Source organism: Manacus vitellinus, unplaced genomic scaffold (genome assembly GCF_001715985.3).
Source record: "Manacus vitellinus isolate BGI_N305 unplaced genomic scaffold, ASM171598v3 scaffold_13_pilon, whole genome shotgun sequence".
NCBI classification, from domain to species: domain Eukaryota; kingdom Metazoa; phylum Chordata; class Aves; order Passeriformes; family Pipridae; genus Manacus; species Manacus vitellinus.
In genome coordinates this window covers 17,576,844-17,638,280 of record NW_021938999.1, presented here as the reverse complement: position 1 = coordinate 17,638,280, position 61,437 = coordinate 17,576,844, and the positions used below count along the sequence as shown (strand labels likewise).

The 61,437-nt window shown below is 43.8% G+C and overlaps 2 protein-coding genes across 4 annotated transcripts; both read left to right on the top strand.

The window, feature by feature from the left end:
* Positions 1 to 16,803: 16,803 nt before the first annotated feature.
* OPTN (optineurin) lies at positions 16,804 to 34,531 on the top strand. Of its 3 annotated transcripts, none has more exons than XM_018068138.1 (14): positions 16,804 to 16,855; positions 17,549 to 17,729; positions 19,411 to 19,613; positions 21,726 to 21,881; positions 22,999 to 23,075; positions 25,126 to 25,257; positions 26,368 to 26,449; positions 27,996 to 28,111; positions 28,779 to 28,928; positions 29,883 to 29,976; positions 30,647 to 30,805; positions 31,504 to 31,634; positions 32,382 to 32,461; positions 32,630 to 34,531. In XM_018068138.1, exons 2-14 carry the CDS (start codon positions 17,564 to 17,566, stop codon positions 32,749 to 32,751), a joined length of 1,668 nt encoding a protein of 555 aa, XP_017923627.1. In that variant the 5' UTR covers positions 16,804 to 16,855; positions 17,549 to 17,563; the 3' UTR covers positions 32,752 to 34,531. The 3 variants fall into 3 exon arrangements, with proteins under 3 accessions (XP_017923627.1, XP_017923625.1, XP_017923626.1); XM_018068136.1 differs by having other exon boundaries at positions 25,123 to 25,257; XM_018068137.1 differs by lacking the exon at positions 16,804 to 16,855 and adding an exon at positions 16,939 to 16,956 and having other exon boundaries at positions 17,550 to 17,729; positions 25,123 to 25,257.
* A 3,263-nt stretch (positions 34,532 to 37,794) lies between these two features.
* MCM10 (minichromosome maintenance 10 replication initiation factor) lies at positions 37,795 to 56,048 on the top strand. The gene is made up of 20 exons (XM_025894628.2): positions 37,795 to 37,851; positions 38,676 to 38,728; positions 39,505 to 39,825; positions 40,605 to 40,709; positions 41,303 to 41,437; positions 41,645 to 41,819; positions 42,530 to 42,695; positions 43,427 to 43,594; positions 45,240 to 45,356; positions 46,400 to 46,599; positions 47,542 to 47,642; positions 48,666 to 48,767; positions 48,882 to 48,999; positions 49,911 to 50,142; positions 51,033 to 51,192; positions 51,854 to 51,972; positions 52,830 to 52,943; positions 53,983 to 54,128; positions 54,342 to 54,384; positions 54,760 to 56,048. The coding sequence occupies exons 2-20, from the start codon at positions 38,722 to 38,724 to the stop codon at positions 54,841 to 54,843; spliced, it is 2,613 nt and encodes an 870-aa protein (XP_025750413.1). The 5' UTR covers positions 37,795 to 37,851; positions 38,676 to 38,721; the 3' UTR covers positions 54,844 to 56,048.
* The last annotated feature ends 5,389 nt before the right edge of the window (positions 56,049 to 61,437 follow it).

Here is a 61,437-nt window from a genome sequence, read left to right as displayed (position 1 = left end):
ATTTCTGAACCAGAAAGGAAATGGAGAGATTTTCCAGTATCAATATCTGCTGCAAAATCCACATTAAGCACCCTTTGCTGTTTCTGCTGTTTTATTCTCTCCCTAGATCAATTTTCGAGGAGGGAGTTTCCCTCTGTCTCACTTTTAAATGCTAATGCATCAAAGATTTGCTGGGTTGGGCTCAGGCGTGGGAGGGCCTCTGAGGACGCTCAGTGATGTCTTTCACCCCAGGGTCAGCTTTGTATTCTGCATTAAATTTGACTCTTATACTTGAAACAAAGAAACGCTGTTGTTGCTAACACTTTTTCTCTCCTCAATCCCGGCACTTTCATCCCCAAATGCCTTGGCAACAAGTGGCCAAATTTTGTTCAGGCAAGTGGAGGCAGCGGTGGGGCCCGAGTTCATCTTTGCTGGCAATGACCTCGTTGCCCCCCAGCAGGACTGACAGCACCGAGGAATGCTGGAGGCTGCCCCAAGGTGGCACCTGTGTTTGGGGCATGTGGCAGGGTCCCCCAGACCAGCAGGGATGGCACAGACACCTCTTGCCTTGCCTGGGGCTCCTCTGGCCCCCACCAACGCCGTGCAGCCCCCCGTCTGGCTGCAGCCCAGCTCCACATCCCTACCTTTGTCCCTTAATCTCTCCTGCTCTCATTAAGCAGGAGGGGCTTTCGTTAAGGTTCCATTGTGCAGAAGGAAATTGCTTTTGCCACTGCAGTCCCAAGGGCTGTACATTTCTCAGGCAATTAGACCTTTATCAGCTTCAGAGATAAGGATTGCTGAATATATGTTGGCTGACACGGACTGACACAGACATATAGCTTAATTAATGTAAGTGAAATGCTTTAAAGTCCTTTTTATTCCTCTTTTGAGGCTGATTCTTTTGTTTGTTTGTTTGTTTGTTTGTTTGTTTGTTTGTTTTAAGTCCTTGTCCTGTTAGTTGCTAAAACTATATTTGGAGTCAATGAAGTGAAATTCCTCAGGAAGTGTTGGGTACCACTAGTCAGCATGTTTAAGCCTGGCAAGCTGCTCTTTCCAGGCGTGATGGACTTGGTGATCACTTCAGTGAGAGTTTTGGGAGCACAGCCTTATAGGACTGGAGACCCCACCAGGCTGCTCAGCACCTTCTCACACTGAACCACCCCAGAACTCACGGTGCTGAGTCAGGAGAACCTGCTCTCTCACTGACATTGGAGAAAGCTGCCCACACCAGGACATTTCTAATCCTACTCAGCTATAATTCAAGCGTACATGGAAAATGGTTTACCCACCAAGGGAGTTTTGTATTACAGTGTTGCGCTGCTTGTGTTGGAAGCCAAATTAATAGTAAGGCTTGGCCAAGTTCTGCATAGGTTGAAACCTGACTTTTGGCTCAGTTTTGGTCTGACAAGATTTTGGTGTCTCCATCAGCAGCTTTGCTTTTGGGACTGTTGTTCCCATTCCAGACACGAGTGGCTTGCATTCAGACTGAGGATACCTGTGGGTCTTGTGAGTCATGTCGAGAGCATTACATGGGGTTGGGCTTAAATAGATGAAAAGTGAGAATTTGTGAGACTTTGGCAGCCTATGCAATGAATTTGTAATGGCAGAGGTAGGATGAATTCCACCTCTGCTGTACATGGCTGTTCCAGGGGACATGCAGAAGTTCAGGCTAATGTACAGCTCTGCCTGTTGTGTGGTGACTGATGGATTACACTGAATCACCCCAGAGTTGTGCTTGGAGTTTCTCATTTCAATAATCTACTAACTCTCACAGAAATCAACAGGAGGCTGAAACTGATGTTTTTAATGTGAGCTGGGTTGGCTATTAAAATCCAACATTGTTTGAGATCATCTCTCTTACATCCCTCTGAGATCAAAGAAATTTACTATGGACAAGTGCAATCACACATAGATATGATATGATTAATTCTCCACGGTTCAGATCAGAGTTCAGATCTCTCTTGAGGAAAAGATCTTTTTACATGCAATATCCAGAAGTAGTAGAACATAATTTCCCAAGAGGAATCCTTGGTTCCTAAAATCACTTTCCTCTTGGTTCACCTTTCCTTAAAGCCATTTGAGAAAGTGATTTGTCCTACATAGACTGGAAACTGCAGAATGTTTTCTGAAATGAAATAGAAATGCACTGAAACACAGTAATACCAAGCTGGCCCAGCAGGTAGGGACTTGGAGTTGGGATACCAGAGTGTAATTCTCTTTCCTCACACTGTGATACTTCGGGCAAGTCACCAAATAAATACCTAAAAATATGAGTCTTAGTCCCACTGTACCCCAGATTTCCATTTGTAACTAGAGAAAATGCCATTTTCTTTGATCACAGTGCTGTGGTGAAGCAGAGATTTGTTAGAGTGTCGTGATACTACAGCAATGGGGACTACCATCAATAAAGCTCATGTTATAGGAAAGTCTACTAGCAAAGAATTTATAACTAGCAAATTGAGGAAAAGAAATACAGTAGTGAAATGTTCAAAACTGCTAACTGTGTGTTTAAAGGTTTGGGAAAATGCCTAGAGCTGTAAGTAGATGCCAGAGAAATTAATTATGATAATAAAACTTCTGGGAAGAGGTGGAAATGCTGGAATGGTCAAATCATGTGTAATTATGAAGAATATTTTCTGTCCTCTTGGTAACACAGAGCTGCAAGGAATGTGTGTGTTGCCTCCAGAAATGTGAGGGGCCAGGATGTCATTCTTCCAGAAACAAAACAGACAAGAACTGAAAGGAAAAAAAAAAAGGAGGGGGGGGAAGAAAAAGAAAAGAAAAGCCAAACCAAACAAATGCCTCACAGGTCACGATGCAGCAGCCAGAACTTTGAAAGGCAGCCAGGGGAAATTCCCTGAGAAGCTTCCCTCTGCTCACGTAGGAATTCCTCGCCCCTAACCTTTGCTTGGGATCAGCTGAATCATGTTATATGGTCTTATTTTTCATCCCAGCTGTACACCTCCAGGCTGCACACATCCGAGTGGATTATCAGGGACGAACAAGCCTCTACTCTTCCTTTCTTTCCTCTGGTCCTCATGTTCATGGTTGGAGGTTTTTATCCAACCTAGTGGCCTCTGCCAGAGCTGCATTGGTCTCAAAGGCTGATGGGCAGCACCTACAAGACCAGAAATGCTTGCTGCAGCTGACAGCCATGCAATTGCTCCTTCGCTGACACATTTAAAGACAATATTTGCTGCTCACTGCAAAAAATTATTCATAAAAACTCTACCCTGATGGCAAGTTGGCAGCACAATTACCTAAACTCTCTGTACGGACACTCCAGGTCACTGGTGACTGTTTAGGCTGTGCTGTTTCAAGATGAATTAATTGCCTCCTGGGTTTCCCCTGGCTCTGCAAGGCTTTACTGGATTCACACATACTGCCAACTGCTGCACAGAAAGCCACAGGGGAAAGATAGAGCTGGGAGAGGAGATACAGATGGGTCTAGCAAAGCTTTCATTTCATTTACTTGTGAATATCATGATCTCTTCATGCTACAACTCTTCTTGTGTTGCAGGCCATTGAAAAGAAATAATTAAAATGCACATTGCAAGTCATGAAAATTAAAGGCTTTGATCTTGTTCTGCTGTTCAGGAGAAAGGCTGCAAACTCCACCCTGCTGAAATGCAGCACTAGCTGAGCTTCTAGGAAACTCACAGGCTTTATCCAAACTACGAACTGGGTCCAAAACTGGAGCTTGTGTCTTCCCTTTCAGGAAAACTTTGATACACAGTAGTGGGATTTCCCCACACACCAGTACATAATGTTTTATTGATTCTTATCCCTTGCAGAAATGGCACACCATTCTTACTCCTTACAGAAATGGCATGCAGTTCTTAGGATAACTGCTTTGGTGCATCACACTGCTCGCCCTCAACACAGCACCTGAAAGCCCTGAGCTGGCGGGTGTTCGGCATCATCCCGGAGTGCTGTCCTTGCAGATGCTCCCATCCCTCAGCAACATTTAAAAACCTTTAAATTGGGCTGTCTGCCTCCTCACACTGCTTAGGATTCAGAGCACTTCTCCTGAACTCATTGCAGAAGGAACCCTGGAGATCCCATGAAAGGAAGAAAAACTTTACAGAGTATTTTGTGTCTGTTGGCTCTGCAGTGATGCTATCATGTATCTCCTGGACTGCTGACATCTTGGCATTAATCCTCATGGGATTCCTTTGCCAGCTATATCCTGATATCTGACATATGATTTATGCCTTTACTGACAAGTCCATCAATAGACAGTCTGCCCCACTAAAATGAGACTATCCCTCAGAGAAACCCCCTGTTCTGAATATTTATGAGCAGGTTTGATCTAGATATTTCCAAACACAGTACTTTCAAAGAAGGTGCCTTGTGGGCAACTTTCATCATAAACTGCAGAAGCCACCAGGGTAGTGGAGCCATCCTACTTCTTGATGATTTACTGGGATTAGGAGACCCTGTCCCTTAAACACTCTGTAATTTCACCAGGGGTGTTGGAAGTTTACTGCAGATTTTTCCAGAGATGACAGCGTTTCAGTGAGGGGATGCTGTGGAACACCATATTCTAGTGGGGTTCTCACCCTACATTGCGAGAGTATCCAAATGTCCTTCAGAAACACTTCCAGAAGAATGTTTATTTCCACTTTTATTTTTTCCACTCCCCAAGCTAAAAGCTATTTGTCAGACTCAGTTGTTCTTCATGTACTTTATATGACCACCTCTCAATAAGTGCATGATTTAAGCTTTAGGATGAAACCTGGAAATAGCACTCAGACCCCTGGAGAGTTCATTCCTACAAACTAAAGATGCTTTCAAACCATTCTGCCTGATTGCACCTCGATACAGAATGATTCAGGAGAGCAATCCTTATTCACTTCTGCCTCTCCTTTGGTGAGAATCATGACAGCACAGCACAAGGGGGGGGCAGCTGTTTGGCTTTTTTATTTTATTTTGGTGGTTTTATCCCATTTTCCACCTCAGTCTGCACCTAATTCTCAGATATATTAGCTCAAGCTGGAAGTAACTGTTCTGATTTCAAGTGAGATGGGGTTTACTCAGCTGGCTGCCTGCTTTGCTCAATTATTAATGTTGGAGCACTATTGATTTTGCCTCTTTGAGCTTAGTGGAGAACAAGTGCTGAAAAATGGAAGTGGTAAACACAGGAACAAGAAGAAAACAGCATCTGCTTCCAACACGGTTCAGTCACCTGAAATCCAAGTGGCCCATGAAATATGTTAACCTGTGAAAAGTCATTCCCACAGAAGTTATTTTTTCTCTCTCAAATTCCTCTAGTTACTTTCACTCAACCTGACTCCTCATTTCCCAGGTTCAAGGATGAGATGTTTTGGGGTAATGTCTTTGGGCAAACAGTACCTTTACAGGAACTGGCTGCAGTCTGGGAAATTCTTTGAGATTTGGTATATGGATGTCACACTGAAGTGCTTACAAGCAAAACAAGGGACAAAACCAAAGCAACAAATTAGCACAACTCTCGCTCTCAAAGACAATCTTGCCCCACTCCATCCCAAAATTTACTTTACTAGCTAGAGTCTCAGGCAGTCTGAAACCTTAGATTTGCTTTCAAAGAATAAAGAAGAGAAAATGCCCTTTAAGAAGTTCACCTTCATGAGCTCTTGCGCCCCAGCCCTAAGCTACCTGCTAGCTCACCCATCCTACACAAAAATCCTCCAGGACCATAAAGCACCCTCCCACATGGTCTCTCTACTCTGGAACACACTTCTGCTGCCAAAATCCACCATGTCCAGCTGGGACAGCAGCAGCTGTGTTAGAGCCCAGATTTGGCCTCGAGGAGGAACTACTGGGGCTTTTAAAGAGATTTGTACTAAATCCCCACCCAGAGCACAGCCTATAAACAGAGAGGATGGTTTCAGAAGGAAAGTTATCAGGCCAAGAAAAAATCTTTCAGAAGTCACAACTGTCTGTATATAGGGTTTTACCATGATATCAGATCCTATAGTGAGGCACTATAGAAAAATCTGCAAGTAGAAACAACCTCTTAAACAGAAACCCTGTTGGGAATGCTGCCAGGCCTTAGTGATATTTAACACTGGGCTTGATTCAGATTTTGTCACAGGTTCCTTTCCTGGGGAAGAATAGGCTAAACCAAAGCAATGAGACAGGAAGTTTGTGATATGAGCCCTACTCTGACACTGCAATGCTAAAAAATACATAAGGTAAAAATAACATGTCAAGCTAATAATATCTTAAATGAGTATCCAAACACTTCAGGGAAAGCAAGTCCCTAAAAATCTTTACATATCCTTCCCCTTTCGTTGTCTCTTGCATAAATTATTAGACAGAAGCTATGATGTAATGCAATCAAGCACAAGACTGGCTCTTCTTTCTCTTCAGTGCATACAGTTGAGGCCAAGTATCCCTTCTCCTTTGTACCCTCTAAATAAATGGCCAGCCAGAAATAGCAGACAACCAGGTTAAAAAAAGAAGAGATGGCTGCTAGTGAAAGAGTGAGCATCACACCAGGAGGGTGGTTGGGCACTGAAACGGGCTCCTCAGAGAAGTGGTCACAGCACCAAGCCTGACAGAGTTCGACAATGCTCTCAAGCACATGGTGAGATTTTTGGCGTTGTCCTGTGCAGGGTCAGGACTCAACGATCCTTGTGTTTCCCTTCCAACTCAGGATATTCTCAGATTCTACGATAGGAATTACTGCAAAGAAACTGCCTGAGTTCCCATTTGGGTCTGCATCATGCCCTGTACAATTCTGTTCACCCTGAGGGAGAGGAGCAAGCAGAAGTAACCACAAGTGTTTACCTTCTGTACACTATGTTCTCCAATAATCTACCAAAAGAAAACAATATTCCTTTAAACAAGAAAGCAAGGAAGAAAAATAAAACACATATGAGGCAAGCAACAGCTTTGAGGCTACAACCTACATGTTAACAAGATCTTTTAACAGGTTGTTTTGCTGTCTCCTCACAGAACTCACCATGTCTAGAAATATATTTTTTATACCTGGCTTTCTGTAACACTAGCTTGTTCCCATCTCTGTAACCAGTTCATTGCAGCTATGATAATAATTGATAAAACTGTAAACCTGATTACAAGGTCTGCTCCCTCATCTGCTTTGTTCCTTGGCTGGCTGTCACTTTTGAAAGGATTTAGGGTGGTGGCTGTCTGTGGTATCCATCCCCTCCCTGACTTGCCATAAACGCTGCCTGATCCAGGAAGCACAGTCTGGCTCCAGTGGAGTGGCTGATGATGTTTGATTAGAGAGCCTCCAGCCATCAACCCCACATGGATCTGGTCCTGGCTGAAAAGAGAATATCAAAGTTGTGGAGGGAGTCAGAAAGGCTGGCAGGAGTGATAAAATGCCTCTGTCTTGTATTCTTGCATCCCACAGTCCTCATGGGTTACACTTGTGAGATACTGACCTGCCCAGAAGTGCATGCCCTTCAAACAGCCCTCTGGGTCTGAGAGTTATGATGCCAGGGACACCTGAAGGCCAAAGATAGGCAATATACTAAGTAGGAGATGTCTTAGAGGGATCACTTGCTACTGAGGATATCCACAGGCTACCCCTTGATAAATCCAGTTTGAATCACCCCCTAACAGAGCTGTCAGGCAGAAACATTCTACAATTTGACATCTTGGTGTCAGTCTGCACCTCATCAGGAAACTGGACTTGATTTCCACATGCATCAATGTCTCTCCCTTTAATACCCAGGTACTTCCTTCTGTAGAGAAAACAGATGGTTCCTGAGCTGCCTGGCTGTGCCGTGAGGAATTTAAGTGTTGCCAAAGCCATTTTTTATCTCACTGGAAATGCTGAAATGGGTTGCAAATTCCAGAGTAGGACTACCGAGAAATGATGTTTTCTCAGTCAAGAGAGCTCTGCAGCACTGAGCTTCAGTGAGGAAAGCAAGGAGCTCAGAGGTGAAAGGGAAATCCCACCCAGAGGGCCCATGCCAGCTGCATGGGCTGTGTGGGCACAGAAGACAAAAAGGAAGACATTTGTTTCATAACACAATGTAGTTTTAAGTGCCAAGTCACTTGCAAAAGAGGCAAATGAGCCAGCCCATCCTATGAGGCTCTGCACAGCTCAAGTTAGGAGCCAAGCTGACATACACGAACCCTAAATTAAGACAATTTATCTCCACGTGAGGGGAATTCACCACACACGCGTGTACCTGAGAGAGATGAGCTAAGAGCACAATGTCAAAAGGCCTTGCAAGTCAAAGGTGCTTTAATTTAATTACCAGTGTTTGAAAATGTAAATCAAAGTTTCTGTGGATGACAAACATGGCAATGGACTGACATAAAAATCCCTAACTTTCTAAGCCAACATGGCCCTTTAGAGCTGAAACAATTACATAAATCACTGCCACAATAACTAGATTAATCTTTCTTCTCAAAAACATGAGTTATCCAACTAAGCAAGACTTTAGTAGCAGTACTTACTTGACTTTAATAAAATAAGTGTCTGCATCCAGTGTGTTTCAGCAAAATACACTAATTTTATTCAAACCACTAGTGGTAATAATAACAGTTAACAAATCAGAAGCATTGTTTGATATCCTAAGGACCTATAGAAGCACTAAGGAATTAAGGATTTTTTAATAAAAAGTGGTGGATAAACAAAAATCACAGAAGGTTTTTAAGAAGTTTTAATGAGCTACAGAAATCAATGGAAGGTAAATGAGAAACCAGAGAAATCTGATTTATATTAAAAATCCCTAAAAACATTCTTGGTCTGGGTGAAATGAAGTCGGTGTGTCTTTTTTCCAGAACAGAACAGACGTGCCCACAATGCAGATCCCACCAGTACAGGTAATTTCTTGGGAAATTCAGGAGAGATATAGGTGGTGATTCTGGCAAAGGTGTGTCATGCCAAGAAGCAGGTCCCAAAGACAAGGATAAAACCAAGATGAGAGAAAACTGCAAGATGATCAGAAAATAATAACCATGTATATTAGCCTAACATGTTTCTCCAGTTCTACTTTTAAAAGATACTTGAAATTGTAATAAATAAATGAAACCCTGCAGCTTCAGAAGGGGAAATCTGTGATCAAAGAGTTTCTTTCAAGGTGCCATTAAAATTAAGGCATTAAATTTATACTTGTACTGAAGCACATAAGCAGCTCGTTAACCAGCTCTGGGTGTTTTATTTTTCAGCTGTTGGCAACATTGGAGCCTAAGCCCCTACCCAAGTTTGCTCACCAGCAGCACTATCTCTGATTCGAGCATCAGTGCATTTTAGTGCTGTATCTTAAGGCCCAACCTGCAAAACACCAATCTCACTTAAGAAGTGCTGAGCGCCCTCAGCTGTCTGAAAAGCAATTCGATTTCTGCCAAAATTTCAAGTCTCTGTTTACTGCCTTTACCAGCCTCAGAAAAACTTTCCTTCTCTACTTTTTCTTGCAAACCAAATTCTTCCTGGTATTCACCACTCTCCTAGTGCCATGGACAGGGACACCTTCCACTAGGTCAGGCTTCTCAAAGCCCCATCCAAACTGGCCTTGAACACTTTCAGGAATGGGGCATCCATAGCTTTTCTGGTCAACCTATGCCAGTGTTTCACCACCCTCCTTGCAAAAAAATTACTCTTATGTGCAACCCAAACCTACCCTCTTTCAGTTTAAAACTGATTCCCTTTATCCTGTCACTACAGGTCCTGGTAAAAAGTCTTTCTCTCTGTCTTCCCCTATAAGTAATGAAAGGCCACAATAAGGTCTCCCCAGAGCCTTCTCTTCTCCAGGCTGTACAACCCCAACTCTCTCAGCCTGAATTCACAGGAGAGGTGCTCCAGTCCTCTGTTAATTTTCATGGCCTTCTTCTTGACCTCTCCAAAGGCCACTTCTTCACAATATTCCACCAAAGTTGTGTGAGCATGTGGTGAGCCTGCACAAAGGAAACTAATTTAGTTTCATACTGATCCAGGTTAAAATCTCTGGTATGGTTCACTCTGATCTGGATGTCTGTATGTCTCCACCTGCACTTCTTTCAACAGCAGCACTGTCTTAAACAGGCTTTAACATTATACAAACTGCACCCAAGCCTCCTTGCAGGAAGTACATTCCCAGCATACTGGGGTATTCCTACAACCATCACAGAGATAAGCCAAGACTGCAACATGAGAATGTCCTCCAAGTGATCAGAGAAATGCTGCAATTTGTGAGACATTCTCTCAAGCTTCATTTCCACCCTGTAGCAGGCACAATATCTCAAGAGCAAGATAAGGATATGGTCCTGTGTCCTCTGGAGCACTGTTTAGGATTCATGGTTCATAGAGCCAGAAGATGTCCCAGAAAAAAACTCAGCTAGCTCCTACCTGGAGTGTGATCTGGGGTCTCTTATTGGGAAAATCTGTACTGTCACAACCTCCATAACATTCTGTGTGGGAGTCAATAATGCTAACACGATCCCAGTTTGAGGCAAAATCTGGAATGGTTTATTGGACATACAGGCTGATATTTTAAGGGTCTGGAGTCTACATATTCATAGGGTGACCGAGCTATTATGAACAGGGGGTTTTACAAGAACGAGGTAAGGGAAAAACCCAAGTTACACCTTTTGGGTTTAGCACTTACATCATGGGGAAAAAACACTTACATTTTTTAGGATTTACATGGGGGATATGTAAACATATCCAGTGTTTACAGAATGCACATGATACACAGGGAAGGGGAAAACAACAATGGATTTTATGCAGAGGCTTGATAACATCACAGCACAGTGCCTCTGTATCTTGGCAGGACATTCCAAACAGGTCACATACTGTCTGGTCCTCAAATGCAGGTTTTTTCCCCAGCTAAGGCTTTCTGCTGAGGCCCAGCAGTTTCTTTTTCTGGTATCCAAATTTTGTATTGCTACAGTTCCGGAATTGTGTTCTTAGTGGTCCCATCAAAAATGCCAGTGCAGTTCAGTTCACTGAGATAGCAGAATTTCCCTCCCCCAGACTTCGTAAAAAGGGAAATAGTGATGAGTGCACTTACACAACCCACCAGAGTGATATTCCCACACTTGGTAGGAAAGCAGCTTGTAGAGTCAAAGAGCCATTCAACCAAAAATCATTCCACGACATTTGAGGTAAAAACAAAATAAGGGCTGTGTATGACTGACAGTATTAGAAAGGGTTTAAAAAAGGGATTTAAGTAGTAAAATTAAGGAAGAACTCATTTGCCTCCAGGCTTTAGTTGAGAGTTATACCCTTTAAAATAATGTTATGCTTTCACCCAAATATATTTTGCTTGGACCAACTCTCTACAGCCAGGAAACAATGTTTCCTTTATGTTATACTGCGTGATGTGAGCCTGGCTCATCTCTCCCCATGGCCCATATGGTGGAACGGAGCTGCAGGCACTGTTCTCTTCTAATGATGAACATGGGTGTATTTCAGGATAAAGAAAACAGTCTTATCTCTGAGAGATTTTTGTCACTGTAATTTCAGAATAGAGGCTTCCTCGGCTTCGTTCCGGTTTAATGTCCTCTTGTAGATTTATCTAAAAATTAAGAAGTCACTTCTTCCAAGTGGAGTATGCTGTGCTGGACAGACCACTGCTCTCCCTTCACAAGGTGCATTGTCATTGCTCCTTGGCTGTCCAAGGCTTCTCTATCTGACCTGGAATTCTCATGTTCCATTCTCCTCTCTCCATGGCTTTCCAATTCCTTCTCAATAATATCCTAAAATAGTCCAACTTTTACTCTTGACCATCCTTAGGCAAAAGTAAACCTCCCTCCCCTGTCTCTGAGCCCTGGGTCATGTTTGCTCGTTGATCTGCCTGTGTTTTCCTGGCACAGCTGAACTTGGCAGCAGCGCCACATTCCAAGGGCTCAGATATTTTCTCAGTCTGCTGCCTTCTTGGTGCAAATTTCACACTCAGAAAGAGTAAAAGAAAAGAGCAAAGATGCCTATGTTTTTAAACTCTTGTGGTATTCTGGAGCTCCTGACCTGTTTAACCGATGATGATCTGGAAAGGGAATTGGTGCCATCTATTGGAAAGAGAAAATAAGGACGGTCGTCAGTTTGGCTTTTAGCTTTCCTGCACATTTATCCATCTTATTTTTGTCATGGCAGCTGTTGAGTGAAATGTACTGCATCCTGAGTCAACAGCAGTACCTGCTGAGTGGTCACAAAGGGAGAAGACAGCCCAAACAAGGATCCTATAGTGCCGTGAGTGGAAGTTATTCCACAGACATGAGTCAGTTCATCTCCTCTGCACTGACAGAGACAAAATCACAAAAGCACCAGACTTGTGGCTAACATTTTGCTCTTCTTCTCTGCAAAAACTCTAAAGCTTCTTACTGACAGGCAGAAAATTACTTTGTCATCAGATCTCATAATGCAGGGCCATGTACCTAGAGGAAATAGTGTGGGGTACTTTTCATGGTTCTTTTCTGCTCTTGCTAGACAGAGGATAAGTGGGGATATTTTTGTCAGTTTGACTCAACTCACTAAATTCATTAGAAAAAAAATTACAGATATTATTTTTGACCAGTGACAGAATGGGTTTGTTCCAAGGAAGAAATCAGAGCCGCTGGTGAGGAATTCCAGCAACTTGGCACAAGCAAACTGCAACTCACTTGAGGAAGGAAAAACCTGAAAAATAATACTGTGACATTACAATTTCTCTACATACCAGCAGGCTCTGAGTTAGATCATCTAAAAGCTGTGCTATAGCTTCTTTACTCTTCTGTGTCATTGCACAGGGGTGTTATATAATTGCAGTTGTAAAAGAAGTTATCCACTGGGCTGTATGTGGGACAGAAAGCGGTACATGACACAGTGGATTAAACTGTGCAGAACGGGTCAAAAGCAGTTATTTTGAAACATTCTTTGGCACTGCCTTTCCTTCATATATCCTGCCCACAGCAGGGTTATCAGACTGAAAACAGGACCTTGGGGTGCTTTTTCCCTTCTGTTTTATTTTTGTCATCTCTTGACTTCCTGGACTTCTAATTTTATGATTTTTCCTTGGAAGGTAATAACAGTATCAGTAGCAAGAGGTTCAATACTGGACTGATAATCAAAAATCCATGATGATCCCTGATTTAACATGTCATACCATCTGTCAGTGGCAGATAAACATTCAGATCATACATCTGACTTTGATGTTCTTTGTAGCTGTTTTACTGTAAGTGATAATCTAAAGCCTGACGCCACTTAATGTAAATTTTACCACCTGTCCCTGAGCCCTGTCCAGGCCATGGTAGCATTTAATTGTTGGAAGAGACAAATGCATTTCATCATCTTACTTCTCTCTAGGTTATGGTGACATTCATCACACAGTACTGCTGACTGCAGAATTTGTATGTGCTTCATAATACTCCCTCTACCCCACTTAATCTGCTCAAAGTCTGCAAAGAACATATCTTTACGGTGTTTTCAAATTACCTGTCATTTGGAAATTAAGTTGAATCAGCAAATCTGAAGTCACAGCAAACACTGCAGCTTTTACGCTGGCAAGAGGCCCAGGTATTAATCAAGGTTAGTAGTTCTTCCACAGACCTGCAGATACCTCTGTGGCAGAATAAAGCAAAGCCTCTTTAGGCACCTGAGCTGATCAGAGGAAGGGATCCAGACTGGTGTAGTGTGTATTCCTTGTGTCCTGAGAGAGAAGGTAGTCTTTGGGCTATGTCTGTACATTATCTGTGGGATCCTGACCAAAATCGGGAGTTTCCTGCAGCTACCACAGCAACAGTCAGGAGCAAGAGGGCAATGCTGAGACTGGAAAGACAGGAAGAATAAAGCCAATGTAAGAGTCAGAGGCAGCATGAGTTCCACATGCACAACAGATACAGAGATGGATAAAACATAAGCCCTGTGTGTTTATATGCAGAGACATTCATAGTTCTTTGTACTAAAGCTTTCCCAAGTTCAAGCCTTTGCCCCAGCTTTGGCTGATTCTCAGGATTCAGCTCCTGGACAACTGCAAAATCAGTGTCCAAGCTGTTAGCCCAGGGTCATGTGAAGGTAATTCAGCACAATCCTCCATCATTTCAGACTAAGCTAAACTGAATTATCCCACATTTCCTAGGGAGTAAGGGTGTATGTACACAAAGACTCTTTCCATGGCTCAGCTGCCACAAGGGAATTTCTTAAGTAACTCGACTGAATCCGAGCCCTCAGACCCAGAGCTGACCGATGTCTATTTTCACAAACAAATGTTATGGAGTGGTCTGGGGAAAGCTGGACACTTTTATACCTCTTACCTCCAAATATTTACTATCTGTTCAGTAAAGCAAAGATAGGTGAGCTACTCCTATCTCAGCCCAGCAGTTCAGACCACTCAACAGGAGAGTTAGAACAGATCTCTTTCCTTCACAGAGCCCACACATTTCATTCCTATGTGCTACCCATAACCTGCAGAATGAACAAAAATCACCACATGAGAAACTGTGATGAAAAAAGTGTCTGAATAAAACAGGTGGGCCCAAACCATTTTTTTATCCATTGTATTCCCACAATGCTAATGTCCAACAGGAGTTTTGTGCAAACACTTTAATCTTCCTTAGACAAAAGCAGTTTTTCCTTTTATGTCAATAAACTTAATTGTCTCATATTTTTTTTTTATTTTTCACAAGGCCATTTTGGTTATCTCTCTCCTTTCCATACCTACAAGGATTCTAATTTTACTTTGACTTTTGAAAAGCAAAGTGTTTCATTCCAGTTAGAATCAGATACATCACTTCTGGTTCCAGGCAATCCACCTCTGTTTTACAACTACAAGCAAAGACTGTTCTCGCATTTGCACCTCCTCAAAGAATTGTGAGATACATAGATGTTAGATCTTATTACTCCCCCAAAACTTGGGTATCTGCTGTCTAAAGAAGATCTATTCCCAAAAATTAATTCTGGGTACTAAAACCAGACATGGGATTTCTGTGGGAACAAACAGTCATCAGAAGAGTAATAAAATAGCAAATGCTCTTTAAACTCCTCTGACAAGTAAAACTCAGTTTTCTTTGCTGCACATGCAGTAAGGTCTTTCTGTTTGCAAGAACTTAGCTCAGAGCTCAGATAAAAAGCCATGATAAGCTGCTAGTAATTCTGTTCCTCGTGCTCACAGAAGATGCCTTTATCGCCCCTCTAACTCCCAGACACTCCTGTCTAACATCCAGTCACTGAAGCAGTGATGGGAGATGACAGTAACTCCGAGATCACACTCTCTCTAGCAGAGAAGATCTCAGCGCACCTACAAGGAGACGGATTCTGTTCATTAGCAGTGTAAGGAGAAAGTATATGGATTACAGGCTCAGCATGCATAAATCTGCTACCAGACCTGTTCTATACCACGTAGGTGCTCGCAAACGTTTGCTGATTTTATTTCTAGGGAGATTTTTAAGCTGCACCCTTCTTGAAGTTTGAATGTTGAAGTCCCTCAGCTGTAAAAGGGCTGCTCCCTGCCAGCATCTACCATCCACTGTGCATCTCTCTCCCTCATGCTGGGGGGTCCCCGGATGCGATGCTTGGAGGGCAGCTGAGAAGACTAGTTCATGAAAAGGCTCAGTTTCATCAAACAGCAGACAGTTCACAACTTCTAGGACATAGCAAAGCAATATTGTCAAATCAAAATAGTTTATTTTCAAGCCATGAGGTAATTTAATGAAAGATTGATATTTTTCTCATGAAAAACTGACATTTTAGCTACAACAGAACCAAAGGAACCAAAACATCATAGTTGGCTTTATTACTTGAGAACTGCCCTGCTTCCTGATAAGGACAGTCATAAAGCACTAGGACTGTGCAGGATGAACTGCCTCAGCTAACCCCATTCCTGGAATCTGGCATTTAAGGCCTTCAAGGGCCAGGTACCACATCATAGGACAGGCATTAATGGGCTACATCCCCACAGCGTGGCAAACACCCCCCTAATTGATTTGATCCCGTGGCAATGATCACTAAAATGCCCTGGGCAACAACATTCTCTTTCATTTGCCTCCCATCTGCCTCTTGATCCCGCCTTTTAGGCCTCATGCCTGGAGAAGCCATTCCTCCCTCCATACTTGGCACTGATGAGGTCACACCTCAAGTGCTGGGTCCCATTCTGGATCCCTCAATTTACAAAAGACATTGAGGTGCCGGAGTGTGTCCAGAGAAGAGCAATGGAGCTGGGAAAGGGTCTGGAACGCATGTCCTATGAGGAATGGCTGAGGGAGCTGGGGGTGTTTAGCCTGGAAAAAAGGAGGGTCCGGGGTGATCCTATAGCTCTCTACAACTCCCTGGAAGGAGGCTGCAGCCAGGTGGGGATGAGGCTCTTCTCCCAGGCAAGCAACAACAAGATGAGAGAAAATGGCCTCAGGTTTCACCAGAGGAGGTTTAGTTTGGACATTAGGAGGAATTTCTTCACAGAAAGGGTCATTAGACATTGGAATGGGCTGTCCAGGGAGGCAGTGGAATCACCGTCCCTAGAGGTGTTTAAGGAAAGACTGGACGCGGCACTCAGTGCCCCGGTCTGGTTGACAGGGTGGTGTTGGGTCACAGGTTGGACTCGGATGATCTCAGAGGTCTTTCCCAACGTAACTGATACGATGATTTTGCGATTCATCATCCCTCTTGCCGCCGCTGTCTGATCCCTCATCTACTCCAGTCTTCCTCTTTCCGTGGACCCGCAGGGCTCTACCCCCTGGGGGGCAATGCTCCCCACACGACTTTGCTTGCTCCGGTTCCCCGCCTGGGCTTATGCGAATTCCTGGCCTTCTCAGGATTATGGCGTGAGCGGGGTTTAGCCGCGGGGAATGTGTGAGGGGAAGTGAAACGCCGCGTGCCCAAGACCTGGAAGGCCGCGGGCTTGGGAAATCCCCTTCCGGAGTGGAGAAGGAGGAGGCGGAGGCGGCGTCGGGCGGGCGCGCGGGCGGGCAGTCAGTCAGTCAGCTGAGCCGAGTCGGCCGCCGCCGCCATGGGCGCGTCGTGAGGGAGTGCAGCAGCGCAGAAGGATTCCCCGCAGGCCAGCCCGGAGCGGGGGGAACGGCGGTGGCTGTGACCGGCTTCGCCCTCGGTGACTCGGCGGATCGGGGGTGGGCCTGCCGCAAGGGAGGAGGAAGTGAAGGGCAAGCGGAGAAGCCAGCGGCTTGCGGCTCCCGTGAGCGACTCCGGACCGGCCCGGGGACGGGCTTGGCCGTGCCCGGCAGCGGCGGGGGCGGGCACCCCAGCCTGCCCGGGAACCCCTCCGGGTTATGCCGGAGAAAGGGAAAAGGAGAGAAGGAAGCGAAAATGAAAGTTAAAAATCATCGGAAATGGGATGTGGGCGTGAAAAGCAGCGCCGGGGCGCTGTCAGGGCCGGGCGGGCGGCGGGGCCCGGGTGCTGTCAGAGCTGGGGAGGGAAAGGGTGAGACAGGAGGTCTCGTTTCATTCCCAGAGGAATGGGCTCCTGAGGGAGGGTTGGTTAGCCCGAGAGCAGTCTTGGGGATCCTATGTTTTAGCCCCGTGGGAAATTAATGTTTTATGGAGGCTCATGGATACTCTGGTGTACGGGGTCAGAGGGATTGAAGGTGCCTGTGTGCTGTGACAAGACACAAAACCTTGCTTGTCATAGTACAGTGAATGTATGATTATAATTATTTCATAATTGAGCAAGGGATTGAGAATTTTCTCTTTCCAAACCTTGTAGTAGCTGCTTCAGAGATGTCCAGCAAGTTGAAGGGCCGTCCTGCTGAAAATGGAGAGCATCCCAAGGGTAAAATGGAAAACGGAGTGGACAGTGGGGCTGCCCCTGCCCTTATTACCTACACCCCAGAGGAGATGGTGCAGCAGATGAAAGAACTAATCACTGAGAACAACGAGTTAAAAGGTGAAGGCACCTGTGAGCTGGTTTTGAAATGCAAAAGCCCCAAGACTCATCTGAAGGGTTGTTTGTTTTTTTTTGTTGTTGTGACTATGAATTCTGTGCTCATTTGCCCTTGGTGGATAACATTTTATACCTGGGTAGTATTCACTGTATAAAGGACTCTGCAAGTGGCAGGGCCAGTTGATAGGACTCACGAATCAAATTGAATCGGTATGGAAGAGTAGGGAGAGAACAGCCCAATTACTTGCTTTAGAATTTGATATATAAGCAGTATAGCGCTGTGTATTTTATGAGGTGAGGTGAAAAATCTCTTCCTATGATATGCTTTTTGCTCATCAACCTCTAAAAGCTTTTTTGGTTTGTATGGTGAGACTGTTGGCTTCATTACAGACTAACATTTTGTCATAGCTGCATCAGGAGGGGTGGGTACTGCACCTTCTGTACTTCAAAAAGAAGTGATGGCTGTGGCAGGGTATATCTGGGAGAAACTAATAGCTTTCCCCGAAAATTCCTAATAATTTGAGTCTTTCAGGTGAGATAGATTTGTTTCTGGATCCCAGGAATTTAGGTGCCAGATATTTCTTCCTTTAAATGATTGGAATAAAACCTAAGGGATCTGTGAGTTTTCTGTGTAAAAGACAGAGGTATCGCACTGTTTATATGACAGCAGAGCATGAAGTCACATATCTCCTGTGTTCTGATTTTACATTATTGTTTAAATTCTTCCTGAATCATTTTAGGACCTGGTCCCAGTGCTCTGTCTCATGGGTATCTAGGAGGAAAGTTTTTTCTAGAAGTACGTCTGGTATTTTGCTAAAAGGTTCTATATCATATAAGATAATGTTCTGGGACATATTTACAGCGGCTGGAACTCGTAACTTGCAGAATCCTTCTCCAGATTACAATTATTTACATAACCTGAAGGATTTATGGGCTGTTTATAATATGACATCAGGACATGATAGAAGTTACTGGAAAATATAAGTATAAAATATTTTTAAGCAACCAGCTTTGAGTTGTTTGCCTTAAACAAAGCAAGTCTGAAATAATTTCATTGACTCTGCCTAAAAATCTTGTAAGCATTTTGTAATAGTAAGGCTGATGCTACTCACTGACTTTGTTACATATGAGGAAATAACTGGGCTCTAAGTTGTTTGGTGTATTTTTTCAATGCTTGCGATCAAGCCTTAACCAAATGTTCAAGTAGAGCATTGTTGGGCATATTTGAGACATTTTATTTGATAGCATCTGTTTCCATGCAGTAATTTACCAGTCTAGGCTGCCTGTTTTCCCTGCCAAGTCTCAGTAGCTTCAGAAGCTCAGTTCAGCAGCTTCATTTGGGTTGATCATGTAAATAAGAGGCGCAGCAAAATACCAAGTACCTCTTGTGAACAATGCTTTTGACTTGTACTTCTTGGCTTAGGGAAAAGTCAAGAAGTCAGAGAGTGTGGGCATGTGATTTCAGGAGAGGATTTAATGCTATTTGTTATAGTGCTAAGGGACTATGGGACGTTTAGTTTTGGTTTGGTATTCAAGGTATGTGAGGAGGAGGTTCACATTTCATACCCAATTATTGCCAACCCATTTGATACCGAGGAATGCTGAGCTCAGTGTAGTGGAAATCTGCTGTTTCATGGACAGAGTATTAATGTGAATCAATGTCTTGTCTCTGGCTACCATTTAGAAGCCATGAAGTTGCATAACCAAGCTATGAAGGACCGATACGAGGAACTTTCCATCTGGAGAGAGAAGCAGAAGGAAGAACGAGAATTTTATGAGTCAAAGTTTAAGGAGGCGAAGCAGTGCTTGCAGGCCAAGTGCATTGAAAATGAACAACTACAGCAACAACTTCAGAGCTTGAAGGAAAAAGAAGAAGGAGCTGAAATGGTAAATAAAGAATTGTTTGGATTGACACGCTTTTGAATTGAAAGTCTGGAGCATTCACTCTCTTTTATGATTCATGTCACTGGGAAACTTGGAAATTGGTTAACATCTCCATTTTTATCCTTAGCTGTAACTTATTTTATAAAGTGAAGCCTCTCAGAGTGTAGTAATTGAAAATTATGCCACACCTGGGATAATTTACATTTTCATTAACATTTAATAAACAATTAACATTCTTGACATAAGGAGTAAAAAATCAGCATATCTTGCTAATTTTTCATTCTTTATTTTGTTTACTCTTGGATATCTCTTGACTTTATCCCTCCCTTTGCTTGTTAGATTATCTGTCTCTCATGATCATTTAATTGCTTTTTGTATTTGTGTTTCCAGGGAGAAGTTGACAAGTAAACAAAAGAATGACATGCCATCTATTTTTATTATATCAGTCTTCTTTTATGGAAGCTCTTTTACTGAGCTCAGATTAGATCTGTGCTTCTGCTGCCCCATTTGAGTCTGACTGAGCTTCCTCCCTCTGTCCAACTTTTGGCTCTGTAACACATCATTTCTGATGTTGCAGGTGGTTGTGTTGCAGCCAGGAAACATTTTGCAGGTGGTGCTGAAGGTGTCTGTGGCAAAGCCTATTTAAACAAAACCTGCTTTGTGTCCCACATGGTCATGTGAAAAGTTATTTAACAAGAAGGTCCACATAGAGACAAACTGATGCATCCTGGTACCTACAGGAGCCATGTGGATTCTGTGTTACTTGATGAAGGATGAGTGTGTTAGGATTTTTCTTAACAGAGTCACTAGTAGACTCTCTTTTCCTCTCCTGCCTTTTTTATGGAGCTCTGTAAGAAATGTTTCAGCATGTAAGTCAAAATTGGCCAATAAGCTCAGAAGTTACAAGGGGGGAGAAAGTCGTGTTTAAATAGTGTGATTGTGTAAGTATCACTTGCACAACCTTTACAGGCTGAAAGTTGTGTTTCAGGATTGTCAGGTAAACTCAGGATTTCATAAATCTGGAATATTGTTTTAAGGGGAAGTAGGGGATTTATTCTCCTTTTGTCTGTTGTAGAACTTCTTGTTCTTGGAATGCTAAAAGCACGTTATTGCCAGAGTTTTCCAACCTGCTTGAAGAATCTAACATCTCTCTCCTTCACTGGAGCTGACTCTTGATTGAATCCTCTTACAGCATAAGCACAAAATCATAGGCAGCAGCAAGTCAGGAGGTAGAGTGAGAGACACTGTCAGCATAGAGAGTTTGGAGATTTGGCATAATCATAGGTGAGAATGTAATTCAAACTCCAGGAATTGTCCAGAATTTACACTAATGGTATGTGGTGTAATAAAGGCATTATCAGGAGTTGGAAGGCTCAGATTACAAAATGAGAAAGAAAAAAAACTCACAGGGAAAGGTTCATAATGGCAAGAGACATTTAAAAGTGAGAAAAAAAATGAGACTTGCTGGTTATGTAGAGGTTTAAGAGAGGGTTTTGAGGATCCCGGGGAAAGGGAATAGGAAGAAAGTGAAGGAGACAGTCATTATTGGAAGGAGGAATTAAGTTTGGGGAGAATCTCTGAGGAAGAGAGACTTTGTAGAAGGGATACAGGACCTTGTGTGAAGGTCAGGAAATCAGGGAGAGATGGGGTACAGAGAAGTTGTATGGTGGGGAAAGACTGAAAATGGTGTGTGGGGGTGTGTGTAAAGCTCCTTGCCCATGGGTCTTTTCTCCCTAGAATCTTGGTTAGATTTGGGAAAGAGTAATAAGGATATGGGTGAAAAAATACAGCAATTCTGGACAATAATTCTGTATGTTGGCTGATACCTTATGTAGTAGTGAGAGGTATAGATTTAGGGAAAAATTTACGTCCTAATTATTTGTGCATTTGGAGAACCAGTCCCATGTTTTCCAGAAGCACAATGCCCAGTGTTGGATTAACTCGGTTTCACAATTTAGACTTCTTGCTGTTTGGAGAACCAAAACGTGTACAATGGGCTTTTCCAGACAAGCCTAAACAGAGAAGAAGGGATACAGGACACCGTTGTGTTCAGACTCTGTGCTGCTTGGCTGGTGTTCCCTTTTGTGTGGCTGATGCAGGGTTTGTTTATCCCAGGAGGGCTGCGTGGCTCTCGAGAAGGAAGTGAGGAACCTGAAATCCCAGGTGCAGCGGCTCCAGGCTGAGAAGGCAGATCTGGTTGCCATCATTTCAGAACTGCAAGTCAAGCTGAACATGTCAGCAGAGGATTCCTTCGTGGAGATTGGGATGACCGTAAGTAAAGGGAATAAAAAGAACACAGTAACCTGCAGCCAGGTACCAGCCTAAACGATTCCATGATTCCTTGGTTTCTTAGATTGCCTGCTGTGGAGCACTTGTGTGTTACAAAATGTAGTGATAAAAGACTTGGAATTTTTTTTTGTCCTTCCACTTTAATGCTCAAAGTAAATTAATTTCATAGGTAGCCTCTATTGCACTAAAAATATTCTCTGGAAAAACCAACACGGTCCATCAAATTACTTCAGAGTAGTTAAAAATGTTAAGTCTTGTCTTAATTGGAATTTCTGGGAACATCAGTACTGTGTTTTGTTAAGGGGCAATACCTGTGCATAGACGGGGGCATTTTCTTTTGAGAATGGGTCTCTCTGCTGGCAGACATGTAGGGATGCAGGCAAACAAAACTAAGTGCAAAACTGTAGAGTATTCCCTAGAGGCACAAAAATGTACTTTTTCTACTATTGTTTCTGAAAAATCTTCACAGGCAAACTGTGAAATGTGAAAATGCAAGCCTCTGCTATCCCTATAACCCCCACATCCCCTTTCTGGAAAGGAGACATGCAACAAGAAGTTAGATGAATTTAATTAAAATTTGTTTGGAGTTGTCAGAGAAAACTTCAGATTGCAGGAGGAAACCTTCAGGGATGCATTCTCCCTTTTTTTTTTTTTTTTTTTGCTGGAAGGATTCTCCTTTGGGCTACAAAGGTCAAGGAGTGAGGTTTGTAGTGGGAAAGAAGAGTGGTTCTTTTAGGAGGCAGCAGAATGATTTTTAGACTTAGATTTAAATCACCTACAGTGATGTTGGCTGTGTGGTGCCCAGTCATCTCTATAGGGGAGAGTGGCCGTGGAAGTTGCTGATGAAAGGAGAAGGGCAAATCTCATTATTGTGTCTCTTATCTAATCAGTCCAGAAGAGATACAGGGAAAGGCATGTGAAGTTTTTGAAGTGAAGAATTTCCAAACATGAAGATGATCTGTAGGAGTTTTGGTTTTTATTTATCTATATTGCTATGATAGTAGTTTTCCCTGTTTTTCTTCCTTCCTTAACTCAAACAAATAGAGCTCTGCCCTGCTTAGTCCAAATACCAAGCTAATAGTGCTTTTTTCTTTCCTAGGAAGGAGAAATAAATAGAACTGCAAAGGAACATCAAGAGAATGGTGGTGAAACGACCGGGAATGTTGCTGTCTACATGTACGTAGGTTCCTGTGTAATGCATGTGATTCAGACTTCTCCAATATGTTTTGTTGTCAGTGTGAGGGAACTTCTTTCTATGAGGAATGCACTAGAATATTCTATTTTTCTGTGAGTTTGCATCCCTCCATTGCAGTAGTCTTCCTGCCATATTGGAAAGACCCTCAATTCTCTGACATTTTTCCTCCCAGTTTTCACTAGCTGACAAGAGGCAGTTGGCCAGGCATTTATGGACATGCTGACTTGCCAACTCTTTGGGCTTTTTAGGAAGGCCATACAGAAAAAGATAGAGGCTGCAGGGACTCCTTCCTAGCCTTTGGAGACCATCTAAGAGTATCTGTGCTCTACCCAATTATACTTATGTTGGTAAGAGTCAGAGGTCTTGCAGTCTTTCAGATCTGAACCTGTCTGTCCTGTTTGTGTGTGCTTGGTATGAAGTGTATCACAATGGGGTAGGCTGACAGTGTAAGAGTCCTTGCTTTTCAGGTTACCAGGCTTAGGATACCAGCATTCTGTTTAGGTTACTTCTCAAAATTTGATCTTTGTATCAGCTCCAGGAAACAAGGGACTTTCTTGCCCCTGGCTGAACCTTTACTCCTTGTGGACATAGACATCTGATACTGTTAAACTTTCCGTTTTGGATACTGCCCAGTTTAGCAGCCAGTTGGTTTTGGCTGAACTCTTGTACTTAGTTTGTGCCTTTGCTTTTGAAAGGGAAGGATATGGAAAATGCTAAGGACACAGCAGGCCAGAAAGCTGTGCTCCATGCCCAAGTTGTCACTCCTTACATCAGCAAGGAAGAACAGTGTAATGACAAAGAAATTCGGCCCTCAGCATGCAGTTAAGAAGTTGAAGGGGGAGGGAAAAAAAAGGTGTTATTACAGTTGTGGATGAAACTGAGAGAGCTGCTGACCACAGCCCAGGCTGCAAGTATGAAGCTTGTTGTTAGTGGTGGCTTGTGAGAACATTTACTATGAGAACACATTCCCTGTGGGACTTGCTTACCTTTGGATGAGTATCTGGCCCACATCTACAAGAACAGGGAGTATACATACCTCTTAAAATATTTCCAGTGTCACCATGTGTCTTTGTCCGGCACTGAAACCTTAGATTGGTGCTGTTAACACCTTCAGGGAAATGTGATCCACCCAGGACGGGTTTATTTCTGTAAGAGTAGAACTGCACTAAAAATCCCCTGATAAAAGTTATTTACTTAAAATATCCTGGCTGAACACTTTCTTTGGGGTATTGAATTTTGCTCACCAAAGATTTCCAGCTCTCAGGAGCACAGAGAAGACTCTGCTTTGCTTTCTGTTGTGAACTACAAAAGCAAAGTGTTAACCACACGCTGTTTTACAGCTGAGCTGCTAAAATGTACAAAGTATATATCCTGCCTATCTTACCATATAGTTGGGGGATTTTGACTTTCTGTCTAGATGGACATAAAAATGGAGGTAATAGTGTTTTATCACCTACGCTATTTTTCAGAGTTTTGTGTTTGTTCTGGTTCACTTTACAGTCATTTTGAATGACACTTTAATGTCATTTTGAAAAGAGCTATAGGATGTGAGGGAGGTGAAACACTGAAGAGATCTCTGAGAAAGAAGGTGATTTCTGATGACCATTTTTAGTGGAAGATGCTTTCTTTTCCTGAAAGGGAGCGAGACAGAGATAAGAAACATTCCATGTTTTATTGAGGAAAAAAGTGTTATTTCTAGGAACAGACAGCAGCACTTTGCAGAAAGAGCTGCAAAATAGGTCAGAATAAGTGTGTTGGGGTTTGTATTGTCGTGACTGCTTTTGCTTTCCTTGCTAAATACTAAATTGTTCCCTCAGCTGGAAGGGCGACTGTCTGAGTCCTTTATTTGCACACACAGGGGCTGTGGCTGGTGGTCTTGGTTCTTGGGAATTGGGAATGAGCCCTTTCCTCAGAGCACTGGTTTTCATCACTCTGTGAAATGGTGGCATCTCAAATTGGATCCCAGGGATAAGGGAATTCTCTGGTAAAGTTGTGGCTGTTGTTATTTGTATCTGGTTTGATTTGAAGCAGGAGCAAATCTGCAGATGAATCTAAGAATTTGGAGTCCGAGGAGCTAACTGTGAGCCAGCTGCTGTGCTCCCTTAGAAATGAAACTCAGAAGAGGGAAAAACTTGAGAAGGAGCTGCAGGATCACAGAGAGAGGTATGAAGTAGGTGCACTGTAACATTTAAAGCTGTTTTCTTTCAGGGCTACTGCAGTTACCAAGCCTCTGGCTGATCAGAGACAGGTTTAAAATAACAATGTGACTTGGGTGGGGAATTTCCTGAGCACTCAGCAGTAATAACTTAATGTTGTGGTAGTTCTTATAGAGATAAACCACATGAGCAAAAAGATAAACTTACATGAGCAAAAGAATTTCTGTTTTATTTTTATTTTCTGTAGTGTCACAGTTCAAGAAAAATTTACTCATTGCCTCTTGAGTTTGAACTTTCCCCAGGTTATGTCAGAATTATATGATGACTAGTTGAGGATGTTCTCTCCACTCATTTCTCCATAGTTATTTGGTTTTGCATGAATCATCACTATATCTAAAACAGGGATCACAGTCCTCTTCGTGATACTGGCAGGCTGCATTTGGTGAGCTTGCAAAAGCTCCTTAGAAATGTCTAAAGTAAGTTTAATTCCAAACTTGTTTAAGAGAGGAAGTTTTCACAGTGAGATCTGTATGAGGGTCTGTCCCAGCTCAGTTATAGCAGCACAACTGCTCAGGGGTGGCAAATTGCCCAGGCAGTAGCTGTTCCAGATCCCCACTTCACAGAGAGAGTAAGACTTCCTGGACATGATCTGTTATGAAAGGTTGGTGTCACAGTAATTGATTCTACGTGGTCTTCCTAGAAGAGGTAATGAGCCATAACCAAGTGATTCTTAGAAACCTCAGCCTCTGAAAATGCCACAGGAAAAGAGAGGCAATGTTAATCACTGGATTCAGCAAAAAGACTGACCCATTTCCAAAGGATTGGCAATTTTGGACTGTACCAAAGATTGATCCCTTTGGACTGAATGTCAATGTCCTTCACTACACCTGTAGACTTACACATCCATTTTAATTAATTGTGCATGCTCAGTGTCCTGTGTTCTTCAGGAACTCCCATGGTTGTGCAGACTTTCCTGCATGTCTATGCTTTCCATTCTGCCTCGCATCTATGGCTGTGATGTTAGAGAGTACATCACGTGCATGAAATCCTTGAATAGTCACAATCTCACCTTAAACATAGGCCAAATACATCATCGTTGATTCCTGCTGTTTTCCAGACTGTCAAAGCTGGAGAAGGAAACCAGCAACTACCTGGACAGTGGGACACAAACTGAACAGGAAGAAGAGACTTCAGAGGCTGTAAGTACCTGTCCTCCTGAGCCAAGATTTAACAGTGTGCAGCTGATTTGTTGAGGTCAGCAGCCTCAGGGCCTAGATTTCCACTTGCATCCAGGGAACAAGGGGCAATTATCCTGCACAGGGAATGGAAGTGAACTTTGAACTCTCCAATATGTAGCTTAGAGGTGGTTCCAAATTACACCAGCCAGAGGGGTGAGATTGATGACCAAGAATTAAGGAGGCATGGCATAACTGCGGGTATACCTCATTACCCTGGCCATGCCCAGCAAACAGAGAGAGATGCAGACACTTCTAGCTCCAGAAATTGTCCAGACTGGGTGAATTTCCTGGCTGCTGCCTAGGTCAGCTTTTGGATCAGAATCCTATGACAGCATACTTTAAAATAGACTTTAAATATGGAGCCCATGTGGCACCTGGTTTAGGGTTTTTTGTGTTTTTAGTGGGATGTATTGCAATGGGGGGGGGCATAACTATCTTGGATTGAGACAAAGTTTCAGGCAAAACCTCAGTCCTCATGTTGTAAAGTAAGGGTTTGAAGGGATGTTGGAGTTGAGATTCAGCTCCAGAGTCAGACACCTAAATGTATGTGCCTGCAACTGTAACCTCTCTCCCATAGCCATGGAATCCATCCTAGTTCAGTGCAACTGCATAATACAGACAACTAAGAGTGCTTATATATGAGGTAGACTGGGTTATCTGAGGTGGTACATGCTGTGGGATCTGCTGGAGATCTGTGCTCTTCTGAAGGCCAAGACAAGTATTTTAGACCAGGGCTGGATTGGTTAAACGAGACCAGTTTGCAGTCAGGCCAAGAGATGCCCTTTCTAGGGAAAGCAAATGATGTCTTGGTTAGTTTTTTCTAGTGTTCTTATCTCAGCTTTGCCTGAATTACAGCCTGAGCCAAATGCTCCTCATGGAAGTGCTGATACTGAGGTCAGCACTCATGTGCTTGTGATGGCAGCTGATTCCATGTGCGCTGCTGGGGTTCTGCAGAGGCTCTGCTCAGCACAGCTCATGTTACCTGCCCCTGTTGTAAAACATAGATCTTTATTGGAACTATGGGGGTGTGCAGTGTGGGCTATTTTTGAGGGCTCTGCAGTCGAAGACATCCTGGGAGAGAGGAAGAAGTTTTTCAAACCTGTTTTGTCTCTGTCTGGAGAGTGGCTGGGGGAGAAGAGGCTAGAGCTCATCCTCTGCCAGACAGCAGCTGGACACTCAGCCAGGTCTCCAGAGATGAGTCATTTGAAAGCACCACTGCAGTTACCACTCTGCCCTCCCTGGGAGGCTGCTTATTGCTGCTTATTGTCTTTGAGTTACCTGGAATTTATGAAAGGGTTAAGTCAAAATTGGGTTCTGTCATATTTAGGAATAATTGTGAAGCCTTGTAGATGGGGCTTTATTACTGAGTGTAGAGTGTAATGGTGCAGACTGACTTAGTCTGTTTTCTCTAGAGAAAGATTGATAACTTCCTGCTTAGATCTCTTAGCCTGCAGCTTTGCTATCTTGAATTGTCCATATGAAATTTTCCTTATTTTTTCCCTAAAAGGTTGGCAGTGAAGTAGAAGCCCTGAATTTGCAAGTCTGTGCTCTGTTTAAGGAGCTTCAGGAAGCCCATGAGAAGTTAAAAGAAGCAGAATTGATTCAGAAGAAGCTTCAAGAAAAGTAAGGTTCAGAAGAACAAAAGTTCTGTCGTGGCACTCAGTACATATTTGTAAGAAAACACCCACCTTGGGAAGCTCACCAGCTCTACAAATATCAACTTAAATGTCTGTGTCATAGAAATACTGTAAAAGATTGCTCTTGCTTTGTAAGTGGAGATGAAAGTACAGAAATACAGCAATTGTCAGAAAATCTGAGCTGCCAACCTAGTTCCACAAATAGAACCTCAGTGCCTTGAAATTTAAGATTTGGGTTTTAACCTTTTATGATGTAAAGGCAAATCTTTTCCTGTTCACCACTTCACATAATCAATCCCTGTTCTAGCGTTAGGGGAAGAAGCCAAGGGACCTGGTTATGACCTTTTTCACATGAACTATCTTGACTTTTGAAGACCAGTTGTGTAGGTTATAAAAGTGGTTACAAGACTCTCACTTTAGTTGCTTAGTTTTCTGTCAAATTCCAGGTTTTTGAGATTTATAGTAGTAAGAAAGTAACTGTTGGTTTCAATATCTTTGTTTTCTGCTGGTTGTGTACAGATTGATCTTTGTCTTTCCATGTTCTTCATCAAAATAAGCCTTTAAAGTGAACCACTCAAGGATTCTTTTTGCTATATGCCTAGTGTGCCAAACCCAGAACAGGAGAGATCAACCTGTTTTCCTTGTTCTGTCAGGTGCCAAGCACTGGAAAGAAAAAGCTTGGCTGCTGCATCAGAATTGGAGGAGAAGCAGCAGCTAATATACACTGTCAAGAAGCTGGAACTTCAGGTGGAGAGCATGCAGTCAGAGGTCAAGCTGGAACAAGCCAAGACACATGAAGAAAAGTGAGTGTGACTTGGTTTTGTATTCCAGGAAGGTGTTGCCAGTGAGGAAGGGAAGTCCAAGAGAGCCTGGCCAAAGGAGAATTGAATTGGAAATACTGCAGTTGTGTTCTGCAGCCTTTGAAACCATGTTATGTTTGTAGCCTATGAACTAGAAGACTGTAGTCTTTCATCTGCTGAACCCCTCACTTAGGAATACTTGAGCTGTCAGCTCGGACTTTCATCTTCCTTTAATCACAAAGTCGAAGGTGGAATAGAACAGGGTATAACATACAAGTAGAGGAAGCAGAGGAGTGACAACAGCTGTACCACTCACTAGCGGGGGTAAATGGGGACACATCTTGGAGGGCAGGGACAAGTCAGGTGATGACAGTGCTGGGAAAGTGACATTAATGAAAAGGTCTATGGTTACTACAATATGTTTGCAGTAGGAGAGGGAAGTGTGCAGTGAAGCTGAAGTAGAGAGACTTCCCTTGGCTCCCCACTCCCTTTCATGTGCATCTGTGTAAAGAGTGTGAAAGTGTCAGTCCAAGCTGTTCAGAGAAGCTGAACTTCCTGAAGGACATGTCTTCAGCTGCTGGAGAAGCTGCTCCTTATCTCTGGAGTCTGTGTCTAGTCTGTCTTCTCCTGCACTCTGAGTCAAGACTTGGATGCCTCCCCAAGAGAGGTGTTACATTTTGAACAGAATTTGTGAGCTTGATTTAAAAATACTGGGTGATGGATTCTTCAATACAAAAGGCAGATGATCAGTAAGGACGTACGTTCACACTCAATCCACAGATAGAGGAGCTCACAGTTCATTGGAAGAAAGATGTTGAGACATGGATCATGATTTTTTTTTCATCAGAAATGCAGATTTGCAAGGAGCTGGGGTGGCTTTTTTCTAAGTTCTAACATTATATAGATTTCAAAGAATGAAGTTTTTCACACTTTCACCTCTTTTCTTGTCATAAACAGGGCAAGATACAATAGCCTGCAGGACTCATATAGCAAACTTCTTCCTCAACTCACTGAGGCAATGAAACAAATTGATGAAATGAAACTCAAAGAGGTAAACTCATCACAAGAAGAAATCATAACTTATTAGAGAGGAGCGGGAAGGGATGGGAGAATCTATCCAGGATCAAATTTGGGCAGGAGCCAGTTGTCATCCCTTCTACATAGTAACATGCACCATAGCAGAACTGCTGTGATAAACACAGATCCTGTGCTGTCAGTTAGAGAAAACTTTATCCACATATCAGTAACTTCCATGGTGTTTTTCAGGTAAGGTCTAACCTCCAGTGCAGTACATAGTCCAGTCCTTAGAGAGTAGTGATAGACAAAGACACATCAGTGTTCCTGCAGCATTGTCTATAAGTGTAGGAAGGTAGATCTCTAAACATTTTTGTATTCTTCAATAGAATGCCTGCCACAGTAGGGTCTTGTTCTTAACTGAATCTCCATGGAAGTGCCAGATTCTTCTGTAAATTTTTGGAAACTAGGAAAAAACAGCCTTTGCAGTGTCCATTAGGGAGTTCTATTTTAACTTGATACAATGCAATTTGAAAGCTCATAACTAATCTTTAAGATAAAATATCAGTCACCACTGATGTCTTAATCCAAGTTCCTTTGATGACCAAAATTGGAAGTTTTTCAAGGGCAGGAGAAGGAAGAAGCAAACTTTTACTTCGAGCAGGGTCATATTTGGAGTTCATCTCATAATGAGTTCTTCTTTGCAGCTGGACAGAGTGGATAAAGCTGTGGTGGAACAACTGAAAGCAAAGGTGGAGTTGGCAGAACAAGCTCTTGCTGCAAAGCAGCTCCAGATAGATGAAATGAAGCAGATAATTGCTAAGCAAGAGGAGGACCTTGAAACTATGTCTGTGCTCCGTGCTCAGGTATCAACTCTTCTTCAGAAACTGGCTACTTCCCCCACCCAATATTCAGAAACCAAGAGGTATTTGATGGCTTACTCTGGAATACTGAATACATTTCCTCAACTCCAAAGCATAATTCCCTTACTTGGCTTGCCTTGCAGGTACCTGCAGAGCCTTTATCACCATATCCTAGGTCTCTGCAAGAGGAACTGAATGCTAGAGTCTGGCACAACAAACAGAATTTGGGAATAGATGTGTATTTAAAACCACTGGCTTAAGAATCACTGCATATGTTTTAGGATGATTTCACTCAAACCAGCATGTGTTAACAGTGACTGAAAAGGGGTTGCTTCACATTTAAGGCACGGAACTGGCACCTTGGCCCGGTTCCACTGTCTGTGCTACAGATTTGTCAGTGTCATTGGTTGAATCACGTCCTCACTGCTTGTCTGTGCCTCGTTTCTGCCTCTGTACAGCAGAGGCAATAGCAGTGTCCCCAGGTGAGACACTTGAAGTGTCTTGTACAGAATCCAGAAACTGTTGAGTCTTCTTCACCTTGTGAGTAGTGCAGGTCTTGGCTTTGCAGCGTGTGGGTGTCTTGAGTATATGCTGTGTCTTGAGTATATGCAGGCTATGACACAGTTTTGTGATTTTGTCATATATGAATATGGTTCAGTCAAAGTTACAAATTCTCAGCATGATTTCATTTCTCTGATCAGATGGAGGTTTATTGTTCTGATTTCCATGCTGAGAGGGCAGCAAGAGAGAAGATCCACGAGGAGAAGGAGCAGTTGGCTGTCCAGCTGGCATACCTGCTAAAGGAGCAGCAAAACCTTGAAGATCTTGGCCGGTGAGAACAGACTTTGGCTGAGCTGCCTTTGGACTGTCCTGTTACTCTGTGTACTGGAGTTGACCAACATTGTCTTGATAGCATCTCACTAGAAAGGCAAATAAATTTGCAGACATTTCTTGCTTAATTTGAATTTTAAAAGAGGAGAAGAATTAATTGTCAGACTTCTTATTTTAATTTTTTTAGTAGAATCTCTGTAAGGTGTGTTAGTTCTTAGTTGGGTGCCTTAGCAAGTTTTCACTCTAGGATGATTCATGCTTTCTAAATTCTTGCTGCTGATTCATGTGAGTTTCTTGGGTTCTGGCCTCAATTTTAGCAGTGAATCTGCAGCTAATCTTGCTGCTTGTGTGCCAGGGATATCTGCCGCTTCTGGAGGTGGCAGTGGTAAGTGAATACACTGTTTCAAGTACTGTGGTACTTGAATCAAGTTACATTTCACATTACCTGTATACGGAGCCCTTTTTCTGATGTAACTTGCTTTTCTGCTTTAATCAGATTTGCAGTTTGCCCTGAATAGCTGAGGTCCTCAGAGTTTTCCAGAGGAGTGTGCCCTAGATCCCTAGGTGTGTGGCTGTCCACATCCTGCTGGTATCAGTTGCGTGACCCTGATTTCAGCCGGACCCTGGCATGATCTCACAAAGCAGCAACATTTCTAGATCCTGTTTCTGAGCAGCAGTTGTGAACTAAATGCATGACCAGCTGACATGAGTCTATTTTCAGAGGCCTTACCTTATTTATTCTCCACAGAAGCTCTTTGGCAGAGATGCAGAATCGCCACGGAGCCAGAGTGCCGGATCGGGAACACTCACCTCACCTTGTCCAAAGAGGTACTGTGAGCACCTTCTCCAGTTCACGGGCCAAGCCCTGCTGTGTTCAGGTTAAACCAGCTTTGCTTGGCTGCAAGCAGCCTCCCTGTGGCCATTCTGAAACTGGGTAGCTGGAGAGAGCAAAATCAGGTAATATAACAGGTAATCATTTATCTTCTCTGCTTGCAGGAACTGGTAGTCAAGACTGGCCAGAGCAGCGGAATATCTCAATATATTCATGTCCCAAATGTGAAGAAATTTTACCTGATTTGGACACACTGCAGATTCATGTTATGGACTGCATTAATTGAGTGCTGCCCTCCATTTCTTCGTCTTCTGGAATTTCACCTGCAAAATACTTTGGGTTTTTTTTACTTCTTGCTCAAATAATGCTCAATTCTACATCCTATGAAGGAGGTTTTCGGGGGTTTTCTCCTTAACTCAGTGGGAAAACAGTAAAACTCTTCCCCTGCCCTGTAGTCACTAATCTTCTTGTAATCTGCTTTAGGGAAAGAATTTTCATAGGTTAACAACATGGAAGTGCTACAGAACTCACAGTGTGTCTGCTGCTATGAAACCTTTCAGGAACATTCCCCTGAAGTGCTCTGCCCTATGGCTGCCCTGCAGAATGAGGCTGACTCACTGAAGTCAGAAGAGCGATGGGATATCTGCTGATCAACTCTAAGAACAGTGAGCCTGTTTCTCTCTCATATATTATATACCAGGAAAGTAATACATGAAAAAGCTATTTGAGAAGCTTTCAGCAAAATGGAGTAGTGCTGTATTCATTGAGCATTTGAAGTGAACCCTGCTCTTTCTCCAGATGGCAGTTTTATTGCTGCCCTTGTGACCATACTAATCTGATGTTAAATTTTTGATGGCTTATGTAACTTCTTGCTTTAGCCAGATGTGGGTAAGGTTTAAAACAGATCATTTAGGTCTGATACATGTAGCTCCTGATGTACTCAAGTCACTTGGTTTTATAGAACTCTTAATTTTTAAGGTGTTGTCTTGACTTTTGTTTATTATAATAAAATAATTTGAACCTGTACAGTATTGTGGTAGAAAGCACTGAGATGGATGTATCCTAATTTAAAAAATTATAATGGATTTTCATATCCCAAAATAAATCTATAACAATTATAAAATTATCTATGCCTATGAATACTTTGGAGGCTGAAACAGGATTGCAGATACAGGATTGCAAAAATCTTTATCTTTTTCCTTCACTGTTCAAAACTGAATCTTGGGAAGCAAATATGCCTGGACTCAATACAATCCAGTAGTTAAATCTGTGCCATCTTGTTCTATGGTAGGTCTGTTGGGGTCACTGAGAGGTGACAGTCCACTTCCTTCTGAGTACCAAAATCATGAGCTGGGTGTTCAGAAGGATGAGCACACAACCTGAACATCAAAGCTCAACATTTTAATATCATTTTATTACTTCTTAACAATAGTTTTAGTCCTAAAATCTGGTGTTTCTGTTTTCCACACACACCAGAAATGGAGACAGCAATTGCCACTGCTGTGCTACAAAGGGACCTCTGGAGGTCATCTAGTCAGACCTCCCTGCTTAAGCAGGGTCATCCTAGGGCAGGGTGCTCAGGATTGTGTCCAGGTGGCTTTTGAATATCTCCAAGGGCAGGAGATTCCACAACCTCTCTGGGTAAACTGTTCCAGTGCTCAGAATTTGTATGTGACAAATTCTCCTGTCAACCCACTTCCATAAATAAGTGCTTCTTCAACTTGTGCTGTGGATGAAGATCTGAATCACAGAGGAGAAAATAGTCACAGAAATAAAAAGTTTGGTGACAATATTTTAGTCATTATTTTGCTTCAAACCTGAAATAGAAACTACTCTAGAGCTGATTAATTCAAAACAAAGGCCTCAATAGTGTAAAATTTATGTTTTGCACTCAACAGATGAATATTATTAAAATACACACAACAAAAATATCTGTTTCTTGGGCCCAAGAAAACCTTCCTTCAGCATATTTTTTCATGTCATGCTGTCAGTGAATTCTCAGCTACCAATACCTGGAGAAACAATCCTTTTTTTGCCACTGTAATTAAAGTGAGTTTTTTATTTTACTCGTTGTCACTGTTGTTCTAATTATCTCTTGTAGACTCTGGAGTCTTATTTTCTGTTGCAGCTCATATAGCTGTAATTATAGCCTCATCCATAATTTCAGGTAAAGCAAGAGCTGACTAAAATCTTTTGTGAAGAGATATTCATCAGCCTCCTTGCAACCTTCTTCATCAATTAGAAGCACTCCCAGCAGATGCAATATTTTATTGGCTTTTAATTGGTTCCTTGTGACAGTAGGATTTATGGGCTTTTTTACCCTGAGTCCAATTTTATTATGGGAGGTTTGTGACAGTTATGGATTCTGCAATGATCAAAACCTGATGGAAATGCTACTGGGCCAAAAGCAAACTAATAGAATGATAATAGAGCTGATTTCATCTGGGGAGCATTCACCTTAAAGAAAACACAGAAAATCCACATGAAAGGCCAAAGGAGGAATTACTTATTCATTCATTGAGTCAAAATTAATAATTTTAAGAGGTTTCAGAAAGAGAGGGGACCTTAGCACAGGAATACTAACAGGAAAACATGGGCATTAGCTGAAGTAGGTCTTCATAGGAAGATAATATAGTAGGTCTAATAGTACAAATCAGGAGGGACAAGGAACTCCAAAGAATAAAATCACAATACACTGAGAACTGTCCATACAACAGGGAGGATTATTTTCCTATTGTCATCACTAAATGCAGTCCAGAGGGCAGATGAGCTGCCATGACAAGTGAGTACAGCCAGCAGATGCTAACGAGCACAGGTTTAAGAATGCATCCCCTTTGTTTTCCCTTGAATGAAAGATAAAATTTACTTGTGTTTTAGGGTGACTGAATACTACATAAAGTCACAGAATCATAGAAAGGCTTTGGCTGGAAGGAACCAGGGACACCTTCCACTGAACCAGGTTGATCAAAGCCCTCTCCAACCTGACCTTGAACTCTTCCAGGGACAAGGCACCCAAAGCTTCTCTGGGCAAATTGTTCCAGTGCCTCCCCACTCACACAGTAAAGAATTCCTCCCTAACAACTAATCTAAACCTACCCTCTTTCAGCTTAAAGCCCTTTGTCCTATCACTCCATGCCCTTATAAAAAGTCCCTCTCCAGCTCTCTTGGAGCCCCTTTGGTGTTGGAAGATGCTCTAAGGTCTCCCCAGAGCCTTCTCTTCTCCAGGCTGACCAGCCTGTCTCCATAGGAGAGGTATTCCCCCCCTCTGATTATCTTTGTGGCCTCCTCTGGGCTCACTCCAGCAGGTCCATGTCCTTCCTATGTTAGAGGTCCCAGAGTTAGACACAGCACTCCAGGTGAGGTCTCTCAAGAGTGGAGTAGAGGAGCAGAATCACTTCCCTCGACCTGCTGGCCACACTTGTGATGCAGCCCAGGACATGGTAGAGCTTTCTGGGCTGTGAGTGCACATTGACAGGTTATGCTGAGCTTCTCATCCACCAATACCCACAAGTCCTTCTCCTCAGGGATGCTCTCGATCCATTCTCCTCCCAGCCTGTACTTGTGCTTGGGATTTCCCTTACCCAGGTGCAAGACCCTGCACTTGGCCTTAACTCCATGAGGTTTGCATGGTCCCACCTCTCAAGCCTGTCCAGGTCCCTCTGGATGGCATCCCGTCCCTCCAGCATATCACCTGCACCACACAGCTTGGTGTCATCAGCATACCTGCTGAGGGTTCATGAAATGCTACTTGTCCACTGTTTTAACAAAGGACATTCTTAGTGTAGCAGTGTGTCCCACAATCAGTACCCTGACTTGATGTGGAACAGGAGCCAGAAGCATTTAATTCCATTTCAGATTTAAAATCAAGTCTAGGAAGGGGCCAGAATATTTCTGTGGGGTGGGATTGAGATTTCTGAGCTGCAAGGTGTCTCTGGATTTGCAAACCAAGTCACAGGAGCTGGCAAGCTCATTACTTCGTTACTCCAGTTAGATGGAGAGTGGGGGACTTGGTGCTGCTCTGTGATTAGCCTGGGCCACAGTGGCAGTTAGCAGCCAGAAGAAGAGAAAATGTGAAACAGAGCGTCCTGATGTTTGCCCACAGATTCACACCCATGCCAAGATGGGCATAAGGTGTTTCCCTGTTTCCATCATGGATAAGCAGCAGCACAGAGGAACCCCCTTGGCCCACAAACTCCTCCCCAGCTCCTGTCATTTACTCGTTGCTCCGGCTCCCCTGGAACACCTCTGCATGAGCATCACGCAGTCAGATGCATTCAGAATGAGTTAGCACAGCATGCCTGGGCTAGGAATGTGGTGTTTGTTAGAAAACTCCAAACCAAGAAAGTCTAATGTGACACATGCCAGATGACAACTATTCAGCAGAGCATCTCAACTGCTCAGTGAAGCACCTCTCCCTGTTGTCTGCTGAAACTTCTTGGTTCCTTCACCTATCACAGAATTTCTGTCCTTAATTCATCTTTCCTAACCCAGTACACGGGTGCTGCTGGCCTTTGAATACCCCCAACATGCTCTCTTTGGACATCATCCTGCAGAGTGGATTTAGTGCAAAAGCCTTGGGATCTGAGCTCAAATCCGTATGGTTTGGGGCAATTTTGGGAGGATTTCATAGTAACATTAAGGTTGGAAAAGTCCTTCAAGATCGTTGAGTTCAATCCTTGACTCAACACCACCTTGTTGACTAAACCATAAGTGCCACGTCCAGTTGTTTCTTGAATGCTTCCAGGAATGGTGACTCCACCACTTCCCTGGGCAGCCCACTCCAATGTTTGACCACCCTTCCAGTAAAGAAATTCATCCCAAAGTGAAGAAATTCTTCCTGAAGTGAAGATATTCTTCCTGAATTCTTTCTAAGTGATGCACAGAGTGAGGGACTAGAGCAATGAGTTTGTACATACTCCAAAATACTATTTTTTACAGAATTGTAGTCATACCAAAGAAATAGCGAACCAGACTACAAAATCCTACCCACTGCACGTGACAATAACGGGAATGAATTTACTGCTCTAACACAAGGGCTGACGTTATTTAGGTTATCCAGGTGAGGATGGTGACTGCTGTGACCCTTCCCTGAGGCCACTCTGCCCAGACACGGGCAGCCCTTTGCGGCTTAGCGGGCTCACCCAGAGCCAAGGGCAGTGCAGGGACTCTGTATGAAGCTGACGTCACTCTCCGTGTGACGTCACACACATGACGCCACCCAGCTCACCCCCACCTTGGGGTGGCCTCGCCCTCCCCTCTGCCCGCCCACAACCAAGATGGCGCCGGGCGCCTCTGCCAGCACTAGGGATGGCGCGGGCGCGCATGCGCGGGAGGGGGGGCGTGACCGGGTTGGAATTTTGGCGGGTGCCGAGGAGCGCGCGCGGCGGTGAGCGGGGATGTGTGAGGGGACCGGGGGCAAAGGGAACGATCCGGGGGGGTGGATCCTACCGTCAGGGGTCGGGGAGCCGCGGGGAAGCCCGCGAGGAGGTCAGGGTTCCGCTGGGTGCGGGGGCGGCCGAGCGAGGAGAGAGGAACCGTGAGGGAAAAGGCGCGGGATCCGCGGGGGTCGCTGGCCGTGTTCGCGCGAGTCCTGGAGTTTTGTTCCCTGCTGGAAATGAATATCTATCAAAAGCGGAGTTTTACGGGCAGAACAAAAGTCTCTGCGGCAGGAAGACCCGTAAGCGTAGTTAGAATCTGTGAGTCGTCCAGCCTCACAAAGTGGATTTCCCATCTCTTCTCATCGAAACCTCCCTCGGCCATTTATCTCCTCCTGGGATGATTTGTTTTTTTATGGACACTTGTCCATGAAATGGAGGAGCTGTGAGGAATGTAGAATATAACAATTTTAAGAATAATAACTTAAAAATTTTAATAACTAGTTAAATGCTAATTGTATTATGGTGCAAGACTGGTGAGGTGGAAATGGTTATTACTATGGGAAAGTGGTTGGCATTTCTTAAATTCTGTATCTGTTATGGGCTTTTTTCTAAAAGTAATGCCCTTATGCTGCAGCGAGTTCAGCACGGGTCAGACTTTATATGTAGAACATGTGCATGAGGGTCTTAAATTTAGTGGACTCCTCATCTGCAGCTGTAAACAAAACCAAGCTGGTGGTTTGAAAATCCTCAAAGAAGGATCTCGAACACAATATGTATTTCTAGATAAGCCGTATATGCTTTAACAGTATCACTTTTGTTCTCCCCATAGCAGAGAATACTTTTCCCTGGGGGACTCTTGAAGAAATCCCAGTGAAATCATGGACGGTAAGGGGGAAAGTGCTCCTTTACTTTCAGTAGGAAACTTCTTTTCTGATCAGTATGTTAGTTAATAAGTTGAAGTGTCCAGAAAACTTGGTATACGTTTTAGCAAAAGGCATTACATTGCACTGGCTTCATTTGCAGAGGCCTTTGAACCTTCCTTGTTGTCACTTTCTCATGAGGCTGCTCCCTGCCTTCCCTGGTTCGGTGCTTTCCTCAGCAGCAAAGGCTAAATCAGTTCCTTGATTTGCTTAAAATTTCAGTTCTGTCTGTCCCATTGCTCTCTCTGTACTTGATGGTCTTTTTCCCATTATTCATCCATTTGGTCCATATTTCTTTGTTCTCTATGTTCTTCCATGAGCAAGCTATATCTGAGAATATACTTTATTGCCTGCCTTTCCTCTTCCCTTTCCGTTGGCAAAAGCCACCTGGGTGTCTGTTGGCTACACCTTTACAGGTTCCAGTTCTTTTTAACAGTACTGCACAAGTAGCTGCATAGGAGGAAAAGCTGGTGTTGAGTATCAGTTTTCTGCTGACTGGCCAGGCTGTATCACAGGATGAGTGTCTGCAACCACATTTTCACCTGACCTGACAGCAGGAAGCTACTTTGTCTTCCTTTAACCAAAACTGAAGTGGTTTTTAAAAATGCTGCTCTCAGCTTGCTGCTCTGATTTAGTTTCGGTTGTCATTAGCTTGTAGTTAGAGTGTCTTGGATCCTTTTATTCTTTGACAGCTTTCCTCTAACTGGGCAGGAATAACTCTGAGTTTAATTTTTGCCTTAGCTGATGATGACTTGGATATGTTGGCCTCCCTCCTGGAAGAAAGTGAAGCAACTGAGGAGAGGAATTCTCCTGAGGAGGAAGATGCCCCAGAGGATGAGGGGGGAGAGCCAGATGAATACGATGAGCTGTTTGATGCAGAAGATGATGCGTCCTACACCGAGGAGGTCAGTGCTGAGGACAGCATGATTGATGAGCAGAAGGAGAACCTGGCTGCACTGTTTGGAGATGTAGATGACCTGCTGGAAGAGGAGGAGGCAGAGGAAGCAGCCCCCAGTTCAGCTCCCAGTCAGGCAAAGGAGAAAACCAACGAGGAACTGCAAGGTTTGATCAGCATCTGTGGTCTGTTTTGTTGGATATATTGTCTCTGGAGGGCTAATGGGCAGAAGACAGTGCCTGCTGCTTCTTAGGATGATACCCAGAGGGGGAATACAGAAAGTTCTTGTGACAGCTTCTCAGTCCAATTTTCAGTGCTCAGTTGCCAAACTCCCCAAGCCTGTTCTCCCAAAATAAAGACAGAGGACTTAAGTAAGCCAGGGAGACTAACCTAGTTCTGGTAAGCAGGATAGGGAAGATTGCCTGTGTACCTGTGTCTTGTCTGATGAAGAGCAATGTTGCTTCAGTCTTCAGGGCTGTCATCCTGACATCTTTGACCAACACAGCAGTCCCTTCCCCCTCAGGGCTTATTGGTAGGACACTCTGCCATACCAGTCAGTGTGGAAGGAGAGGTGTCCACTGAGCTGTCCTGTGTCCAGGCCATGTATTTGATTATATTGGGAGTATTTTGTTATGCTAAGGAGTGCAACCATCAGCCATTAAATTGTCTTATGCTTGGTAGGAAAGTTTTATGCAACATGGCAAGGAACATACCACGATCAAGTAAAATATTTATATGAGAGGAACCAGCTCCAGGCTATGTGGAAAAGTTTCCCTTCACTGTAAGCTGTTTAGTATCAAGTAAATTTGTATTGTGACTTGAGTCTTTGTGTTTTAAGTTCCCATGACGTAGTAAAACTGCCAAACTTCCAGGGATCTCATAAATCCCTCTTTGCACTGGCTTCCTGCTGTCTTCATTATTATCCTTTTTCTTCTTTCTTTCCTAGCTGAGCTGAGAAAATTGCAAGAACAGATGAAGACGTTACAGGAACAGTTGCAGAAGACTGCAATTGGGCAACAATCCAGTTCAGGCCCTGAGAAGAAAACCCCTGGTAATGAGACTAATTAAATGGATTTATGATTTGTTGGCTTACCAACATGCAATTTATAGGCAGGACTCCAAATAATTCTGAAGTGGGGCACTGAGCAGCAAGGAGGAATGTTGGTCTGATGTACTACCACCCAGGTTGTTTCCTGCAGCTAGAGACTAAATCAGTTTTGGTGTCTGCACCACGGATTAATTCTGCATTGGACAGCTTTCATGAGTAAGTGCTCCAGGCTCTTCTGGAAGTGTCCTTTTTTATTGGCAGATGTTGGTACACCTGGTAAATACAGCTGTGTTTTGTTGCTATAGCATGTTGGTTGTAGTAATGAAACTACATGGGAAAATTGCAAAGCAGGGGGATGTTTCTGCTTTCCACATCTTTGAGGTTGCAGTGACATCCAAGGTTTTAGATTGTCACAGGGAAGAGTCATTTGGACTTTTCCATCCATGTTGCATTTCAGATGTTGTCAACTTAGTTGAAGGGTTTCCATGTGGGACCCTGACTTGGACTTGTTATTCAAGAATTACAGAGTTTGGAGCAATTTTTAGAGTCTGAGTCCGGATCCTGAGAACTCATAGTTTTTTTGTTTTCTTGGCCAGGTAAATCTCCCTGTCTACCCTTAAAGGAAAGGAAAGTTCAGAAGGTGCAGGAATCGCCATGTTTCTCGGCCCAGCTGGGCAATCCTTTGCCACCAGCCAAGCGAGGACTCCAGAAATCAAAAGTATCCTCAGCAGGTACCATTCTCAGTCTGCCTTTCACTGGAGCACTCCAGGCTTTTGTCAAAAGCTTATAGTTCCCAGCAATGGTGTGAATCTATCCAGGATAGTTTAACAGTGTTCAGTGCACCAGTAGTGTTCTGATCACAGCAGCACAGAGCTTATTATAGTTAATTATTGTATTCTTTCTAATGGGTGCTATGCCTTTTTTTTTTTCTACTAAAGAGAATAAGACTCCTTCTCCACGGCAAGTCCTCAGTCTGGCGTTCCAGCCTCTCCAGTCTGCCACAGGGAACACACCCAGTAAGGTGGTCAGAGAGAAGACTTCTCACGTGCCTACATGCTCCAGTGCAACAACTCAGCCAGTGTCTGTGGAAACCTTCTCAGGACTGAGATTAAGGTCAGCAGCCTAGCGCTGTCTGGGCTCAACCCCTCCAGTAATAGGAGAGAAAAAGCAATGTATGTGGTTTAACCATGTCAGATTAGTCACTTGTCACTAGAGGATGTAACACAAAGCCACAGCACTGGCTGGTTGGTCAGTAATTAGGCAACATTGACTTTTGGCTTAGTACCATGTTTCTGGTTTCACCTTTGCTCTTTTCTAACAAAAAAGCTATAATTTCATTAGCTCTGCCTTCCCTGGGATATCCTCAGTGGTGGAGCAGTGGGCATGTGCAAAGCCCAACTGTGCTCCAGTTGAGCAGGTTTTTGCTCCACAAGGAGAAGCCTCGGGAGCCACTTGCCATCCCCATTCTCAGTGTGGCCACAAGAGGACTCTGAATCCTCACGGTGTCTCTCCTCACCAGAACCCTGCTGGATTCCCAGCTCAGTCAGCCATACTTGGTCATTCCTGAAACGAGCAGAGTTAGTGCAGGCTCTGGGCTGAGTTTCAGTACAACTATTTGGACAAAAAACAGCCTGATCAGTAACTTTCTGATATTTGTACAGTGCTCTGAACAAGGGGTTTTGTTTCAAGTGACCTCAGGGTGAAGTAAGGCACAGAGGCATTTTGCAGCAAGATGTAGTCTCCTAAGGAGAACACTGGATGGTTCCTATTGTCCATTTATGCCAATGGATGTGCTCTCTTTTCCACGCTTTCTCTTGATGTAGAAAACCCCGGGTGTCTTCAGCTGAAATGGACAGGAAGATGGCCAATAGGAAGCTCATCCGACTGTCCCAGCTGAAGAGCAAACTTGCTGCAGAAAATCTGGAGGAAATAGACTGGGTAACATTTGGAGTCATAGTGAAGAAGGTCACTCCTCAGAGTGCAAATAATGTAAGTAACTTCGTTGTATCACTTGTCCAATTCAAGTGAAATGCTTGGTAGTCTTTCCTGAGAAACTAATTGTGTGTTCAACTTAATCAGCCAACTCTGTGCAGTTAGTGAAAAGCTGCTGTATTAAAGATCTTGGCTTGTCTGGTTTCATGGAGTAATGCTGCTTTTAGTCCTAAGGGTAAGTCCTTAACTTTTCTGGTGCAACTGCCCCGACAGTAGCATTGGCTCATGTAACCACAGCATAAATCCATCTTGACTATGTTCATCCTCTGCTATATGTTAAATTTCAGTGTAGAAAAGGGGACTGTGGCTCTCAGGCTTTCTCAACAGCCTCTTGTTTCAAATGTGCCACCACATTCTATTCTCATCATTTCCCTATGTGGTGTACATGTCCTATAGAAAGTCATTGGTGAAACTGATCTGGATATGCCTCAGTTTTGTCTGTTCAGTGCTCTTTATTCAGCAAGCAAGTGTGCTGTCCAGCTTTAATATCAGAAAGATTGCTGGTAGCAGTAATATTGTGCTGTTTTGGCCTTGAAGAATCCCAGAACTGGCAGTATGGCATAGCTGGAGATTCTCTAACCTTTACTGGGGTTACAAATTGTGCTTTTCTAAATCAGGAAAACCTTGGAGGGGGGAAATCAGAATAACTCTTTTAAAGCAACAGCAAGAGGGGATGCAGTCAGCGTCCCTGTACCAAGGGCTGAAAGGAAAGGGGACGTCTGTTCCAGGGCAGAACCTTCAGTATCTGGCGGCTGAACGACCTGCAGGATCTCAGTCAGTGTGTCTCGCTCTTCCTGTTCGGTGAAGTCCACAAGGAGCACTGGAAAACAGACCAAGGCACAGTCATTGGGCTGCTCAATGCCAACCCTATGAAACCTAAAGAAGGCTCAGACGAGGTGAGAGGATTTTTCACTTCTCCATCAGCTGTAGATAAAAACCCATAGGTGAACCTTTTCATATCTGGCTGAGATTTAGCTTTATAGCACATGTCAAGGTTGAAATTGCAACAGTCTGCCCAACAGTTTGAATTGCATTCAGGGAGTTGCATGGTGTGTATTTGCTCCTGGAAGACTGAACTTCAAGAAGTCCTATTAAGCATCTAAACCCAGAGTTTATTGCAGTGTTTAATCTCTCTGTAGCAGTTGGCTCTTCCACAAATGTGGGGGGTGTATGTTCATTTCATTTCAGTTTATTTAGCTACTTCAGTGCAGCACCTATTTCAGCCTAGAGGTCTCTCAAAGCTGAAAAAAGGTGGAGAAGCTCATTTCTCTCTTCTAATTAAAGCATGAGATGTGATTCCAAAATCTGAACTGAGAAGAAGCAATATTTGATTTATTAAACAAATAATGTATTATGTAAGTGCATGTCAGTTGTTACATAGTAGTTCACTTGTCTAATTGATTATTTATAAATGCAGAACGTGATGAATTACATTTCTGTACGTATCAAAACATTTAAGGTGGCTTGATTTTGCTAATAAGTTAATATATTTTTAATGCCATATTAATTGCACTGGAATGGAAACCATTCTCACTGACTTCTTTCAAGGGGAATTTCAGTCTAGTAGTTGATCATGTAGTGTTTTGCATTTTAAATTCTCCAAATAGAAAAATTAAGGATCTCATTAATTGTCTATTAAGCTACATAATTGCTTAAATTAGCATGAATAAGCAGTAGAAAGTCCTGTTGGTGAGCAGAAAGGCATACCAGATTTCATGGAAGGGCTGCATTTATCAAAAATGGCTCTGCTTAGCTAAAATGTTCACATATAGAACTACATTAAAACTGACTTCTCAAAGTGTTTCTTGGCTACAGACGCAATCCCTGGTATCTTTGGTTGTGTGAAGCAGACATTCTTCTTGCACAGGAGTCAGTTTTGATGGAACCTAGACATGTGGAGAGGGACAGAGAACTCTAGTACAGCTTTTGCTCCCATCCACTGCTTGATATGAGTGCCATCATGGCATCAGAGCCAAGTGGCTCTACGGGACCATTTACAGCACAACTAGATCTGCCTTTGCTGGTCCTTGGTTTCCTGAGGCACCGAGCATAGAAATCCAATGTCTTTATCTCTTCGTGAGAAATTCCCTTTTTTTCTTTTTAACTGAGCCTTTTCTCAGTCTGAATAGGACACATGGCTTTCTTAAACTAGGCCTGCATTTTAAAACTGCATTGTTAATACCAGAGGTACCAAATTAGACCAGAGCCAAACCAGTGACATCTGGAATCATGGAATGGCCTGGGTTGAAAAGGACCTTAAAGATCATCTAGTTCCAAGCCCCCTGCTCTCAGCAGGGAACCTTCCATGAGACCAGGTTAATCAGAGCCCCATCCAACCTGGCCTTGAACACTTCCAGGGATGGAACATTCACCACTTCTCTGGATAATCTGTGCCAGTGCCTCACCAGCATCACAGTAGAGAAATTTCTACTAATATCCTCTCTAAACTCACTCTCTTTCAGTCTGAAGCCATTCCCCCTTTTCCTGTCCAGAGAGAAGCCCATCCAGTCCTCCTCAAGGCATGTTCTGATTTCTTTCTAGGTGTGTCTGTCTGTGGATCATCCCCAGAAGATCCTGCTCATGGGGGAAGCTCTGGACATGGGCACCTGCAAAGCCAGGAAGAAGAATGGTGATCCTTGTGCCCAGATTGTGAACCTGGTCTGTATCTCAGTAGTCAGGACATCATTAAGCTGTTGGTGAAAATCTGGCTGCTCATTTTGTACTGATGCTCTGACTTTTTGGCTTGTTTCTGGATCTTGGCTGACTAAAGTGGGTGGAGAAAGTGAGAAATGAAAGCCAGAGAAGCTGCTTCTGTGCTGTCACTGAGCAGCAGCAGGGGAGTTCCCTAGGGCAGGTGCTGCAGTGAAAGGACCCATGAGTGCCACGCCCTTTCACTCTCCTTTGCTCCAGTGTACTGCACTAGAAAACTCATCCAAAGTAAAACAGTAGGAGATTTTTCTTGGGAATGGCTGTTTTTCAGGATAGTTTTAACCCAATGAGTTCCCTGGTCCAGTGTGCCTGCAAGCTGTCAGAATAATTATACCTGAATGTGGGGCACTGGAGATGAGAGGAAGAGGTATTGGGATCCTTCTCTTAGGACAGTACTGACTTGTAGTATTTCAAAGGACTTGTGGATTATGTCACTTCATAATCTATGGTTATGGTGATGCTGTGATACCTGAAAGGGATCCTGTCTAAGTCAGAAGGGTTGTAATTAGTAGGGTAGTACTTAAAAGGAGGAGAAAAAATGAAGGAATGAAGGAATGAAGAACTGGGGAAGAGCTCAAAGTGTGTGGAGTGTGAGAAAGACAAATACAGAAGGTACTTGTAGCAAAACAAGGTTGTGATTGCAGACCCACTCCAGAAGGTGGCTATGCATACAGTACATAAAACTGTGTATAGTTCAGAGTCAAGAATACAGAATGTGGGCAAGAGGTCCTGGATGGTGTGTGAGTTGACTTCAGCCAAGGAGTAGCCTTAAAATTCCTTGAGGCACAGGGTTGTTTCCAGTGATTAGTATAGGCAGTTGTGGCTTTGTTTTTCATTGCTGGAGTGTGGGCATGTGTTGGCTTAGGTGGTCAGATGCTGGAGTACTGCAGTTCCTTTGGTTTAGCCACAGAAGGACGCTTTAGTGGGTGAGAGGAATGAAGTAAATTGTAGTAGCTGGTGTTCTGTAACAGGCTTCTCCCATTTCTTTCCAGAGTGACTGTGAGTATTGTCAGTACCACATACAAACCCAGTACAAGAAGCTCAGCTCGAAGCGGGCGGATCTGCAGTCCACCTTCTCCGGCGGCCGCATTCCCAAAAGAGTCGGCCGGAAAAATCCCACTTTGAAGGAGAGGCTGTGTCAGGATGGGTTTTACTACGGAGGAGTCTCTTCAGCAGCATATGCAGCCTCAGTGTAAGATAAACCACTTATTTGTCTTGCTTTTGAACAGAATTTCCCTCCCAAGGGAGCCTGAAGCTATCTCTAGGGGGGGTCTATTTCATTAGAGAACACTTTGCCTTAACTGCATTCACCAAATAGGAATAACTGCCCCACATTTCAAGTAATCCTCCTGGCCCCATGGGGTAACAGAGCTGCTGTTTGATAGGAAAATTTTAAACCATTGCTAAGATGTGGTAAAGGGTGTTCCTACCTCTAAATTAATACTGTGATGAAACCAGGCAGCATTGGGTTTCAGTAGATGAAATTAATTTTTATCATGAGATCCCAAGCATTTGAGTCTCCCAGAGGAGTATTTTTCAGTGTAACTGTATTTTGTAATGGCTCACTGCATTTAATCCCAGACACAGTGTATTCTGTGTTTCCTCCTCTCTTCCTTGGCTGAAATAATAGAGTGTCACTGTGTGTTAATAAAGAGACAGGAGTGACCAAGATCAGTATGCATCTCATAACTAGCATGGAGGGGCCAGGTCCTTTATCCAAATCCCCTGAAGACAAGTGTGGAAAGATGAGTCACAGCTGGATCAAGCCCTGTGCTTGGACACAGCTTTTGTTCCCTTATCACTGCCCTCTGATACCTCTGGTGTGACTCTACAGAAATGAAGCAATTCCAACCTCCTTTCCATCTCTGCAACTAACTGCGAGCAAAGCTTAGGTATGATCTATGTTTAGTTTTCTCTCAATGCATAGGAAATACATATTTCAACACAGAGAGAAATGGGAGATCCTAAACATTGTGCTGGAATTTGGATTTAGGTCCACATCCTTTCAAAGACAGATAGATGACACTTCAGGGTGGCTGGAGTTTTGTTGAAGCACTGGGCTAGAATTCAGGCTCCTGTCCTTGCTCTAAGCACAGGAAAACTCTGATGTTCTGGTTTTGTTTCCTCTTTCCAGTGCAGCAGCTGCAGTGCCGAAAAGGAAGATTCAAACCACTCTTTCCAACCTGGTTGTGAGAGGAGCTGATGCAATTGTCCAGGAAACCAAGCAGAAAATTGGTACCCACTTCCCCATGTAGTCTCTTCACCCTTTAGATATTTCCAGCTCAATGTGTAGATGTGTCCCAGGACCTGCTAGTCACTGAATGAACCTGGCAGTCAGTTTGCTGCAGAGATAGCCCTTTGCTGGCTGCTTTCTCAGTTGATCAAAACCCCTCTTCCCTCCTGAGATCACAGCTGCAGGGCAAATGTAACTAAGCAACTGTGTAGCTCCATGGATCTTTTTTCATCAGTGCCCACGAATTAAGTCCCCTGTTCTGTCTTTGGACAGTGACAGAAGATCTTTACCAGATAAATGGGAATTGGAAGTTTTAAGAACTTTGAACTAGAGGATTTATTTTATTTGATTAAAATAAATTACTTCTGTCAACCTTGAAAGCTTCCAAGGAATACTAAGTATAAATCAGTCTGGTCTGCAATGCAGGGGAGAAACCACCCTGTTTCTAGTCCTTTTCTTTTGTGATCTTCAAAGCATGTTCCTTCCATAGCCTTTGGGATGTCACCAGTCTTCTCTGCCTCTGTTTTGTTTCTATAAAGCACTTAATATTATACCCTCTTTGTGCTCACTGGAGAGCAGGTGACAGATTATTTAAACTTTGTTCTAGGTGCCACTTAGACATCTTATTTACATCTTGCAGTTCCATCAGTTGCCTCCATTTCAGGCAACATAGTGTATGTCTGTAGCAGCTTTCAGCAGCTCTTAATTCTCCAGGGATAAGGTGTGGAGTCTTCAGGACTTTCAGGCATTCCAAAAATGGGAACAGTGGGAGTAACACAGCCAAGGCTGATGAGAAACTGACTGACAAAATTGCTGACAGCATAGAAATGTCTTTGTGATGTGCTTTGTGAAGACAAGGCCTTGGGCAACTAAATATAATGTAGAGGTGGGCCTTGCTTTGGGAAGTGCTCACTCAGGTGACCCACAGGGGTTTCTTCCACCCCAGATGACTCTACATCTCTAAAGCCAGGCCTGCTTCCCTTTCTGGCTCCAAGTCTGTTGTATTTCTGCCCCTTCCACTCCAGGTGCAGCAAAGAGACCCATGCAGTGTTCTGAGGAATTCAAGGAACTGCTGGCACAGCCAACTTTTGGAGCACGAAACCTCTGCAAACACTGGACCAAAGCAGGTATTGTCCTTTAGACTAAAGGAAAACCCACTCGTGAAATCACTCTACACCCTCTGAACAAACATTAGTGACTTTTTATTTTGGTTTGTTGTTTTGTTGGGGTTTTTTTCCCAGATGCTGAAAAGAAGCAAGGGGCCAATTTCCAGTCTATCTCTGCTTCAGCACTGCTCAAGCAACAGAAACAGAAATTGCTGGAGGCCAGAAAAAAGCGATCTGAAGAGATTCAGAGGCGGTAAGGCTTTCACAGGAAAGGTTCTGTTATTGTAGCCCTAAGTATAACAGTGTTTTAATAGAAACTTCATTTAAATAGAAATATGCTAGTATTCAGTGGAGAACCAAATGTTCCAGCACACTATCCAGCAGCTGGAAGGCATGATGGGAAGAGGCTGATTAGAGTAAGAAACTGGAATCAGGAGTTCTGGTTCTGTTCATTGCTGGCTTGCAAGGGTCTTCTGAACCTTAAGATTTGCCAAGTGCTTTGTGCCTATGTTGTTAACAAACCTAAGAAGAACCTCAGAAGAGCCATCCTGGATGAGGCTGAGATTGATGCAGCCAAGTAGCCTCAAAAGGCTCAATGGGAGCCAAAACAGAACCCAAAGGAGAATAATAGGCACAATCATGATGATATTTCCCCCCATATATTCTTCTAGCCTACAACAGCGAGTATTTCAGGGACTTTACAAGCTGAAGGTGATGTCTGTTACAATAGTTCTGAAGGAAATTTTTCCCTCTGAACCTGTTCAACCTCCATTGTGACCTACATAAACACTTATGTGGCTCCTGGGACATAGAACCCCGTGCTTAACTACCTGTTCTGCAGTGAAGCCCATTTTTCCAAGTGCTTTCACTTCCCATGTCCCAGCTTTGTTTGATGCCTCTCTCTCTGATTTTAGTTTTGGAAGCAATTGGTCATTCACTCATTCTGGTGGCTTCTTCAAGTCACTCTTGATTTCAGCGACCCAGCGAGTTCTTACCAGCCTTGTTTTCCTCTCCTGAATGCCTAAATTACTGTATGTTTCTTTTAGCAATAAAAGGCCAATTAGTGAAAAATCGCAGTCTGCATCCCCCTCCTATTTGTTTCTTAAGCTTTTCTGTCTCTTTGGCTTGTGTCCCTAATTGAATGAATTGTTCTTGTCTTACAAGGTTTCTCCAGAGCACAGGTAAAACCAGCAGTCCTGCTGTCCCATCCTCCTCCAGACAGACCTCCCTCCATTCCCCAGTGGCTGGGGCAGAGTTTCCCAAAGATGCAAAAATGTCCACTCCTCAGAGGCCCAGGCTGGGCACTGGCTTCTCGGAAGGAGAAGATATCCTCTTCTTTGACAGGTCTCCACCTCCTCCAAGACCAAAGCTGGACAGCTTGGCTGAAGCCAAAAAGGTACCAGATCTTTGGATCTTTGGATCTTTAATCTTTGGATTAAGAAGTGGAGGTTAAGGGAAATTTGGTTTGTGGTAGTAGAGGAGTCTTTGGTCACATATGGGCCAGCTCAGTTCTGATGGTAGTGAAGCTTATGATTTTTGGGATCACACTGGCCTATATTCCAGCACACAGGAAACCTGTGGTTCCTGATAGTGCCAAAGTCCATGCTACCATCTTGCCTTTAGTCAATCCCTTAAGGCAAGGGATTTGTGCTGAAAATCTCTAGAGTGCTAAACTCTACCTGTTTGCTCTTTGGCATTGCTAGTGCAGTGTATGGTGAGTGTTTTCCAGGTAAGCAACAGTGAAGTAAACTGGTTTAGCTATGTTGTGCCAAGAGTTTGGATAATTTTGGTTTCTAGCCAGAACAGACTGCATCTTTGCTTGGCAAAACTCTGCTCACAAGTTTGTCAAAGAAACCTTTGTCTTCCAGCAAGAAGGAAGGAGTTTTAGCATTCTGGGAATGAAATTAAAAAGAATAGTTGTATGCAGTTTTCTGTTAGCTCCAAATTATTGTCAATTTATGTAGAAATCTCAAGTGGTTTGATTTCTCTGGAAAACTTACGCATTTGTGAAGCAGGTAAAGCACAGCTACAGAGATACCAGGCCTGGTGACACCCATGGAGGACTGATTTCATGGTTTGGGAAGTCATGAGATGTTGGGTGATGTGGTGAATTAGATGTACAGCAGAGCTGGGAGTTTTGCTGGGCCTCTCTCCAGCCAACTCCATACTCAGACCACTGGATTTTGTCTCCTCAGTTTTGACAGCCTTCCTCTGCTACTTCTGAGAGTAGGAACATGGGAGCCAGACAGGTCATCCACACTTTCCTTGCTCTTTCCTGTTTTCCAGCTGGCTGCAATCCACCGACTGCGAGCAAAAGGACAGATTCTGGCTAAAACAGACCCAAACAGTGTCAAGAGGAAACGGGCTGATGCTGATGGTGTCCTAGAAATTGTTGAAAGAGTTGAGAAAAATGTTGCTCAGTCACAAGGTGCAGAAGCAGAGAATGGTATGTAATGTTAGCTTCCAGAACAGAAAAAATGTGCTTCTGTCCTTCTGAACAGAGCAGTAGTTGCTGGGTTAAGGACTTAATTGCTGTGCTAAAGAGAGGCCAAGTTAGGTCTGTTTGAAACTTCAGGGGGTTGTTGCAAAGACTAAACAATCTCTAACCGTGTGGAGAGAGTGTGAGATGTAATCTGTTGTAGCTCCCTGTCCTCACCTCTATTCCCTTCTGGCACCTGACCATCTGCAATGCATGGCTGACATAACCAAGGAAAACCAAGAAATAATCCCACCTTGGAAGGTATCTGAATTTTCTGTGGGAACTTCATTTTGCCTGCTGGTGATTTACTGTGTGATCGTGGATAAATTGCTTAATTCCCTTTAAAGCTTCTCCATCAGTCAGTAAGGCAACAATGCTTGCTCTCCTGGGATTAACATGAAAATTCCTGGTACAGTGCTTTGAGAGAAGATGCAACATTGTTTAAAAAAATGCTTTTATTTTTTCTGAAGCCATATTTGAACTTGGCTTCATGTTCCTGAACTACAAAAGGCTGCTGTTTGAGCTGAACATCTGCCTGAGAGACCTGAGACCTCCAAAAACTCCTGCAGAGATCATGCTTAGAAATCACAACCTTGTTTTGTAGGACTGAGCCTTTTTGTTTCCCTAGATCTGGATGAGCTGGAGCCTGCCCAAAAGAAACGGCGTGAGCAGCTGGCCTATCTGGAGTCAGAAGAGTTCCAGAAAATCCTGAGTGCCAAATCCAAGTACACAGATGTCCTGAAAGAGGTATGGCCTCAATCCAGCCATGACTGAGGGTGCAGAACTAGGGAGCTGACTGGACTCCTCATAGTGATTTCAGGAACATGTCACAGGCACCAGATCCTCCTGATGAAAAGGGTCGGGTGTCTCTGAGCACACAGGGTACAGTGCCTGCAGGTCAGCACTACTGCCATAGCCATAATAAGGCCAAGTTGCCATCAGGGTTTGTTTTTTCCTGTGTTTGAAAGAATTAGTGAAGTTTCCTGATTAGTGGTGATCAAAGAAATCGTTCTGCTTTAAAACAGTCACATGCCTATTTTGTCCCTCATTTCTTGACATCTTGGCCGCATAAAGCCATCTGCCACCTTCCTGTGTGACTCATGTCAGTCATGGAGCCTGTGAAATGCCAGTAATTGCCCTGAGGAGCTCAGAGGTTGGGTGTCTCCCACTGGAGTCTTTGCTGAGCATGTTTCCAGGGATACAGCACCTCCAGTGCCACAGACTATTGTGTTAGACATGTATTGCTATGAAGTCATAGTTGTTTTAAGGTCTTCTGAGGAGTAATATTTTGGCTAAGAACCAGTTCCATTCATTACATCTGCCTACCTGCCCTCTCTCTGCACTGTCCTCATGGGCATGTCCTTATTTCTGTACTTTATGCTGTTGTTAAACCCACCCACTCATACATCTCAGAGTGGCTCATTGAAGTGTTGGTGTAGCATGTTTACAGTATGGATTATTTGAAGCAAAAGAGATTTGGTGTTTCTCTGCTCCCAGACTGCAATCTGCTTCAAGCAGGCCTGGTAATAATTTGCCCTAAGGCCATTTATGGAGTGGCTTCTCCCATCTTTGTCTCCTCACAACCCTCTTTTTGTGCCCCCCAGGCTGAGGCTGAACTGCAGGAGCAATACTTTCAGCCACTGGTGAAAAAGGAAGAGCTGGAAGAGAAGATGAGGAACATCAAAGCAGTGAAATGTCGAGTTGTGACGTGTAAAACGGTGAGGGAAGGGGAGCCAGGGTAACAGCAGTGGAGTGGAGCATGGATGGTACAAAATGATGCTGGATATCCTGCAGACTCCCATCTGTCACTCTCTTGGCTGTGGTCCAGCACAGGGATCAGATGGAGACAGTTTTGTTCCTTATGCCTGTTGCTGAGAGCAGCACTGGCTGAGACATGGCAAGGCAGACTTTAGTGCTGTGCTGAACATCTCAGCTTGGTGTTTATGCCAGTGGGTTCCTTGGGCATTGGTGTCCTGAAAATATTTCTCAGTTTCTTCCATGAAGTGCTTCATACCAGGACACTCAGTTCCCCATATTACACAACAAAATAAGCAAAGCAACTTGAAAACATTATCAGTGGGTGGGAATCCCTTATCTGCATTTCCAGGGACTTTGCCATCAGGAAGGGGAGGGGAGCTTTGTGACTCTCCCAAATGTGCTGAGAGAAAGGGAAGTGTTGTCTCCCACTCCTGGAGTTTCAGCCCCTGCTGAACTTTCCCTTTTGCTGCCTTCCCTATCAGTTTGGGGGCTGCACAGAGGGCCACTGTGTGCCCCATAAGGTGCTGGGAGCAGGACCACAGGGTGGTGGCATTAAAAGGAGCAGTGATGAAGCCTGGGGTGGTGACCAGTGACAGGACCTGAGGGAATGACCTGAAGCTGTGTCAGGGGAGGTTTAGGTTGGATATTAGAAAAAGGTTCTTCCCCCAGAGGTTGGTCGGGCACTGGACAGGCTCCCCAGGGCAGTGGTCACAGCACCAAGCCTGACAGAGTTCAAGAAGTGTTTGGATGATATTCTCAGGCACATAGTGTGACTCTTGGGGATGGTCCTGTGCAGGGCCAAGAGTTGGACTCGATGATCCTTGTGGGTCCCTTCCAACTCAGGATATTCTGTGATCCTGTGAAAGGTCTGACTGGTGGGCTCCTCAGGATGGGAGAAGACGGGGATGCTTCCCTCTGAACATTCAGCTGTTGCTGGCCCACAGAACAGGTCTCACACTGGTGAAGCACTCACAGCTCTCTCTCTCTCCTCTCTGACAGTGTAATTACACCTATTTCAAGCCTCTGGAGACGTGTGTGCAGGAAAAGCACGACTACTGCTGGCATGATGCCATCAAGCGATTTTTCAAATGTCCTTGTGGAAGCAGAGCTATTTCCCTTGACAGGCTCCCAAAAAAACACTGCAGGTAAGAAAGAAGCCTCATGAAATAGTGACTGGGACTTTTGTACCGTCCATTCACAAATAACACGTTGTGAGTCGCATAACCATGTCCTAAACCAGGGACATTAGCCCTTGTGCTAGGCAGCGTGGGCAGGGTGTGGGGCTAGCTTTGTACTCCCTCATACTGTGCAGCAAACACACACCACGGTGGTCCTCACCTTCCATCTTCATCTTTCAGTACCTGTGGCCTCTACAAGTGGGAGCGAGATGGGATGTTAAAGGTAAGTGTGAGCAGCAGTTCCTGAGCACCTCAGCACTCTGGCTGCTCCCCTTGGTACTTTTGTCCCCCGCTTTGCTTCCCCGCCCTTATGAGCTTCTGGCAAAGCCAAGCAGCTCTGCATTTTGTCAGGGACACGCAGGGACCTGCAGGCTGTGTTTTAGTGGACTTCCTCCTCTTGCTTTCTGTTCTCAAAGCTTTGTTTCGTTTAACCAGGGAATTTGCTTTTGAACAAAGTTGTAAGAATTCAAAATGTCAAGGTCCCTAGAGTGTCTGTCCATATTTAATCAGATTATTTAGCCCTACCACAACTTCTGTCAGAGAAGTGTTTGGGAGACATCTATGCTTAACTTCTTTTCTCCATGATTCATGTTTCCAGGAGAAAAAAGGTCCGAAGATTGGTGGAGAAACACTTTTACCAAGAGGAGAGGAACAACCAAAATTTCTCAATAGTCTCAAGTGACCTGGAGTTGATTTTTTTTTTTCACAACCTAAGGATGGATTTCTGTACCTGAAACACACATTTATACTGGACTGCCAAGAGGATTCAGATTTTAGGGATGTATGAGGGGGGGAATCAATTCTTGATGAAAAGGACATCTGAAAGGTGTCCATCAGGCCACTGCATGGATATTGAGCTTTGGTCTTTTTAAAATTGACTGAATAAGGCTGCATGTGAAATGCACATTCGTGCCTGTTCTTTCCAACTAACAAAACAAGAGTGACCTCACCAGACTTTAATGTGACAAATCATCATGAACTGGAGGGACAGTAGATTCTTTAAGCACTTGTGAGATTAATACTGTGATGTGATGCAATTAGTACTAAATGCCAGCCTGTCAGGTTTTTCAGCTCTTGGCCTAAAAGGGGTGTGAGAGGATTGTAGGCACAGGCCATTCTCTATTGGCTTAAAAATTACTCACTTTGAACCCCTAGGAACAGAAACAGTTTCCAAGTTTTTCCTTGGCTTAGGTGTTACAAAACCCTTCCATGGCTCTGGCATTGCAAGCCAGTGGTGTGTACAGTGGAGACTCAGGAGCTCCCTGTCCCACAGTCCATGTCATGTTCCCAGCACCATCCACACTACAGCACTTCTAGGGCTACAGACCTGCAACTCCCACTTCGAAAAGCATTTTAATGAATGTGGGACCACTTTGTGAGTGGTTTTAAACAGCTGAGTGATTACATTTAAAAGCTTTTACCCATTTTCTGGCATTTTAAATGGGGGCAGTGGCTGTCGCAGACCAAGCAGGACAAGATCTCCCTCCAAGGGGTGGCTCCTGAGAAGGGCTGTCTTCATACAGGTGTTTTTCTGAAAGCACATCTCTCTAGAGGTGCCTGGGGCATTTGACGAGCTTTTCCTGGACCTGAGCCTTCTGCTGTCCCTAGCCCAGGCCCAACAGGATCACAGGACATTTTTAACTGCCTAAAACCACTAGAACCTCAGTGATTTGATCAAAGTGCCACCAGCAGTCCCAGTGGCCTTGTCAGTGCCTCTTGTCTGCTTGCACAGGGGCTGGGAGAGAAATAATTTGCTTCATTTGAAGAGAAATAAGTTCACTTGAAGCAACTGGACAGATTCACCTCAGCATTGTGCAGCCCTCATCTCTTACTGGTGCTTTTACTGGGCAGCTTGGCCTATTGCATCGGTTTCAGTCTTGTGTCGGTACCATTTGACGGGTGGGGTGACACTGGTAGGTGACTAAATATGTCACTGTCCCTCGTGAATTCCTCATCCAGAATAAACAGAGTGCACAATAAAACACTCCCTGGGTCTGTATGGTGTCATTGCTCTGAGGAGGAGGAGGAGTTGCTTCATCAACATCTTCGTTTGCCCACGAGCTCGGTGCCGAATCGCCAAGAGGAGCTGGTTTGTGGTCCATGACTCCAGCTGCCACACAGTTTTCTTGGGAGTTTCGAACCTGGATCCCACAAAACCATCAATTCCACATCAATATCAGCCTTTTAGTTGGCAAGTTGAAAGCTTCGGACTTTTTCCAGTTCCTGTCCTTTGGGCCAGTGGAAAAGGGATTCTGCAGAAATTAAATTGTCAAAGGTGGGGGTAATGCTTTATCTTCATAAATGCCCCCAGGACTGGGATGTGTAGCAAAGGTATGTGGGAGTGAAAGCAATACTGAGTTCATGCTTGTATGCAAAAACAGGGTGAAGAAACCCAGGCCCATTGCTTTGCTTAAAACCCAGCAGTAAACAAGGAGTGGGGGAGACTGATGGGTTAGATTTTATGTGCCTCACTATTTTTTTATACACTTTTCCTGTGCCAGAGATTACACTGCTACGCTGATTCCTGAGCACTTGGCTCTTAACAACGTGGAAGACAAGACAAGGACTGGAATCAGGATGGTCACAGAGTGAGGAGATGAAGAGAGACTGGCTGGTGGTTTGTCCAAAGCTGTCTCCAAAATGGGTTTGGCGTTGCCATATCTGTGAGCAAAGGCTGTAATAAAGAGTCATGAAGTGTCTGCTAGGATTTAAAAGTAGAAAAAATAGCCTCAGCTCACAACAAGGAGATTGATGTTAATGTTGGCCAAAACCATGGTAACTGCGCTGAAATACGGTGCCAAGGAAGCACCTACCAGCTCCTGGGACTCATTAACATTTCCTGATGATTTTTGGAGAATAATGATTGGAAAGCCAAACTCCCCCAGGGCTGGAAGGCTTCAGAAGAGGGTGTCCAGCCCTGCACACCAAAACTACATCCCAGCATCCCAGAGCATTGAGCTGAACTACAGCAGGATGTCCTGGAATAAAGAAGAGTCATCTCTGAACAGCTCCCCAGTCCTGCAAACCACAGCCATGCACCCATGGGCAGAATTTCTGAGCCATAGAAACAACACAATGCAAAACAGAACATGGTTTTGCCCTAATTTAATTTTTATTTCAAAAATAAAAATAAAATCTCTGTCTTCATCAGCTATACCAATGACTTCCATGTGAGCTCTGATTCACTGGTTTGTTTTGAATGGAAAAAGGATGTCAGAAACTTTAAAAACATAACCATGCATAGATTTTTTTTTTATATTACTATTAATTTCATCTAACTATAATAATTATGAGTATATTAAGATTATTAATAACTTTTCATTAATAGAGCATCAGCCAAAAAGTATATCAAGAGAGAGACTAGAAAAAATAATCAAGAAACAATGCACAAACTCTCATCATAATTTTTCTTTGATTACCTAAACTAACTGCAGCAATCTGATTTTGTAGGTCAGGTGTTCCTGGAAGTCCATCAGCTGTTAAGCCTCACTGCAACTATTTTGTATTAGAATAAAATGCTTTTGTAATGCAGCATTTGGGCAAGTTCTTTACACAGAGGGCAAACAGCACATAAATTTGAGTCCTCAGAAGCTGATGCTCAGGCACGTTTTCCATCCTAGTCTTTAGAGGTCACTTTAAAGATTCATTCTTTGTCTTTGCACAGGACAGACAACACTAAATGAAATAAAAATTCTAACACATAAAACCCCACTTGTCATAAACCAAGTGCTCGTTGGATTGATGTGGTGTACAGAGGTGACACCATAGATCAACACTTCCCTGGAAGAGTTCAAGGCCAGGCTGGATGGGGCTTGGAGCAACCTGGTCTAGTTGAAGTTGTCTGCCCATGGCAGGGGGTTGGAACCAGATGATCCTTAAGGTCCCTTCCAACCCAAACCATTCCCTAAACAATGCCCTCCTATTCCTGCAGTTTCACTTATAGTCACCTGAAGAGCTGCTGGCACAAGCTTGCCCTACCTGGGTTGATTTGCATTGGAAGATACCAAGGCACGTGGATGAAATAAATTTTGGCAGTTCAGAGGTGGGAAAGGTGATGAGCAGAGCTGGAGGAGGGACTTGCAGAGCTCCTTGGCTGCTTCCCAGAGATCTGAAGGGGTTGCCTGGGGAGCAAGGGCGCTTCTCCAGCACAGGCAGGCAGCAAGAAGCCTTATCAGCAAAAAAGCCAAAAATGCTTGTGAGTTACAAGATAAGGTCGTGAATTAAGATTAGCACAAGGTCTGGAGCAGAAGTCATATTTTTCTTGACTAAATTCAATTACTTCTTTCTCCAGCTGCTCTTGGATCATGTCCTTAACATCAGTGTAGTAGCCCTCTGAGCTGTGAGGCAATTGGGCATCATTCACTGCCCCTCTACACTGCCTCTATCATTACAAATGATTGCTGGAAAAAAACCTCGTGTGTCCCAGATCATGGACACCCCACCCTCCCTCACAGGTCCTGTCAGCAAGTTCCTTCCTCCTTTCCAAGCACTCCTTCTCTCCCGACAGTGTCCCCTTGGAGCAATACCCTTCCTGGAGAAATTCCCTTGCTGACATGCTTTTGCCAGACACCTCAGCAGAAAACAGCTCCAGTCTCAGCTCTGCTGCACCACAAAAGGGTATAAAAAGTCAAATCCACTTAGAAAAAACCGTAATGTAGTTAATTAAACTTTCTTTCCCCCCCCCAGTTTCTCTTGCATGAAGTACGACTTTGATCTACAGCACTGGAAGCCAAAGCCAGGATTCTAAAATCCTTCCTCTGGCACCTGTCCAAGCGTCTTCATATCAAAGCGCTGAGCGTGCAACCGCTGTCAGCAAGGTCAGGAGTCAGACTAAATCTGACATTTCTGAACTGTTAGTCTGGAAAATAGCACATAAATTCTAAGCAAAGAATCTTCGCTGTGTTTATTGTCTTTTACCAAGCTCCAGAAGGCCCTTGTTTTCAACACACGTGAAACGTCAAGGCCAAAAAAAAAAAGGTGTCTTAAGACATCGAGGCTGCAGGTGCAGAAGGACAAATAAGCAGCTGGGTGTCTAATTTTTACATGTTCCTTTTGTAAACTCAGTTCAAAAAAAAAAAAACAACAACAACAAAAAAAAGGCAAGGCATGGTTAACATGGTGCAGAGACCTAAACTGCAGAAACATTAAATTAGAATATTTTGGATGTAACATGCTGTTACATACAACAGCACTTCAATTTAGGTATTTAGGTACATGCATGTACCTCCAACATGTGAATCCAAATATCTGCTGCAAACCAAATTATAAGAAACGTATCTTACCAAGCCAGGGCTAACCTAAATCACACTAACACCATAACAACTTAATATATTTTCAGAATTGTTTCTAATTCAATTCAATTCAAGCAACTTTTCTAAGAGGGTAAGTGCTGCTACAGTTAAATACATGGTGACCCAGGCATGTTAACAGCTTCTGCATTTCCCTCCCCCTGGAGCTCTGCATAATGGATTAGGAAGTTTATTTGTCAGCCAGAATCCAAGAAAAGCCAACACATGAGGAAACTGTACCTACCCATTACATACATTAACACAGTTTCTTGCTGTATGAAAAGTGATGTGAATCTGCTGCTGCTAACAACCCAACATGAACACAAAGCACAAATCCATCTGGTATTGGACAGGGCACGTATTAGAACATCACATAACCTTCCAGAAGGGTTAGTCTGACCTGCCCAGCTTGGACATTGCCCTCACCTTGGCATTAAAACATGTATACGTTCACAAATCTCTGCTGGGTTCTCCCACCAGTGTCCCCTTTTGGCTTGTTACCTCTGGCAGAGTACAGGATCTGAACAGCTCTTCATCTTCCCAGAAATTATGCACTTTACCAACTTTTTTTCAGACTGAACCAAGTTGGGTCTGCAGATCTCGTCTCATTATCAGAACTCCTGGTGGATTCATCCCCTTGTGTCCCAGGGAGAACTGCCAAGAAACCCTTCCCACAGCAGACACAAAGGGCACTTGGAAGAAAATAATTAAGTAGTAATTTAAATTAAATTTTTGATTCTTGTATACATGAAGATACAATTTACCCAAACGTTTTTGGCTGAGCAGCAGGAGCAGTTATCTGGGGTATAAACTGAGTATTCACTCAAGCACAATAGAGTATGAAAACACCACTGCAGAGAAATGACACCTCTCCTAACACTTCACAGGGAAAGCACAGGAATTCATTTCAACAAGTTTAAACAAACTGGACTGTGTCCTGCCAGGCAGAGAGAACAGTCTGCTCCAGAGGACAGTAAACCCCCCTTGCTAATGGAGCCTCACAACTGCTTTGTGCGTGGATTGGAGCTTCCCACAGAGAAACTCTAGACCTTACCTGTCAAGAGTCACACAAGGTGTGAGCAGGACACAGCCCGTGCAAATGCAACAGTGGTGAGTGAAGGGAAAGCAAAAGGTGAGAGGAGCAGCTGAGGAGGGAGATAAATGCTTGGGATAGTGAGGAGGAAGAAGCACTTGCAGCTCCAGCAGCTCATTTTGGTAAAGGCACAGAGTATTTAAACTTTTCCCCTCACACAACCCTTTTGGGAATAGTATATTCACAGGCATGTAATGCCTAGCACCACTCAGAAGCAAACAAACACTTTTGGAGAGACAAGGTTCAAGAGCAACCTTCACAGCAAGGTTCAGGATTCAAATAACTTCATTTATCGTTCACAGGATGCTCGGGAACATTGAAAAGTTTAAAAATCAAAAAGACCTCTGTTCTAACAAGTCATTTTTAGTTCTCCAAATCCATTTATCTCCTCCTGGTTCCCATGCTCTGCAGGAAAAACTCCTTCAGTATAAACCTGAAAAGGATCCAGGAAATCCAGACTTCTCCAAACAACCTCCTCACCCCAGCCAACCAAGAGAAAGACATCAACCCGTGGAAGTCAAACTCTCAAACCTCAGCAGGTGAGCCTCCTGGTTCTTGTGCAGTTTGAGGCGAGAAGCCAAGTCCAAATGCTGCTTTTCCTCCCAGCTCAGTTCAGAGCTGGGGATGAACTCACAGGAGTGAGAGCAGAGGTCTTGCCAAGGCAATTGGGAATGTGGCCTCACCACATCACAGCCTGCAGGTCAAGGCACTTGCTGCAAGGACCAGGAGCAGAGTGAATGCAGTGTGTCCTCATTGCTACCTGCAGTCAGCTTTCCTCCAGCCTATTCTGGTTCAGTAAAAGGTGGAGGCCAGAGGTTGAACATGGTCCTGCTCTTTCCAGGGCTCTTCCTCTATCACATGAACTTTTCACAGGATAGCAAAAAAACTACAAACA

Excerpts from the sequence above, each read along its gene's own strand:
- MCM10 (XM_025894628.2), top strand. Across the intron at positions 41,438-41,644 it reads ATCAAAAGTATCCTCAGCAG|AGAATAAGACTCCTTCTCCA; the intron begins GTACCATTCTCA and ends TTTCTACTAAAG. Across the intron at positions 54,129-54,341 it reads CTCCCAAAAAAACACTGCAG|TACCTGTGGCCTCTACAAGT; the intron begins GTAAGAAAGAAG and ends TTCATCTTTCAG.
- OPTN (XM_018068136.1), top strand. The coding sequence starts at position 17,564 with ATGTCCAGCAAGTTGAAGGGCCGTCCTGCTGAAAATGGAGAGCATCCC. Across the intron at positions 17,730-19,410 it reads TGAGAACAACGAGTTAAAAG|AAGCCATGAAGTTGCATAAC; the intron begins GTGAAGGCACCT and ends GCTACCATTTAG. Across the intron at positions 23,076-25,122 it reads GGGAATGTTGCTGTCTACAT|CAGGAGCAAATCTGCAGATG; the intron begins GTACGTAGGTTC and ends TTTGATTTGAAG.